Genomic DNA, 72089 nt, shown 5'->3' on the forward strand with positions numbered 1-72089 from the left:
CAGGGGCCTCATTCCATGCCACACCTGATAAGAAATACTTTCATGACTATGTTCAAGGAGATTTTGGACAAGTTCATTTGGGTGATGATAAACCCTATAAAATTGTTGGAATGGGTAAGGTTCTTGTAAAATAGCAGAATGGAAACCAATGGCTAATAAAGGAGGTAAGGCATGTTCTAGATCTAAAGAAAAATCTGATTTCAATAGGGCAGTTAGGCGGTGAAGGTTGTGTGACAACTTTCACAGATAAAGCTTGGAAGGTCACCAAAGGAGACCTTGTAATAGCAAAAGGTGAAAAAATTGGTACATTGTATTTATGCAATGGTATTTCTAACTTTGGTAATGCTTTAACTTCCAAAGGAGCAGATACAGCATTATGGCATCATAGGCTTGGACATATGAGTGAAAAGGGGATGAATATTCTTCACTCAAGGAATTTGTTGCTAGGTTTGAAGAATGTTGATTTGGACTTCTGTGAGAATTGCATTTATGGAAAATAGAAGAGAGTCAGATTTATCAGAGTTGAGAAAGAAAAGAAGAATGAAAAATTAGAGATTGTGCATACAAATGTATGGGGACCTGCTCAGACTTCATCTCTCGGTGGCTCTCATTATTATGTTACTTTTATTGATGATGCAACTAGAAAAACTTGGATTTATTGTATTAAGAATAAATCTGATGTATTTGATACTTTCAAGAACTGGAAAGCTTTGGTTGAGATTGAGAGAGGAAAGAAATTTAGGTGTCTTAGATCAGACAATGGAGGTGAATATTGCAGCAAAGTCTTTGATAAGTACTGTTTAGAGCATGGAATTCGTAGAGAGAAGACAGTTCCAAGAACACCACAAGAAAATGGTGTGTCAGAAAGGTTGAACATAACAATCATGCAGTGTGCAAGGTGCATGAGATGGCATGCAGGATTGCATTTACAGTTTTGGGTAGATGCTGTAGATACTCTTGTTTATCTAATAAACAAAGAGCCTCAAGTTCCTTGGATGGTGGTGTTTTAGAGGAAGAATGGATAGGTAAAAAGGTAAACTACTCTTTTTTAAAGCCTTTTGGTTGTGAGGCCTTTGTCCATATTGATTAAGAAAATAGAACAAATCTTGAGGCAAAGTCAAAGAAATGTACCTTTATTGGATATGATGTTAATGATTTTGGTTATAGCTTATATGATTACGAAAATCAAAAAATCATTAGGAGCAAAGATGTAATATTCAATGAAAAGGTCTTGTATAAGAATCAGTTGCAGGAAAAGAAACACGAAAAACAAAACAAGGAATACCTAGTTCTTGATGAAATCACTAAAAAAGTAAAGGTGCATGAAAATAATAATAATCAATAACCACCATAACGGCAACAGGCACTCCAAACATCTGAAAGTGGTGTTAGAAGATCTACTAGGATAAGTAGACCCCCTAAACGATACTTTCCTTCATTATATTATTTATTGTTGATTGATTCTGGTGAACATGAATGTTATGAAGAAGCAATACAGGTTGAAAGTAGGAAGAAGTGGGAGGTAGCCATGGAAGAAGAGATGGACTCCTTAATGAATAACCAGACTTGGGACTTAGTCAGGTTGTCTGTAGGAAAAACTACATTGAAGAATAAATGGGTTTACAAGCTGAAGGAAGAAGGTGGGGGAAAACAGAGGTACAAATCTAGACTTGTGGTGAAGGGGTTTGCACAGAAGAAAGGTATTGATTTTGATGAAATATTTTCTCTTGTTGTTAAAATGACTTCAATCAGAACTATTTTATGTCTAGTAGTAGTTGAAGATTTTCTTTTTGATCAGTTAGATGTAAAGACAGCCTTTGTCCATAGGGATTTGGAGGAAGAGATATATATGCATCAACCACAAAGATATGAAGTGAAAGGGAAGGAGAAACTAGTGTGCAGGTTGAAGATGAGCTTGTATGGCTTAAAACAGGCTCCAAGGTAGTGGTATCTGAAATTTGACAAGTTTATGTCTAAACAAGGCTATACTAGATGTCACTTTGATCATTGTGTTTATCTAAAAAAGAAAAATTATGGCAACTATATTATATTGTTATTGTATGTAGATGACATGCTTGTTGCAGGGTCTAACATGAAGGAAATAAATGTGCTCAAAAGAAAATTGGCAAATTCATTTGAAATGAAGGATTTGGGAGCTGCAAAACAAGTCCTTGATATAAGAATCACTAGAGACAGGAAAAATCTCAAATTAACATTGTCTCAAAATGAGCACATACAAAAGGTTTTGAAAAGATTTAATATGCACAATGCAAAACTAGTTAGTACACCTTTTGCTAGCCATTTCAAACTTAGTAAGGAAATGTGCCCAAAGATCCAAGAAGACATGGATTATATGTCTAAAGTTCCATATGCATCAGAAGTAGGAAGCTTAATGTATGCAATGGTGTGCACACGGATTGATATTGCACATGCAGTGGGATTTGTAATCAGGTACATGAACAATCCAGGAAAGGAACATTGGATGGCAGTGAAATGGATTTTTAGATATTTGTAAGGTACCATAAATCAAGCATTATGCTTTGGTGGTTCAAACATTTCTCTACAGGGATATGTTGATGCAGATATGGAAGGTGACAGAGATAACAGGAGGAGCACTACACGATATGTATTTACTATTGGTGGAACAACTATCAGTTGGGTTTCAGAAATCCAAAGTGTTGTTGCACTTTGAACAACAGAAGCAAAGTATGTTTCTGTTGTAGAGGCTAGTAAAGAAATTATTTGGTTACAAAGGTTTATGGGTGAATTGGGTAAGGAGCATGATATGGGCACGTTGGAAGATGGAGAGTTGAAGCTGCAAAAGATACACACTAGCTAGAATCCTGCAAATAAGCTAACAAAAGTTGTAACCAAGGAGAAACTAAGAATATGCTCAGTTTCAGTTGGTCTTCAAGGATGGCAATGAAGATGAGAAACAGCCAGGTCCAAAGAGGAGTTATTGTTGAGCAAATGAAGTAGTGGTGGAGTTGCTACAGTCATTCTGCAAGTGGGGGATTTTTGTTTGTGGAGCATGATTGTTTAGAGGTTTTTGTTTTCGGCCAGATGTATACCCCGAGAAGTTTGTACACCCCTCCATGTGGTGGGGTTCAAGGGGGACTTTCCCCCCCGGCGAGGGTTGAGGGGGCCGATCACCCCCGGCTGGGGGGTCTAGGGGCTAGCAGTCCCCCGATAGTGGCTTGGGGGTAGCGCCCCCGAAGCTAAAAACAGATGTAAAATTTCCTTGTAAAATTATAGTAATTTCTAGTCAATCTGGGTTGTTCATTAGGCAGATGATCTGACGGTAGAACTTATGCTTAGTTTAGGGTGTTTTTCCCTAGAGGGAAACCCCTCTCTTCATATGAGTGCATTGTATTGAGTCTGTGTAATGTATGTGTATTCTCCGAGCGAGAAACAGAGAGGTGAGACTATGAGAGAAAATAGAGAGAATATTATAGCAGATCTGTTTTAGGTTTTGTCTCTTCATTTTGTTGGATAACGGAAAGGAAGGACTAGCTGTTCGGGGTGGATGTAGCCCAAACTATGTGAACCTCGTATATCTATGTCTCTTTTGTTTTATTAGTTTTCTGTGTTTATATTTCTACAATATTTTATGTGTCCGATTGCTCTGTAATATATAATTTTCTAACATAAACTTGACTCAGGATAGAGTCAAAGTTGACCAGGTTAAACAGTGATGGTTTTGGGGCACATGGTATTGTGCACCCATGGTATTTTTCCCATGGTATTATATGTAATGGAGCTTATAAAAGGCTGGAAGGACTTCATTGTAATGCAAGACCTGGAGGCAAGCGGTGAAGGCTCACTTGGTCAGATTGGCAAAGGTTTTGGCCAATGCTAATGAGATCTTATTAGGTTGGGTTTTTCCCCAGAATTGGGGTTTTCTCGGATAAACATTTGTGTTTATGTGTTTATGGTTGTTGTTGGTTATTTTTATATTTATTCCTCTCAGTAATTATTTATGTTATGCAATAAATTTCTTAACATTCCCAACCCCACGGAAGACCGCAAGGGGGCCAGTTGTGTTGGATGAACTAGCATTTGGAGGGAGGGAAAGACATTTGGTAAAAGTCACATGGGTGATTTGGCCCAAGATTTTTGGAAAAGAAAACCAATATGTTTACTAATATTGTCAAATTAGGTAACATATTTTAATTATAGCCATTAGTGAAACTCACAGTAAGACAAGAATGGTTTTTTTAGTAAACCATCAATGAATTTAACTAAAAAAATTACCATTGATGATGTATTAGTAAGAAAAACTAGAAGTGACTATGATGTACTAGTAAGAAAAACTAGAATTCAGTATAAGTCTATGAGACTAGAAGGAAAGACTAAGGATTCTTTGTATATTCCATAGATAAAAAACTTAGGTGTTCATTGACATACATTAAAAAAGTGTAACTATTTATCCAATTTATAATTAGCCTTTGGATCCCCTATCACTTTTCAATTTAGATTGTTGAAGTGACACAATTAAAATGACTTACATAAAAAACTAATTTGTGTTGTTGTAATATTTGTTAGGTAGTTTCATTTTTGTTTCTATACTAAATTAGTCATTCATGTTAGTAATTTTTAGTTGTATTACTTATTATCTATTCATATATATTAACCCAATACTAAATTAGCCATTTATGTTAGTTGTTTTTAGTTGGGTAACTTAATATTTCTCAATTTTGGTAGTATTTCACTTGGAAAATTTACAGTGACTAACATTTTTAGTCACCTAGTCACTAATTTCTCATTTTCATCTAGTGAAAGAAAGCGGATGAGAGGCTTAATTTAACAAGGTTTAGAGGTTTAGGATCAATAAGCTTAGAGATCATGTCAAGGAATTCAGGAACTCGGATTGTAGTGAATAAAGACATAATTTCGAAGCTAAATAGGGTAATTTTATCATCAACATAGATCTCTTTGCTTTTATGAATAAAATCAGAAAAATGTTTAATGTAAGCGGGGGAAAATCCCACAACCTATGTAAGGTTGCAATCTAGGTATCAGGAAAGAGCATTGGTCAAAGCCCTTATGTCACTAAAAATGGTTCCTTGGGTTTACAAACGTTTGGGTGTCAATATATCTTGGGACTTTTGGGAGTATGGGGAATAAGTCGTTGTTGAATAGAGAAACCTATAAAAGAGGTTTTAATGACATTAGTCATAATCTATGTGATATAATTAATGGGGTTTCTAGGTAGGATTTTACAGGAACTCAAAAAATTATTATCAAGCAACTTAGATTCATAAACGAAATAGTTTATGATATTTTAGTTATCTTCAAAGTCATGTCTCTATTCAAAATCCTAGTTATTGAGGCTCTTAATAATGTCTAAGCTTATTGATCCTAAACTCTCAACCATGGTAAGTGCCACCTCTCATCTGCTTTATTTTCTTTCAAAGGCGCCAATTATGACAAAAAAAAGGTACAAAAATGTTGGAGTAAGGAATTACTGATAGGGGGTGAATCAATAATAGTGATTTTCTTAAAACTTTTTATGAATAAGTATTTAATTATTTCTTCGATTTTAAGTTACTTGTGAGAGATTTCATACACAATACAACTTAACAACAATATAAGGCATTCACATGTACAAATAATTCATCACATGAGAAACATACACATGTTGACATAGGTATTTTTACGTGGAAACCAAAATGGAGAAAACTACCAATATGCTTGTTGTTATGATGTAAATTAAGCACCTACTTAATGAAATCAATTTGTTTGTGAGCACCCACTCACATGGGGCACCTACCCCCTTTGGGTAACAAGCACCTACTTGCCAAGAGGAACCAATCTCTTATGAATGCAGGCCACTACCTGCTCTAGCCACTGTTCTTCCTTTCATACAATTTTCAAATTGAAAACAAGGGCAATTACATATATAGAGAAATACAACTATGATTCATGTAGTATCATACTTCTGCACTTACATCTCTACACTTTCTTAGGAAATCTTGACCTCACACAATAACACTAGCCCACTCAGCCTATTTTGTCTACGATATAGACACGCATAACCTCTTTTCTGCAACACAGGCACACTTCACTTTTTCTCAGTAATGCACAATTACACACAACTCTCCACACTTATCACTAGAAAAAATATAGGTTCACTCACTGTCTTCAATTGTGCTCCTTATTTTTGTTCCTTTCATGCATGTTGGTCAATGTTGTCTCTGCTAACCATTAACCTTCCATGTATGTTTCCCAAGAGTAATCTTGCATGGCTTCTCCATCTGGTTGTTGTGTCTATTTCTTTAATACTTCCGTTGCATTAAAACATAAGAATAATCATCTTTCACTCACCAACTATAGCTACAGTATAATTAATTCAGTGAATGGGTCTCTGTTTGATTTTCCATGTCAAGAATTAAATCTCAATCAACCTGCACACTTCGACAAGGCATTCTTCCATACACACAACATGGCTCAACATCATGTTGTTGCATCTCTTGCTTGCATTTTTTCATTGCATTAAAACGTGATAATGGGAATGGTTCAATTACCAACTATGGTTAAAATATAATTAATTCAGTGAATGGGTCTCTGTGTGGTTCTCCATGTCAAGAATTAAATCTCAGTTAACTTGCACACTTTGAAAAGGCATTCTTCCATACACACAACATATCTCTCCACCTTTGTCAATAAATCCTATGTCCTCGAGGCTTTGATCTTCATTCAAATCCTTGTAGAATGCAACTAATATTATGATTGATTGTCTGAGTTCATGACAAAATGAACTTTTTTATCCTACGCAATTGGGGTTCTCTCTACCTTGACACATCGATCATTGAAATTCATTATTAATTCCAACGACCAACTCCTCCATGCTCATTTATTCTTCAGCAACTGACTCATCCATCCTCCATACTCATTTGTGTTGGTATTTTAGATCCAAAACATATCATAACTTTATTAAGAAGATGTTACGATATTACAACGCTCTTATTTTCCTTTAGCCCCTTCTGCTTAGCCCTTTCTTGCTTTTCATCCATACAATCAAATATTTTGACCACCAGTATAATACATTGGTGTTAAGCGTTTTAGGATCTAGCTAGGGGCCTATATCCTTACATATTTTCTCTGCCTCTTAGTTCCCTAAGGTCCACAATTAATCACTAGCACATTCGAAGCTCCCACATATCGTAATATTTCTCCAAAATGAATTTACAAAGGATTTCTGAAATATCCAACCACTGATATGGTCCATAGCATGTAGGTGTTAGGACCTACTATGTGACATTGGTTATTTGGGTCTCACACAACCATGTGTCGGTAACATGGAAAGCCCCCTATATCGTAACTTTTCAAAATTGAAATTACAAAAGAGATATGAGATCTTCGACCTCTGATACTTTGACCTTCAAGATGATGTCTTGCTACCATCATCATTTCCTTGTGAGACCTCCATAGTGGTGACATGTGTCACCTAGATTTTCCCCATTACGTTGCCAGATATTACCGAATTTGGCTACCATGCGTCCTCCATATATCCATATCATGTTGATGTCATGTGCTATGTTAGCTCCTAAGGGCCAGTCAATGGCTATGACGTGTCCTATCAGAGAAGAGATAAAGGGTCCCTAGTTCTTTGGTTTTTCACACAGATTCCTGTTTAAATATGTAATATGCATTACTCGAACCATTTAAAAAGGATCTGTTATGAAACCAGCTCAAGAAAAGATAGAAAAGATAGATCAACGCCTTAGAATTCAGCCTCTTCGAGGGGGAAACCTCCTTTACATTACACAAATGAACAATTCTTAGATGATTCAAATGACAAAACCTCCTTTCTATATATAGGAGTCTAAGGAGTGACAATATAATCCAGCCGACCTAACAATAATAATATAAAGCCACAAAAATAACAATAGAGGGATTCTATGGGGCACAGAAATAACAATATGGGGGTAATAGGGGCACCACAATATAAATAAGGGGTATAACTACAATAGTAATGGGGTAATCACTAGTATTATAGGGACCCAACGGGATCTCATTAAGAAAAACTTACAAGGTCCATATTCAGTCTTTTTGATATCAAGTTTCACTTCCTCTTTTATCAGATTAGAACATTCTCAAAAGGGAATTACATTAAGGTTACGAAGCTCCAAGGTTCTAAGGTTCTGAACCTCCGAAATTCTAGCCTACTTTCAATATTAGGCCTTTTCAATGTTTTTCCTATTCAAGGCTTCCAATATTGAAGGTTCCAAGAATCAGCTCTCAAGACATTGACCCTTCGATATTCCGACCTCCTTTAGTTTTGAAATTTGGCATGTTGAGGACTTCAAGACCCTAACTTCAGCAACCAATAAATTTTGATCTCAACATCTATTTCTAAACTTCTACAGATTGTTGGAAATATTATTCAAAGAAATTTTCATTGGAGATGGTTCAATGTAGTCCTTGATCACAATTTCTACCTAAAAAATGGTTGTAAACTCTCTCCCTAAAATATTCCTCAATGCTAGTCTGGTTGAAATCAAAGCCAACACACCAAGCACCACCAATCAATCATTCAATATAAATTTTCCAAGAATCTCCCTCTTTGGCATTGATGAGAAAAACATAAACTCCCCTTGAAACCTGACATGATATTCTCCATTATTTTTCTTCTCAGATGCACTAGTAACCTTCTCCTCCTTTGGCATTAATGGCAATGGATTCTCTTGAACACTCCCATAAATCACTGCAACATACTGTTCAATTTATCTGATATGTTGAGTATCTTCTAACACACATTATAATTGAGTCACTTGGGAGGACGATTCACAACCCCTATCTAATGCCTGAGATATTCAAAGGGTTCTATTTCCAGTGGCTTAGTAAATATATCTGCAAGTTGGTCTTTAGTGGCCACATATTCAAGTCAAGCAACATTAGTTGGAACCTCCTCTCTTAATAAATGGAACTTGATAAGGATGTGCTTCGTATTTTAGTGGGTGACGAGATTCTTATAGATACTGATGTCACTAGTATAATCATAGATTATTGGAATGGAATGATTCATCTCTACCTTAATGTTCTTGAATGTGTGATTCATCCATATAATTTGTGAGAGACAAGTGGCAACTACAATATACATTTTTTCAACCATTGTTAAAGAAATTAAGGCTTGTTTCTTGTTGACTCGAGACATAAAGTAGTTTCCCAAAAATAATGTTGTACCTGAGATTCTCTTCTAGTCATCAATACTTCTTTACAATCAACATCAGTATAGTCCTTAAACATAAACTCTCTGATTTTATCATACTAGAGTCCATTATCAGTTGTTCCTTGAATATATTTGAAAATTATTTTGATAATGATGACATGAGTTTCATGAGGGGAAGCTTGAAATGTAGCCACAAGACTCACTTCTCCCATAATGTCTAGTCTCAAAGATGTGAGATACAACAAGATTCAAACCATTGATTTGTACTCAGTCTGATTTAGCAATGATGTCTCATCTTATTTTCATAATTTGCAACCTGTAACCATAAGTTTGCTAAGTGGATTGCAATCTTCTAGTCGAAACTTCCTCATAGTTTCTCGTAGGTACTTGGATTGGAAGATAAAAATCGCATCTTTTTAATGAGAAATTTTCAACCCTAAGAAGAAATAAAACTCTCCTATCATGGAAGTACTGAACTCTGTCTACATACATTTTACAAATTCATGTCCCAATTATTCTAGCTCGTTGCCAAAGATTATGCCATCCACATACACTACAACAATTAGCAGATGATCATCTTAAAAATTTAGGTATAGATTGTTGCCTACAATAGATTGCCTAAAGCCTTGTTGTTGAAGGTATTGATCCATTCTTGCATTCTAGGCCCCTGGATCCTTATTGAGTCCATATAGGACCTTTGTAAGTCTACACACAATCCCTTCATTTTCGATGAGTGTGAATCCCTTTGGATTCTTAATATAATCCTCTTCTTCTAGATCTCCATTTAAAAATGAAGACTTCACATCAATATGATATAAATTGGTGTTTTTATGATTGTAAAAGGAAAGAAACATTTTGATAGCTTACATTCGAGCTATTGGTATAGAATTGTCCTCTAAATCTACACTGTATATTTGGGCATACGTTTTTGCATACCAAATGATCCTTGTTCCTAATTACTTGACCCTACTCATTTAGATTTTTTCAAAACCCGTTTTGTCCCTATGTAATTTTTCTCTTTGACTCTTTCAACAAGCTCCCAAGTGTCATTCTTCTCAATTTGTTGAAGTTCTTCATTCATAGCTCTCACCCAAAACTTGTGCTCACTTTCCTGGATGAGATTTTTAGGCTCAACCTAAGATAAAAGAGTAAAATTTTCACAACTTTAACTACCAACAAATTTCCTCCTGGTCTGAACACCAAGTCTTTAATCTCCAAGAATTTTATTTCTAGGATGTTCTTTCTATACATTTCTAGAAGGTGTTTTGGGCTTTAGAGTTGTGCTTGTTTCCATGTCTTCATTATCTCAATTTTCTTCATCTCGGTCTTAGGGCCTAATGTTTGAATTCTATTCTCCATCTCAATTTATGTTTACTTTGGAGGAATCAGGTTGTGAATCTATTTCATCTAATACTACACCAATGAAATCTTAACCCCCCTTTGTATGTTTGTTATAACATTTGTATCCTTTACTTTGAACAGAGTACTTGAGTAATATACCCACATCAATGCGTGAATAAAACTTTCTTGGATTTTTATCATTCCTTCTGATAAAACACTCTCTTCCAAACACCTTGTAGTGTTTAGTTGATGCAGGTCTTCCCTTTCATAAACCATAGGCATGTTTATCACTATTAGATCTCAGTTTTGTTCTATTTTATAGGTACACCATTTCTTGTGTTTCTTCTCCCTAGAAGATGTGAGGTAAATTTTCTTCATCCATCATAGCTCTCACCATTTCTTGGATTATTATGTTCTTTCTCTCAATTACCCCATTTTGTTCTGGATTTCCAACCACATAATATTTCCTCCTTATGCCATGCTCTTCAAAGAATTCTCCAAACTCTCTTTAAGTTTATTCCCCTCCTTTGTATTCTCATTTTATACTCAAGGTTTATTTTTTTTGAAATGTTTAAACACTTTTGACTTTACCTTTAAGAGAACAATCCGAGCGGCCCTAGTAAGGTCATCAATAAGAAATATAAAATGAATTTCTCCTTTTGGGCTTTCTGTTCTAGTTGGATCGCATGTATCTATATGAATTAGCTCCAATTGTCTAGAGGAATAAAAATATTTCACCTTTAAATGAGTCATAGTCTCCTTATCAAATTGACATGACGTGATTATTGAATTATAAAGCCCTGATCATCTTGGAAAAACTCTCGCAACTTCTATCTTGTTGACTCTTACCAGACTATAAAAATTCATATGACCAAGTCTCTTGTGCCATAATTAGGATTTACTTGACTTTCCCAAATAGAAACTTACTCTTGATTCATAAAAGACATATATATTATTGTGAGTGTTGATTTCTTTTCCCACTAGCTTTCCATTTTCTTAATTTTGGATCTCATAGTCCTTGGAGAGAAAGGTCACATTAAATCCATTATCACACATATTACTTACACTATTCAAGTTATGTTTGAGAAATTATATGTACAACACATTTTAGGCTTTAGCCTATTCATCAAGACTCAATATGCCCTTACCTTTAACTCTTGTTGGGGCATTGTTTCCGAAAGTGACATTGTTCCCTTTTCCTTTTCCTTTAGTAACAAAAATTTTCTCTTATCCCTAATCATATGCTTGGAGAAACCACTATCCTCATACCATCTATTTTATTGGTTATGTGCTAATAGATATAGTCCACATTCTATGTTCTTTCCATATTTTGTTTTCCAATTATCCTTATCATTTTGAAAATCTAGTTGCCAAGTGTTCTGAGACATGGACAGGTACTCTAGCCTACTTTTGCACTCACTTTCTTTGTGCCAAAAATTATTATATTTTAAGAATTTAACATCACTCATTATAGGAGAGAACGATTTATGATTTTAAATCCCATGCACTTGAAGTTCATATTTCCCATAGAGGATTCCTATGGTCTATAGCATCCCATGCCTCTTTATTTTCTTTAAGACCTTCGCATGTTTATAACATTATCTACATTTCTTGTTCCTTATACAAAATTTTCATTTATACCTTTCTTGGTCTTCATTTTCTCAAGATCCATGCTCAGAGATATGATCTATTCCTCAAGAATTTTACATTACTTTTCCCATTCATCGATCAAATATTTAAGAACTTCTTCTGTTCATTTAGCTTATTCTAATTTGGCTTTCAAGGACAAAATTTCATCTTTGCATGCTTTTGAGATATTTTCTTTATTTACCTTGAACAAATCCTATCTTAAATGCTTGTTCTCTTCTAATTTCTCACATGTTCCTTGTTTCTATTCTAGAAGAAACGCTAAACTATTTTTGTTTTTAATGGCTTCTTCAAGTTTTTCCTTTGATAAAAAAACTCCTCATTGTTAGAGTTGTACATACCTCCTCTAGCACGATGTAGTTATTATTTTGTCTGCTCGTTATTTTTCTTTTCCTTCTTTAACTCATCAAGAGCACTAATGACTTCCCCTTCAAATTCCACTATTCCTACTTCTTCTGCTTCTTCAGTGTTAGTAATACTTTTTTCTTGCAATATGCTCCAAATTCCATTAGTAAATACTTATCTAAATCGCCTTTTGAAGAGATTTCATTATCTGACTCTGGTGTTGAAGTATCCTATTTGGAGTAGAGCACCTTTTTCTTATAGAAATTATTCTTCTAATGTTGTTAAGATTTGTTTCTAAATATTTGATCATCTTCCTTTTCTGCCCTTTGATTGTAAGGGAACTGAGACAAAAAGTGTCCAACTGTTCCACAATAAAAGCATTCAAAGGCCAACATTTCTTTATATTTTCCTCAGACACACTTTAATTTCATGGAAAATTGAATGAGCTCTTGATCATATTCATATATGGAGAAATCCTAATGATCTTTATGTTCCTTGGTCTTCTTGGACAATTTGAATGTTACTTTGTTGGTTTCAAACTTCTCTCTTTCTACTCTCATATCATAGGCTGTGAGAGTACCAAGAAACTGATCCATCTTGAGATTCTTTAAAATATCCATTTCTTTAATAGCATATACTTTGGCATTAAATCTAATGGGTAAAGATCTTAAGGCTTTTGAACAATAATATCTTCCTTGAATTATTCACCAAGTCCTCTAGTCATATTGTTTACTTCATTAAATCTGTGGAAGTATTATACCATGCTTTCTTCTTCACTCATTTTTAGGATTTCAAACCACATTGTAAAGGTTAAAATTTTGGCTTGCTTGACTTTGTCATCTCCTCCATGATTCGAATTGAGTTTTAATCACACTTCCTTGGTATACTTACAATGCATAACGTTTACGAGTTCAAATTCACTGAGGCCAAAGAGAATGGAATTTTTACATCTAACATTATTTCCATAAAAAAATTTGTCATTTGCACCAGTGGGAGGGACATCAGGGACATTATAATCTTCTAGTACAAATCTCCAAACATCTACTCCTAGAGACATAAACTAGTCTTCCATCCTAACATCCCAGGAGGCATAGTTTTGCCCATTAAGGAATGATATCTTGCATGAGTAAGACTCTTGAATATCTTCCCTAAACATACAACCATATGGATCTATTTCCAGTGGTTAGACTTTCCAAAAGGAACTTGGGATTGATACCAATTATTGGAATAAGGAATTACTAAGAGCGAGGTGAAATAGTAATAGTTAGGTTCTTAATTTTTTTTATGAATAAGTATTTAATTATTTCCTCTACTCTCAGTTACTTGTGAGATAATTGACAAAAAATACAAATTAGTGACAAGATAAGGCATTCACATGTAAAAACAATCCATCACATGAGAGACATACACATATTGTCATAGGTACTTTTACATATAAAACGAAAGGGAGAAAACCAACACTATGTTTGTTATTATGATGTAAATTAAGCTCCTACATTCCAAGAGGTGCCAAATTATTATTAGCTATCCCACTACCTACTCTAGCCATTGTTATACCTCTCATACAATATTCAAACTGAAAACAGTGACAATTACATATACAAAGAAATAAAAGTCTATTTCATTGTAGTACCATACTTCTGATCTTGTACCTCTATGCTTCCATAGGAAATGTCAGCCTCACATAGTAGCATTGGCCTACTAAACCCCTTTTATCTGTAGTATAGACACACAAAACCTCTTTTATGCTGCATACGTACACTTTTCCTCTCCTCAACAATCCACACTTGCACACAACTCTCAAAATTTCTCACTGGAAACAATACAACCTCGCCCACTTTGTTTAACAATGCTCTTATGTTTTGTTCCTATGTGACATGTTGGTTGAAGTTGTCTCCATTAACCATAAACCTGCCATTTACATGACCCATGAATACTCCTACATGGCTTCTCCATCTTGTTGCGTGTCTCTTGCTTGAATTCTGTCACTACATTAAAACATGAGAATACACATTGTTCACTCACCAACTATGGTTGCAATAAAATTAATTTGGTGAATGGGTCTCTATGTGATTCTCCATGCTGAGAATTAAATCTCATTCAACTTGCACACTCTGACAATGCATTATTCCATATAGGTAGCATGGATCTCCATCCTGCTATTGTGTCTCTTGCTTGAATTTTTCTGCTACATTAAAACATGAGAATGGGCATCATTCATTCACCAACTGTGGTTGGAGTACAATTAATTTTGTGAATGGGTCTTCGTTTCAATCTCCCTGCTAATAGTTAAATATCAATCAACCTGTGCACTCCCACAAGGAATTCTTTCATACACACAACAACTCTTCATTCCTATGAATAAATCTCTTATCCTCGAAACTCTAATCTTTGTTCAAATCCTTTTACCACAAAATCAAGATTCTGATGGCTTGTCTCAACTTATGACAAACTCCATTATTTTATCCTACACAATCGTGGTCATCGCTGCTTCGAACCAATGATCTTTAACAATCACTATTTATTTTAGTTACCAACTCCTCTACACTCATTTTCTTTTCATTTTTTGACTCATCCATCCTACATAAACCTCTATGTTGGTCTTTAGGAGTGCAAACTTCATATAACTTTATTAATAATATGTTACGATATTATAATACTAGGATTTACCTTTATCCCCTTATGGTTTTTTCCACCGTGGTACGAAGTGTTGTGATTGTCAGTATACCACTTAAGCGCTAAGCCTTTTAGGATCCAGTTGGGGTCCTATCTCCTTATGTGTCTTCTCTCCCGCTTGATTCTTTGAGCTCCACAACCAATCGCCAACACATCAAGAGCTCACACATATCATAAATGTTCTCTAAAATGGATTTACAAAAGAGTTCTAAAATCTCCAACCTTTGATATGCTCCATAGTGCTTAGGTGCTAGGCCCTATTTTTCACCCTTGGTTCTTTCAGTCTCTCACTACCATATCATAGTCACATTGGGAACCCCCTCTATCGTAACTTTTCCAAAACGAAATTACATAGGAGTTACGAGATATACGACCTCTGGTACTCTGACCTCCAAGATGATGTCATGTTGTCATCATCATCTCCACATTGCACCTCCATCATGGTGACACATGTCACCTATATTTTCCCCATTAGGCCTCCCAATAGTTCATAATATTGCTACCACATGTCCCCTATACAACCACGCCGTGATGATACCATCTACCACGTTATCTCCTATGGGCCAATCAATGGATTCCACATATCTTGTCAAAGGAGAGAGAAAGGGTCCCTAGTTCTTTGGTTTTGCACTCAAATTCCTCTGTAAACCATTGCTCTGCATCTTAACCTCTGATATTTAGCCCTTACAATATCATGTTCCAATGCTCTGCCTACTTTGATATTTAGCCTGATGCTATGCTTTCTCTATCAGATCAAAACTTTCTATAAATGGAATTCCATTAAGGCTATGACGTTTCGAGGTTCTGATGTTCCAAACCTCTGATATTTTAGCCTTCTTCTGATATTTGACATTTTTGATGTTCCGCCTTCTCACATTTTCTGATATCTAATGTTTTGCGTCTCATCTCTCGACACTCTGACCCTTGGATATTCATACATCCTTACGTTCTAAAATTCACCTTGCTAAGGACTTAAGGGCCCTAACTTCAACAATCAATAACGTTTTATTCTCAGATCCATTTCTGGACTTCCACATAATATTGGAAATCTTATTCAAATAAATTTATAGCGGATAAGGTTAAACTGAGTCCTTCATAACATTTTCTAACTAAAACATTGCTTCAAACTCTCTTCCTATAATTTGCATCAATGCTAGTCCAGTTTACACCAATGGCAACATACCAAGTGCCACCAATCATTTATAGAATGTTAATTGTCCCACAAGAAATGGTTTCATTCCTCTCTCATGTTTTCGCTAACATGTTCATTGATTTTTTTGAATACAAAGCTATTAACTCTTGGCAAAAAATGATGAAGTGTTGCTTCTGGTTTTTCGGACACTTTTGTCATTTATTAGAAAAGAATAACTAAGCTTAAAGCCACCTTAAAGCACATCCCTCTCATCTCAAAAAAATTTCTATTCATGTTCAATTCACCATGAAGATTACATCTAATGAATCCCTCCCCTTCGATAATGTTCTCATTTTACAAAAACTTGATGGTTCCCTAATCCATCAAGCTTACCACAAAAATACCGACATTGATTGGCATTTCCACGCCAATTCAAATGACAACCCATCCTAAAAGTATGTTTTCCTCAAATTTCTCATCTCTTGAGCCCTCAAAATTTCTACTTGTAGTTCCTTCACTCAATAAAAGCCAAAATCCCACCTTTTCCAAGCTTTTGGAGCCAACGACTACACCTCATCTCAAATTTTAAACTGTTTCATGATGTGTACAATCGAGAATCCCATTTTTCCCCCTCTCCTCGCAAAGGAGAAGTCAATATTCCTTATATTAAAGGTACCACTAACCTCATGCCTATAATCCTATAAAAAATGAACATTAAAACCACCTTTAAACATAAAAAAACTTTAAATCAGATAGTCTACTCAACGAAGGATATGTTTGAATCCATGTCATGTTTAAGCGTTTATTAGATTCCATGTTCATGTCGAAAGTCTTATAGTGACAAGACAGGTCATCCCATCAAACCTGACATCAAGGACCATATAACATATACTAGACATATATGGTTATCAAAGTGAGCCATTGTTGAACACTAATTTGACTCATGGCACATTCTTTGTTTTGATCAATCCAAAATTTTAGCTCTTGTCCCTTTTCACAACTCTGGTATCATTAGGGCAACTATCTAAATCAAAAAATCCCTCAGTAATTTCAACAAAGAAGACAATTTTAAATTCACCAAAGAAAACATTTCTAAATTGATCCAATTCTAGAAGTTTGTTATACATCACCTTTTCTAAATTGATCCAATTCTAGAAGTTTGTTATACATCACCTTTCTCACTAATAGATTCTCAGTCAAAAAACATAGGTCAAGCTAGTAAAACTAACTTAACCATGTATTTCTTGGTCAAACTAGTAAACCTATTAAATTTTATAGGTTCTTAAACCTAATAGCATAGCCTTAGTAAAGCTAGTAAACCAAATAATTTTTTTATATCAACCTTAGTCATCCATGAGCATCATAGACAATCCTAATCAAACATGGTAAATCATTTTAACCATGTTCAACCTATGTTCAAGCATAGTCAACCATGACAATATTATTCAACCATTATTAATAATAGGAAACATGTTAACCATGAGTGAACATGGTTTGATCAATTTGTCCTTAATTTAGAATGGTTGGCCTTGTTAGCCATGTTGAACATAGTTTACCATAGTAAACGATTTTGAACATTTAGAGCATTGATGAAGTTGGTTTATCTATGTTTTACCTTGGTTAAGCAAAGTTGGCTATCTTCATAATTGACATTATTAGATATAGTTGAGTAGGCTCAACCACATTTGACCATGATTAACCTTGTTTCACAATAGTTAATCTCGGAAGAACTAACATTTTCATAGTTAAAGCTAACAGTCTATATAAACCTAGGAAACCCTCTAAACTAGTGATATATCAACTTAGAAAACTTGATATATCAAGCTTACTATACTTAGTAATATTAGTAAATGTTACATGTCATTATATCAACATTAGTCACCCATACGCATCATGGTAAAATATAGTCAAACTAGAGACAACCATTTTGAACATGTAGAGCATTGTTGAATGTCATTTGCCTATTTTAAGCTTTGATTAAACATGAAAAGCTATCTTAAACCCCATTACACTTTCTTATTTACTATAAATTAGCAATAAAAAACATATAAAAAACCAAAAAAATGAAAATGTGAAAAACATGTAAATGAAATTAGAAAATTATTAAAATAAGATTTTTAATTATTTTCTATTAAAACCCAAAAAAATGAAAATGCCAAAAACTAAAAAGCATATAAATGAAATTAAAAAATTATAAATAAAAAAAATTGTAATTAATAAAAAATATTTTTAATTATTTTCCTTCGTAGTAAACCCTTACTATTAATAATTACTCATATGAATTTTACTTTTAGAAAGATCAACATCTAATTTTGTTTGTGTAATAAATTATTGAGAAAATTATATTTATATAGTCATATGACAAAAAAACACCTTTAATTATGTACTTATCTGGTTAGTTATATACTTATTTATATTAAAATTTATTATTTAGTATATATTATTTCACTTTTTCTTAAAAAAAACTAATATGTTATTAAAAAATTATTTGATATTTATATTAATCCATTATTAGTAATTTATATTTACGTTATTAAACATCAATATGCATTATTAGTTTGAGTTCTTCAATTTCTTGGCCATCCCTTATCTTATAATAGAAAAGATCCATCATTGTGTTGTTTCCTTTTATATATTTTAATAACCTATAAATTAAAAGTTGAAACATCGAATTTTCATGTATAAATACGTTTCTATGGATTTCTAAAAGTGTAAAAAAAAAAAATTGAAAATGTCAAAAACTAAGAGGCATACAGATGAAATTAAAACACTATAAAAAAATAATTGAGAAAAAGAGGTTTTTAATTATTATAAAAAATAATTGAGAAAAAGAAGTTTTTAATTATTTTCCTTCGCAGTAAAGTCTTACTATTAATAATTAATAATTACTCATATGAATTTTAATTTTAAAAGGATTAGAACTAATTTTGTTTGTGTAATAAATTACTGAGAAAATTGTATATATGTGATTATATGAGAAAAGACACTTTTAATTATGTACTTATCTGGTTTTTTTTTTCCACCGAAAAAAACGAACCATCTATTAAGTATAATAGGTAGTTACACAACGTATGCAAAGCATTGCTAGTGGACTCGTTCTTTGCCATGAGACAGGGGAGAGAACAGAGTCGCTGCTGAAAGATAAAGATCAGCACCATCAAGCGCACCCGGAAGGCAATGAGCCAGCGCAGGGACCCCAAAAAATTACATTCAGGAAAGAGAAGTCGTGCGCCGAAAAGAGCCATGAGAAGAATGTACTTATCTGGTTAGTTGTATACTTATTTATATTAAATTATTAGTTAATATATATTATTTAACTTTTTTTTTAAAACTAATAAAATTATTCGGTATTTATATTAATCATGATAATTTATATTTGCATTATTGATGTTATTTACATGATTAAACATCAATATGCATTGTTAATTTGAGTTCTTCAATTTCTTGGCCAACCCTTGTCTTATAATAGAAAAGATCCATCCTTATGTTGTCTCATTTTATATAATTTAATAGCCTATAAATTAAAATTTGAAACATCAATTTTTCATCTATAAATAGGATTCTATGGTTTTCTAAAAGTGTATATCATAAACTTCTAATGTCTCACTTTGCATTAAGATCTCACAGTTCCTACCTTGAAAATGGTAACATTCCTTCCCCTCTGAGAAAAGATCCAGTACTGACTGGGAAATATCCATACCTCCCCACTGAAATTGAAAGAAAGCATTATTACAGTGTGCAAAACCCTAACTTTTAGCGAGGTGGATGAGGGCTCAAAATGGCAACGCAAATGATTATAAAATGGTAGGAGCTGCGTGCATAACGACTCATCCAGTTTAAAAGAAAAGGCAAAGTAGGTTTGGTTTCATAGGATTAAAGATGGCTTCTTCGTCTGCGATTATATTGATAGAAAAGGCAAAGTAGGTTTGGTTTCATAGGATTAAAGATGGCTTCTTCGTCTGCGATTATATTGATCTCTCTGATATGTTTTTCGCTGGTCGCAGTGCTCTCTCGAGCAACAGATGTCCAAAATGATGCACGAGGTAGTATTTAACATTATTGAAAGTTTGTTTGTGAAGTTTTGGATAGATGATAAAAGTGTTTTATTCCAATATCCATTTATGGAGTTCCACATAATATTGGAAATCTTATTCAAAGAAATTCATAGCGGATAAGGTTAAATGGAGTCCTTCATAACATTTTCTAACAGAAACATTGCTTCAAACTCTCTTCCTAGAATTTGCATCAATGCTAGTCCACTTTACACCAATGGCAACATACCAAGTGCCACCAATCATTCATAGAACGTTAATTGTCCCACAAGAAATGGTTTCATTCCTTTCTCCTGTTTTCGCTAACATGTTCATTGAGTTTTTTGAATGCAAAGTCATTAACTCTTCGCATAAAATGATGAAGTGTTGCTTCTGTTTTTCGGACGCTTTTGTCATTTATTAGAAAAGAATAACTAAGCTTAAAGCCACCTTAAAGCAGATCTCTCTCATCTCAAAAACATTTCTATTCATGTTCAATTAACCATGAAGATTACATCTAATTAATCCCTCCCCTTCGATAATGTTCTCACTTTACAAAAACTTGATGGTTCCCTAATCCATCAAGCTTACCACAGAAATACCCATATTGATTGGTATTTCCATGCCCATTCAAATGACCAGCCATCCTAAAAGTATGTTGTCCTCAAATTTCTCATCTCTTGAGCCTTTAAAATTTCTACTTGTAGTTCCTTCAGTCAATAAAAGCCAAAATCTCACCTTTTCCAAGCTTTTGGAGCCAACGACTACACCTCATCTCAAATTTTAAATCGTTTCATGATGTGTACAATCCAAAATCCCCTTTTTCCCCTCCTCGCAAAGGAGAAGCCAATCTTCCTTATATTAAAAGTACCACTAACGTCATGTCCATAATCCTATAAAAAATGAACATTAAAACCACCTTTAAACATAAAAAAAACTTTAAATCAAATAGTCTACTCAACGAAGGATATGTTTGAATCCATTTCATGTTTAAGCGTTTAAGAAATTCCATGTTCATGTCGAAAGTCTTATAGTGACAAGATAGGTCATCCCTTCAAACCTGATATCAAGGAGCATATAACATATACTACACATATCTGGTTATCAAAGTGAACCATTGTTGAACACTAATTTGACTCGTGGCACATTCTTTGGTTTGATCAATCCAAAATTTTAGCTCTTGTTCCTTTTCACAACTCTGGTATCATTAGGGCAACTCTCCAAATCAAAAAATCCCTCAATAATTTTAACAAAGAAGACAATTTTAAATTCACCAAAGAAGACATTTCTAAATTGAGCCAATGCTAGAAGTTTGTTATACATCAGCTTTCTCACTAATCATTCTCAGTCAAAAAACATAGGTCAAGCTAGTAAAACTAACTTAACCATGTAAATCTTGGTCAAACTAATAAACCTATTAAATTTTATAGGTTCATAAACCTAATAACATAGCCTTAGTAAAGCTAGTAAACCAAATAATTTTTTTATATCAACCTTAGTCATCCATAAGCATCATAGATAATCCTAATCAAACATGGTAAATCGTTTTAACCATGGTCAACCTATGTTCAATCATAGTCAACCATGACAATATTATTCAACCAATATTAATAATACGAAACATGTTAAACATGGGTGAACATGGTTTGATCAATTTGTCCTTATTTAGAATGGTTGGCCTTGTTAGCCATGTTGAACATAGTTTACCATAGTAAACGATTTTGAACATTTAGAGCATTGCTGAAGTTGGTTTATCTATGTTTTACCTTGGTTAAGAAAAGTTGGCTATCCTCATAATTGACATTATTAGATATAGTTGAGTAGGCTCAACCACATTTGACCATGATTAACCTTGTTTCGCAATAGTTAATCTCGGAAGAACTATCATTTTCATAGTTAAAGCTAATAGTCTCTATAAACCTAGCAAACGCTCTAAACTAGTGATATATCAACTTAGAAAACTTGATATATCAAGCTTACTGTACTTAGTAATATTAGTAAATATTACATATCATTATATCAACCTTAGTCACCCATACGCATCATGGTAAAATATAGTCAAACTAGAGACAACCATTTTGAACATGTAGACCATTGTTCAATGTCATTTTCCTATTTTAAGCTTTGATTAAACATGAAAAGCTATCTTAAACCTGTTAACCACATTACACTTTCTTATTTACTATAAATTAGCAATAAAAAAACCAAAAAAAATGAAAATGTGAAAAACTAAAAAGCATGTAAATGAAATTAGAAAATTATTAAAATAAGATTTTTAATTATTTTTTTTAAAAACCAAAAAATGAAAATGCCAAAAACTAAAAAGCATATAAACGAAATTAAAAAATTATAAAAAAATGTAATTAATAAAAAAGGTTTTTAATTATTTTCCTTCGTAGTAAACCCTTACTATTAATAATTACTCATATGAATTTTACTTTTAGAAAGATCAACATCTAATTTTGTTTGTGTAATAAATTATTGAGAAAATTATATTTATATGGTCATATGACAAAAAAACACCTTTAATTATGTACTTATCTTCTTAGTTATAATTATGTACTTATCTTGTTAGTTATATACTTATTTATATTAAAATTTATTATTTTATATATATTATTTCATTTTTTTATACTTATTTATATTAAAATTTATTATTTTATATATATTATTTCATTTTTTTCTTAAAAAAACTAATATGTTATTAAAAAATTATTTGATATTTATATTAATCCATTATTAGTAATTTATATTTACGTTATTAAATATCAATATGCATTTATTAGTTTGAGTATTAGTCCCTGGGACTAATAGCGATCGATCGAGCGTTGACGACATATTAATCTTCTGTTTGACCAAAAAAAATTGATGTGCATCACAACTTTAACCAGTTAAAGTTTTCATATTAGAAAATAATATAAAATTTATTACGTAATTTCTGATTGGACAACAAAGTTGACGATCTTATTGCAGACTTCGCAGCTTTGAAGAAGCTCATTTTCCGGTAAAAGTAAGATATCCAAAGTTTGCCTCGCTGAACATTTTATGGAAAGCACAACTTAGTTTGTCCTAAGTTTTTGGTACCTGTTCTAGCTTACCTGTTCTCCGTGTACGGCATGCAGTGTCCTGCATCCTGCAAGTGACAGATGTTTGCATACGGTTGAAGTGTGCCAGATGTTTGGTGGTCTAGAAATGCTTTCTCCGGAGTAAGTTTGAGGAGTTTGGTGGTCTAGAAATGCTTTCTCCTGAGTAAGTTCGAGGTCCGGAGTAAGTTCGAGGAGCAGAGGAGCGAAGCAGAGAGTGTCGACCAGCTAGTTTGAGGAGCAGAGGAGCGAAGCAGAGAGTGTCGACCAGCTAGTTTGAGGAGCAGAGACACTCTGCAAAAGAGAATATTACCTTACAACACGCCTAACAGACAGGCCCACAACTACTACTCATCTGTTCAATCCGGACTCAGGTAAGCTTCTGTTATATTCATGTCATTATTCTTCCCAACAGAAATATATATTGGGATCATAAGCTTTTTCCTGTGATGAGTCGATTTTACCAGTTGATCTCAGGAGCATGACAGCCTCAGAAAAACCTAACGCAACGCAGAAAAGCAGGTTGCCCTTGCACTGGAAAATAGAGAACCCTGCGTAGAAATAAAGGCATGACAGTCTCAGTGTCGATTTTCTAGAAAACCCTGACACAGCGCAGAAAACCAGGTTGCCATTGCCCTGGAAAAATAGAGAACCTAGGCATGACACGGTGGTTAGAGTAATTTTCCAACATTTTAAACACTACTATGGTTCTATCTACCTTTGTCAAGAAAATTGAAGGAGGAATAGGGTTTTCCCATTCGATACTTACCTGCCCTGTAAGATGTTGTGCTCCTGGATAATGCTTTCCATAAGGAACGTTGGCTTTGCCCGGATACTGGAAGCTAAGGCATATCTATTGGGCGCCCCGGTGCCGGATGGAACAAAAATGCACCATTCAACATTAGGTCTTTCACCGATCTCCAATTCTACTGCATCTATCCATCCGTCCCCCGCTACATCCAGCTTTTTGGTTCCCTGCAATCCATTCCGGGTTTCAATGTCGAATTCACTCTGAGGAACAAACATGAACTTGGAAATTATTGATCAAGAATTTAAGTATTTTAGTCTTTTATATTGGTCTGAATCCAGAAGAGCTAATGGGTCTTTGCACCTCCTTAACATTGCGCAGAAAACCAGGTTGCCCTTGCCCTGGAAAAATAGAGAACCTAGGCATGACAGTCTCAGTATCGATTTTCATTTCATAGAAATAAAAGCATGACAGTCTCAGTGTCGATTTTCCAGAAAACCTTAACGCAGCACAGAAAAGTTGCAAACCAGTAACCAGTAACCTTTTTCCCTACGCTTTCTGTTGTCCGCTACAGGCCTTTGTATGAGGGCCACAGACACCTTCAGTACCAGCTGCCTGCTTCCTGAATTCATCAACAAAAATTGCAAGTTCAGTTTTCGATCAAGAAACGGAATGTTCGTGCTACGGAAGCTTGAGGGCAATAAAAAATTTAGCCGCCCCTTGAGGGTACGATTCCGCTCCTCGGAGGAGCTACAGCGCTCCGGGACAGGCTTTCGTGAAAGCCCTGACTGACCAGGATTTGCCCTTGATTGATCGAAATCCTTGCCCCTCCGTATTCATACTGCTTGATACAGCTCGGCTCGAGTTGAGTTATACTCATCCTTGCGGACAGGAAACAGATATGGCACTAAGTGACTAGGATAGAAACCCCCTACTAAAGAGATAGGGTGCGGCTCCAGCCACTCCTCCCGCCGCATTTCGAGCTGACTGATGTCTACGAATAACCGCCCCTCTCGGCCTCCTCTCCGTGCCACCTGGTTCGCATTATTGATGCCAGTAAAACTCTAAATAGAATGTTCGAAGCTAGCTAGCTAGCTGTCTGTTTTATGGCCGGATTGTTTTTGGCACCTGGCTCGCATTGTTGATGCCATTAAAACTCTAATCCTTTCTTCTTGTAAACATGGTCTCACGCTTCCGTAGGAAACATGGTCTCAAGCTTCCCATTTAGACGAGGCTTTGCAAACTGAAGGTAGGAGGTAGACACGCTGGACATTCAAACGAGGTAGACACGCTGGACGTAGAGACGCTGGACATTCAAACGAGACAGAGGTAAAGTTGTGGGCCCCACGGTATTTTACGTGTTTCAAATATGTTTTTGTATTATACTTCCAAACGAGACAGAGGTAAAGTTGTGGGCCCCACGGTATTTTACGTGTTTCAAATATGTTTTTGTATTATACATTTCTTTTTGCATGTGTGACAAGTGTCTATTTAAAAGCTTTGTCTTTACCTTGTTACTATAGAGTTTGTCTTTGGTTTTATACATTACGGTTTCAGACCAGTGAATTGGTATAGCGTTTGAGGTCCAGTGCAATTTGACAGCCTTTCCACTTCAATTGGCGATCTGTTGCAAACCACCGCGGTGTTCTGGTATGCGTTATTCTTTCACAATATTCACATATAAAGAAAATATTTGAATCAATTTGATAGACAGAACTGATATCCTTTCTTTACATATGCAACATATTGTTCTTAATGCCTTCCAGTTGATTGCATGGTTTCAAAGCGGTTTCAACAATGAAAGTAGAATATCAGCTCTAGCAATCAGCGTCAAAGTTATTAGGGTGGTGTCATCCGCCTCTGTTCCTAATGCCGTAGCTCCCTTTGTATCTGCCTATTATCACGCTGAGGGTGGGTTTGGATCTCCTTGCATGCCAACCTGCAGTTTGTGTTGAAAAATAATTATATCGTCTTCCATTTCACTTCATAGACGACTCAGATATTATATAATGTTATCACAAGTTATGTAGCTTTGTAGTTATTATATATACATACCCCATAGCGAGTAGTGAGTAGCGTGACACTAGGAGCCAAACTGTGGGCAGTCCAAACCCGGAGGTGATGGAGCCCCGAAAGGCTCGGATGTGCCATCAAGACTAATGTCATTGACTTTTCGAAAAATGTTAGTTATCATTTCTCCGTTTGTTAGTTATTTTAATGTTTTAGTTTGAGTTCTGTTAGATCCCCACTATTTTCTTCATAAATTTGTTTTTAATGGTTTATCATATCACAAAGCCAGATTTTCATTTCCAGTTGTATTTCTCCCCACTCCAACTTTACCCTTTCAATGGTTATTTATATAGTGCATGAGTGATAAAGCGAAAACTTCTATGTCGATGTATGATGGGCCTATAAGCAAAAACATAACTTCCAAGAAAGAAGGGTTGTTCCTCTAGTTTATATTAGCGTAGCTCTCATTTTTAGTGCATTATATTGCTTACATAAGTCTTCAATGTTCCCAGTTTCATTTATTTCATGTTGATTATAATACTTTCTGTTTTACGTTGTGCGTCATTCCCCTGTTGTTTGAGGGTCCTAATCTCTCTTAGTTTCAGTTTTTAAACTTTTTTAAAAGAAATTTTTTTACTCTTTATTGGTTCATTTGATAAGATTCTTCCTTTTATATCTCTTCTACAAATGTGCATTTCCTCATTCAAGTTTTATTACAATGGAATGTAGCTGGTTTATGACACTCTGGAAAAATCTCATTGGTTTAGAAACCATGGTTGGAGGCATATATTCTACTAAATTTTGCAGGATTGCACCTGGTCCAAATCACATGAAACTGTGAGCCTTAGTGGGGTCTAAGAAATGCCCCTGCTTTACCAACTAATAAAGATTGATAGCTAGTCGTTGTTTATTTACTATTTGTGAAGTCTATGTGTGGCTTTTTCTCTCAGATTTTGTTCATCTTATCATAGGCCTACCATTCTCTCACACTTAAGCGAGTAAAAATCTAGGTTCTAATTTAAAGCTTAGCTATCTAGCACAACCACAATATTGTGATAAATTAGTTGAAACTCGTAGTTGGATGTGGTCTGTAGTAAATGCATGTATCTTGTACCAGTTACATTTTGCAAATTATAATATCATTTTTACTGCTGGTAGTTTAAAATATGAAAACAATTATATGTGATTTATGTTTGTAGCACTATGTCTTAGAAGAGAACATGTTGGAGGTTGATTTCCCATGTGTCATGCCTAAAGTCATCCTAAAAGAATTTGGGCATGTTCAAAATTTCACAAATCTGATGGTCAAAGATGAGAAAATAAGAGTGTTTTATTGTGGCCACATAAGCTAAATGAGTTGAAACAAATCTTGGTGGTTCTAGATGAGATTTCTGCTAAATATTTGGGTACAAAGATCAAAGAATATGGATTAACCACCTTGGATACAAAAAAGATAATTATTCAGATCCCTCTCCATTCAATCTTATGTTTTCCATCTCTATATGCCCATCAGGATTGAGTCTAGGGTAAGCATTGTCCATGATGCCAACCTTCAACAATTTACCAAAATTCTAGAGTTGTTTCTTTAGTGCTATATGTCTTTCATAAAAGAAAATACATAAACAGAATTATGTTCTTTTTATGTTGTATTCCAAATGCAATAAATTCAGTAGTGCCGTTTAGAATCAGGGAAGATCTGTTATTTATTTATAAGAACATTTGAGAAACAAATACCCTAAAAGATAATGATTCCCTTGTATTTTTCTATTTCTTAAAACTCAAATGAGATTATTTGTAAAGAGGTGTGTAATAGCTTTGAGTTTCATTCTACAGATTATCTACATTCAGAGACTGCAGAAGGTATTTTTTGTGAACTTCAAGGACCTTTATTACTATGACGGAAGCAAGCTTCGATTTGCAGATGCTCAAATTGGTTAGATCTTTAGAAATGAGGCTTACTATCCTTTTAATCATTTATTAATTTCTCTTCAAATCTGGTTTCTCATGAATGATTCAATTTCTCTCTTCCTGTATACATTTAATATGCATTATTACTATGGAATGACAATTAGTTGTAAACATTACAAATATCACCCCGTCAAGGGCTCTTGAGAGGATGATAATTCACACTTGTTAAGATTGAACACTTTGTCAATCTTGATGATAAATCTCATCCAAAGTTCAAAGTGTTGTTGATTTGTAATTTGGGAAGAGAAAATGGCTCTAAAATCACCCTTAAAGATTTGTCTTTGGGAATCTGTTGCAAAGATCAGAAAGCTCTTTTGATGTCAACATGTATACAAATTACAATGGAATTTAATATTATGGTTAATAAGCTCAGATAAGTGCTTCTTGTCAAATTCTTTATTAAGTCTAGTTAGTAGCCTACTATGACAATGTTATCTTAAATTATTTCTTTGTCATGCACCCATTGAAAATATCAAGCTTCCTTCTTATGGACAGGGCATTGTTAACAATGAGATGCTGGGGTACTTCATAGGATGGACCTATGTGTTTCTAATAGAACTTGGAATTGATAAGGAGTGTATGTGTTTCAATTAGAATTTATAGAAAAAAATGGCTCACCATGTTGCAAACTGTTGGGCTGTAGAAATAAAGTGTTCTTATGGACGGGTTGAATGTGTTGGTCTTGTTACAGATCTGCTTAGGAATTGAAGGAAAACACTGTAAGGTTTAAAGTAAATTTTGAGCTCTTGAATAATATATCTTTGAAAATTACAAGCTTTTAATGCAAGTTATAATCAGTTTGTAAACATGTAATGGAACAGTAAAAATGTGATGTGCCTCTTTGTAGCCCATGAAACGTACCCAGAACCTAGCGAGGTAGAGGTTGGTAATATCAATGAATGCCCATGTTTCGTTATATACTTTCCTATAAAATAAATATTGTTGGTTTTCTGTGCCAAAATTAGTTATAACACGAATGAAGAGAGAGTTTGGGCTGGTATTTAAGAAGAATTACAAGATGATTTTCGAAGATTTAGAGGTGAATACTACCCATAATCATCCTATTCCAACCCATAATCATCTCATCTCCTGGTGCTACAAATTTGACCCCTGCCTCATGTGCCCCTGTGGCTACCTTAAGTTCCAAGAAATGTCCATGGGAATGGGGCCTTGGTCAACAGTGTGGAACTCTTCACTCCGCATCATTAGTCCCGAGCAAGTTGGCAATAAAACGTTTCTACCTCAAAGGAACTCAATTCTGCCAAGGATTGTTTTCTGTCCTCAGCTTCAGTTCAGAAAATGTTCGTCACATACTGGTTTGAGATCACATTTACAGTGTTCTTAACATTGTAGGTCTATAATGTAAGATATATGATATGGGACCTTCTAAAGCACTAGCATTCTCTGTTTCAACTAATTATTGCAGTTGTATGGTTGCCTGAATTCTCTGTAAATAGTTGCAGTCAGCCAATATACATGAAACATGTTAATAGTTCAATATACTTACGAGTGCAAGCTGAGGATCCTCTGTTTTTTCCAGTTGGGCTGTGCAAACTATATGAACTTTAAAATGAATTTATGCTGTTTGAAGATGGAATTATGGCATACTGCTATACAAAATATACTGATAACTAGCTATGATGAGAGAGCTTTGCTAATCAATGGACAGCCTACGTTATTAATTTCTGGCTCCGTACATTGCCCTCAAGGCACCGCAGAGGTTTGTACTTTGTACTGCATTTGGTATTATTTTACCTATGTTTATGTTTATTGTTAACTGTACAATTTGCTTAATTTTTTTGCATGTTATTAAACAGATGTGGTCCAATCTTATTGCCAAGTCTAAAGACGGGGCAAAAATAACCACGCTGTAGTTATGTCTGAATTATGCCCTTTCTACGGCCATCTATATTCTGAACAGAGTACCTCCTTTTTAATAGATCGTTGAGCTTGTACAGCAGAAAAAACAAAAGCACCAAATGCTGAATGAGAAATGATTGATCTATTCTGCAAAAGATTAACAACAGCAACTTTTCCAAGTTCTACAATTCAGTCTAGCTCCTGCTTGATGGAATACAAAATCTACTGATAACTAGCTATGATGAGAGAGCTTTGCTAATCAATTGACAGCGTACTTTATTAATTTCTGGCTCCGTACATTGCCCTCGAAGCACCACAGAGGTTTGTATTGCATTTGCTATTATTTTACCTATGTTTCTGTTTATTGTTAACAGTACAATTTGCTTAAATTTTTTTCATGTTATTAAACAGATGTGGTCCAATCTTATTGCCAAGTCTAAAGATGGGGCAATAGATGTTATCCAGACATGTGTCTCTTGCAATGGGCATGAGCCAGAGCAACATTAGGTAATAACTATTTAAAATATTTTAACAATCTTGAAATGTATGTTTGACTTCGAACTGAACTCTGAATTGTTGATGATATCTGAAATGTATGTTTGACTTTTGAAGTTTTGGATTACTTATAGATGTTCAAACTAATATATCTTTCCAACTGTACTCTAGAAATTTATTTTATTGAGGCAGTTTCTTGTGCTTGTGATATAGCTTGATTCCTGTTTGTGTTTTTCCAAATTGGGTCATTTTCAAAGATTGAGGCAGTTTCTTGTGCTTTTGCTGTAGCACGGTCTGTGCTTGTGTTTTTTCCAGTTGCGCTGTGCATTATTGTAATTTATTATATGCTTCCCCCAATTATTCCTATGTTCTATCTAGATCAATATTGAGAGGAATGAAATGAACAAAGGCTGTAAATTGCCCCATAAGGCATGATAACCTGTTGTCTGATCTTCGCTGTTATTGATTTGAACCTTACAAATGTCATCTTTTCTTGCACTTAGAACTGGGCTACCATATTTTTTTTAGAATCTAAACATGTCTTTCATACACTGATTACTTGTCCTGTCTAGCCAATTGTTTGTGGTTGATAACTACTAAAATTCAGATAGTGCCCAACCAAGTTTGCCCTTTAAACTTTAATTTCCTATTAGTTACTGCCATACTTATTAGAATGGCTTGGACCCGCCAGAAAGTGAGTGTAATATAATCTGTTGCCCACAGTCCTTTTGTAAAATGCGACATCATTTTGATTAGGTTCATGCTCCCAGGTCTGCAGAATTTCCAAACACAGGATCTATACCATACTTGGTTATCTAGTATATGTTTAGGTAGGCTTAGGCATTGCCCAGAGAGTTCACAAAGATTTGTGGAAACAGTATAAAATAAATCAAAGTATATGGAGTAATCCTTGTAGTATATTAAACACATATAATCACAGCTTAGCCATTTTATGTTAATTCTGTTTTGAAGTTTTGGATTAATTATAGATGTTCAAACTAATATTTCTTTCCAACTGTACTCTAGAAATTTATTTTATTGAGGCAGTTTCTCGTGCTTGTGATATAGCTTGATTCCTATTTGTGTTTTTCCAAATTGGGTCATTTTCAAAGATTGAGGCAGTTTCTTGTGCTTTTGCTGTAGCATGGTCTGTGCTTGTGTTTTTTCCAGTTGGGCTGTGCATCATTGTAATTTATTATATGCTTCCCCCAATTATTCCTATGTTCTATCTAGATCGTTCTATCTAGATCAATATTGAGAAGAAAACCTATAGCAATCATTCAGAGGGTATTATTTTATCTTCCATTGCATAGTTCAACTCACAGCTCCCCAAATGCTGAATGAGAAATGATTAATCCATTCTGCAGAAGACTAACAACAGCAACTCACAGCTCCCCAAATGCTGAATGAGAAATGATTAATCCATTCTGCAGAAGACTAACAACAACAACCTTTCCAAGTTCTGCAATTCAGTCTAGCTCCTGCTTCATGCAATCCATTTGCTGTTAGCTAACTTGCAGTTGTCCCTGCAAACCCCCCGGCAGGGACTACCGCCACGGCAGTGGCTCCTTGTCTTATAATAGAAAAGATCCATCCTTGTGTGGTTTCCTTTTATATATTTTAATAGCCTATAAATTAAAAGTTGAAACATCGAATTTTCATGTATAAATACGTTTCTATGGATTTCTAAAAGTGTAAAAAAAAAAAAATTGAAAATGTCAAAAACTAAGAGGCATACAGATGAAATTAAAACACTATAAAAAAAATAATTGAGAAAAAGAGGTTTTTAATTATTTTCCTTCGCAGTAAAGTCTTACTATTAATAATTACTCATGAATTTTAATTTTAAAAGGATTAGAATTAATTTTGTTTGTGTAATAAATTACTGAGAAAATTGTATATATGTGAGCATATGAGAAAAGACACTTTTAATTATGTACTTATCTGGTTAGTTATATACTTATTTATATTAAATTATTATTTAGTATATATTATTTAACTTTTTTTAAAAACTAATATATTATTAAAAAATTATTGGGTATTTATATTAATCATGATAATTTATATTTACATTATTCGGCCTTGCCATCTAGCATCCAGTCCCTGCCATCTGGCATCCGGCAGGGACTATAGTAATCGTTATTTCCCGACTTAGCATTAGTTTGGTGTTTTCGTAGTCTGTTATACGGCGGTTATTATAAGGTCTGTGCGGTGTTCTCCCCAGATAACCTATGTCTGCTTCCCCGCTGAAGCTTTCCCATCTTATTTGGCCTCTTCCTGAGGCGGAAGAGGCCCGAACATAGGTTAATTTGATATTTACGCCCAGTTTCATTATGCCTGACCGTCAACGGTCTAGTGTTAATGCTAGCATTAATTTGTTATTCCGTAAACATGTATATGTATATGCTAAGGTTGCAGGGTATTAACAGGTGTTGTGCAGGTGTGCGTGCTCTGTCGCATGATCCTCATCAACAGGTGCCGGACTATGGGTAATACCCGCTCAGCAGAGAAACCCAGGCTCCTCAGATATGAGCGTCGAAACGATTCAGGCCATTACTTCCTCAGGAGCGAGGTGGGCATTGATGAATGTCGGGCGTAGTTCATCGTCCGTGCCCAGATTGATCTGCTTAACTTCGTCTTCCGTGGGAGGAGCTCTAGCTTGGCGTTATAAGAAATTCGGAAGGTATTTTCATTTTTCTTGTGGAAGGTGAAAGATGCTCCAAGGGCTTCGCAGCAGTGGATATGATTTGATGGGGGTTCGCACGTTCTGTTAAGAGCCAGATAAAGCCAGATAAAGTTCGAGCAAGATAAAGCTTCGAGCTAGATAAAGGGCTCTTCGAGCCAGATAAAGGGCTCTTCGAGCCAGACAGAGGCTCGCCTTCCTTTTTCGGTATGGCCCCTTCGAGCCACATAAAGCTTTATTCTTGGAGTCAAAGGATCCATTCTATACCCTCCGGGGGCCGGCTCCATAAGGATCCATCGAGCCTTATAACTGTGAAGGAAGGGGGGAAGGGGGGAAGGATGGGGGACCCTAACATTTTTTCTTGAACTCGAGACAAAGGATCATACCCCGGCTCCTATCATACCTCGCTAAGGATCAGCGAAATGATCATCATTCATTGTGGGAGCACTCGTTGATTCAGCTTACCCAGTGGGCGAGTCGCCTGTTTACTACCCAGTGGAAGCAACAGAGCAAGCAGCATGAACATCTATACGAGCTATCAATTCTTCAGTAGCATCTGAGCTATCATCTGAGCCCGTTCGAGAGCCTACAGCATACCTTTTAGGGCGAGATGGAGACCCAGCGGGTAACACTAGTTTAAGCAGTAGATCCCGCAACGGGAGCAACACTACCAGCAACTAAGGCAGAGGTAGCGAAGGCAAAGGTGAGAGCAACACCATAGGTATCTGAGCAAGCAATTTCCCCATTCTAGTCAAAGGCAGGTTAACCTAAAACATATGTAAAGGCATCCAGGCCAATAGAGTCAAAGACAGCAGCTTCACCCGCAGAGACTACGGCAATAGGGTATGGTTCAAATGCTTAGTAAAAGCCAGGGATAGTCTCAAATAGGGCTTAGCCTCAATGGCAGCCCAACAACCAAATGCGGACTGACGGTCGCCGCTCATCCTTAAAGGCCGGGTTGAGAAGGAAGACTTAGAGGGGACGGATAGAAGGCCTTTCCTCTGGAGGAGTTGGGTATACTACATTACTTCCTCAGGAGCAAGGTGGGCATCGATGAATATCGGGCTTAGTTCATCGTCCGTGCCCAAATTGATCTGCTTAACTTCGTCTTCCGTGGGAGGAGCTCTAGCTTGGCGTTATAAGAAATTCGGAAGGTATTTTCATTGGGCCATCAGCTAAGCTGATTTGACGGGGGTTAAGGTAATTCAGGCCATATCCTCACCATCTGTTGGGCCATCACCTAGGCTGATTTGATGGGGGTTAAGGTGATTCAGGCGATATCCTCAACATGTGTTGCGCCCTCACCTAAGCTGATTTGATGGGGGTTAAGGTAATTTACGCCATTTGTACCTGTCTTGTGTATACATTTCATTCCAGGTGACATTATGCGCTACGTGTAACGTAATTTTCTTGTTATATAATAAGCTTATACATGATTTCGTGGTTACTTCGCGTCGGCTTGTTATTTCGCTTCGGGTCCACTACACTGGTTTATTTCAGGTACTCTTTATGTTTTCATTCCTGAGCTTCTACAGTGCCTCTCTTGTATAAGAGTTTGAATTCTTTCGTATTCTTTTTTCGTTGGGTCAGGAAGGGTTCTTAATTGTTGGATTTCTTTGCTGATTAGACAGCATGTATCTCTCAGCCTACAGTGTAGATTCACATCCCTAATCTCTGCATCCGTCTAGCCTGCTTGTAGAATGTCCGTGTCTTAATAACTTCATAAGTTAGATAAGAATTTTGCTTAAGTTTGCATGTATCTGGTTATGTAAGTGCATGCATTTGTTCTTTCAGATAATCCGTTGATAATACCAACAGCACACTGTATTGCTATTGGAACGCTAAATTGCGATTTATTTAGTGGTTAGGCAGCATGTTTATCAATGCTTTAGCCATCATGTTTCCTTTTGTTTCTAATGTAGATTCTGGTTCTTAATTGTTGGATTTCTTTGCTGATTAGACAACATGTATCTCTCAGCCTACAGTGTAGATTCACATCCCTAATCTCTGCATCCGTTTAGCCTGCTTGTAGAATGTCCGTGTCTTAATAACTTCATAAGTTAGATAAGAATTTTGCTTAAGTTTGCATGTATCTGGTTATGTAACTGCATGCATTTCTTCTTTCAGATAATCCGTTGATAATACCAACAGCACACTGTATTGCTATTGGAACGCTAAATTGCGATTTATTTAGTGGTTAGGCAGCATGTTTATCAATTGCTGATTAGACAACATGTATCTCTCAGCCTACAGTGTAGATTCACATCCCTAATCTCTGCATCCGTCTAGCCTGCTTGTATAATGTCTGTGTCTTAATAACTTCATAAGTTAGATAACAATTTTGCTTAAGTTTGCATGTATCTGGTTATGTAACTGCATGCATTTCTTCTTTCAGATAATCCGTTGATAATACCAACAATCTTTTTTGAATTTAATTTTAAGCATTAGCTTGCTTAACAATCCTTTACATAGCTTGCTGCTTTCCATGCTTTTCCTTCTAGAACAAACTTGCCCATCTGTACTCATCCTTCAAGGCCTGTGGCTCTCCATGAGCAGCAGCAACTCCTCCATCTTTACCAGGGTTATCCATTATGCTTTTCTTCTTTGAATTTAATTTTAACCATTAGCTTGCTTAACAATCCATTATGGAATGTTTTTGCTGCTTTTATGTGAGGCTAGGGCACTCCTTTACATAGTTTGTTGCCTCCCATGCTTTTACTATAAAATTAGCAGAGCAGTCAAAAACCAACGGATGACCAGCAGCAATGGATCATTGCTTGAGATTTATTGTTTAGAATACCGGCTGGTGAATCAGTTCCACTGCAATGTGAAATAGTTTTGTCATTAAGGCTTTGCCTACCTTTTGCTCTTAGCTGTTGTGGTGAGATCTATGTTCCGTCTATCTATTTTTATTAAGCCTTGTTGTGATGCTCCATTTTGGTGTGTTTTCAGTTTTCAATTTGATGGAGGAAGGCTGTATTTGTTTCCTGTCCGTCTTAGCTGCCATTCTAGGATCAATGCCTTAGCTGAAGGCACAATTTTTTCTTAATGAGCCAATGCTTATGGGTATCGTCTTTTTTCCCTTTGTTGAGGCCATACATAGTTGGACGGATAGGCCTTTACTGTTTACTCCTTACTTCTTATTGGATCCTGTTGAGGAGAGGTGAGTTGGAGTGTCCCGGGTCATGGTGGTTGCTATGAGTGAAATTATAAGCAGATAGACCATGGTGGTCAGAAGTATGTGAGCCGCTGGTGCGCACATTCCAAGCCACATTAAGAACATAGGTGTCAAATAAACGCTGTGTCACATCTGAGACCTGAGTTTTGTTGATGCCAAATCGAGAGATAAAAGACAAAATTCCCTTTGCTAGACCTGTTATGCTAAGATCAATGTCTTGTTGGCAATATGGACCACTAAGATTTGGGCAAAAATGCCATTGCACTTGCGGGTCAAACTTGCTGACGCGTGTAAAAATTTGCGACTACTCACATGTCATAGTTTGACATAGCAGTACTTGCGAGTTAACTGGTTGCTCCCAAGCTCAACTTACTCGAAGCTAGTTCTAAATTTTTAATTGCCAATGAGTAGTGGCAAGTCAAACTTGTTGGGTATTCAAACTCACTGACTGGTAGGAGTTTCACGTGTGAATGAATCAGTTCAGGTTGCTTTCTGTGTTGAGTTGAATTTGACACAGTGGCTTGACAAACTTTTGTAAGAAGGGTCATTAGATCAATGCCTCTTCTCATGACACACTTCTTTTCCCAATTGTAAGGCCCATCTCCATCTTCAGGTGCTCTTGCAATGTGTAGTTGCAGCTTTCCCAATCCTGTTAAGGGCATGCCATACTCATACTTTCAACTTGCATGATCAAAACCTGATTGTTTGGCTCTAATGTTTAATCTCAGCATTTCCAGTCACATCCAGGGTCCGGTTTCCTTCCCGTCAACTTGTCATTGGAGTTCAATGCCCTCTCCTTCAGAAATCTTCTTTTAACACTTTATCATAGAATTTTTGTAAGCTCTGTTGTACAGGGATTGTTGTAATCCTTTGAAATTGAAATCAAAACTTTATTAATCTCCTCACATGAACAAAAACAGTCAATTGGACCAAGAGACAAATTAGGATGCAAGTACAACAATATGGGAGTTCTCCATGTTGCTGTTGTGATGATGAATATCAGAGGGAACAACATACTTGCATTTTTCGCTTGAGAATGATCCTTCAACAAGTTAGATTGTGGAAGAGTTTCCATGGCGTTACATGCATGGGGGTTGACACAAAGCACATGCCTGTAGGCAGATTGGATCCATGGTGGGAAGCTTGAGAAGGCACACCTCCCAGCATATTGAACCACTACCCCACTGGTTATATAATTAAATTTTCATTTAATTCTCAATATAAACTGATTTTAAGTCACCCTATAAAATCGTTTAGGCTGTTGAACGGTAAACATTAACATTATCCTTTATCCATTTTGTGAATCTCTATTACATGTGTTGTACTGCCAATGAGTAGTGGCAAGTCAAACTTGTTGGGTATTCAAACTCACTGACTGGTAGGAGTTTCACGTGTGAATGAATCAGTTCAGCTTGCTTTCTGTGTTGAGTTGAATTTGACAGAGTGGCTTGACAAACTTTTGTAAGAAGGGTCATTAGATCGATGCCTCTTCTCATGACACACTTCTTTTCCCAATTGTAAGGCCCATCTCCATCTTCAGGTGCTCTTGCAATGTGTAGTTGCAGCTTTCCCAATCCTGTTAAGGGCATGCCATACTCATACTTTTAACTTGCATGATCAAAACCTGATCTGAAGGTGCTCTCTGTATTGCTACAAGATCTGCTCCATTTGTTTGGCTTTAATGTTTAATCTCAGCATTTCCAGTCACATCCAGGGTCCGGTTTCCTTCCCTTCAACTTGTCATTGGAGTTCAATGCCCTCTCCTTCAGAAATCTTCTTTTAACACTTTATCATAGAATTTTTGTAAGCTCTGTTGTACAGGGATTGTTGTAATCCTTTGAAATTGAAATCAAAACTTTATTAATCTCCTCACATGAACAAAAACAGTCAATTGGACCAAGAGACAAATTAGGATGCCCCAATTGTAAGGCCCATCTCCATCTTCAGGTGCTCTTGCAATGTGTAGTTGCAGCTTTCCCAATCCTGTTAAGGGCATGCCATGCTCATACTTTCAACTTGCATGATCAAAACCTGATCTGAAGGTGCTCTCTGTATTGCTACAAGATCTGCTCTATTTGTTTGGCTTTAATGTTTAATCTCAGCATTTCCAGTCACATCCAGGGTCCGGTTTCATCTTAGTAGTACCATTGCTTATCCCTTATTGTATCGTAGCTTGTCTTATGCTATCTCTTATTCGCTATGTCTAGCTCACAGACTTTCTATGGTGAGAGTCAACATTCAAGTTAATTGTATGATAACAATGTCTCAGACAGTTGTGGCATATGTTTTGCCTTACTGTCTTCTATAACAGCAGCATATTTAATCTACCACATGGTCCAGGCTTTACTTGTTTTGTCTTCCTGGCTGGCTGAGAGCCCTGTATTCTATGATCACTAGATAACAGATCACTACTCTGTATTTTATGCAAATATATGAGTCTTCCAACTATGTGTCCTAGACTTGAAACTAAACAGTGAATTCTCAACCATGGTGTCTTGTCACTAGATAAAAAAGAGAATGCTCAACAATGCCTTGCGGATCTTAGAGAATCCTACTAGGTCGCAGAGGAACAATGTCTGTGATGAATGGATAAACTTTGTGCAGTCTATAAGAGATATACACTGAAACCAATAGCAAGGTCCCTTGAGAAATGAAGATCAAAACAGACTTTCTATGGTGAGAGTCAACATTCAAGTACGACTCAATTGTATGATAACAATGTCTCACCTTACTGTCTTCTATAACAGCAGCATATTTAATCTACCGCATGGTCCAGGCTTTACTTGTTATTTGGCCTCTTCCCGAGGCGGAAGAGGCCCGAACATAGGTTAATTTGATATTTACGCCCAGTTTCATTATGCCTGACCGTCAACGGTCTAGTGTTAATGCTAGCATTAATTCGTTATTCCGTAAACAGGTATATGTATATGCTAAGGTTGCAGGGTATTAACAGGTGTTGTGCAGGTGTGCGTGCTCTGTCGCATGATCCTCATCAACAGAGCCGGACTATGGGTAATACCCGCTCAACAGAGAAACCCAGGCTCCTCAGATATGAGCGTCGAAACGATTCAGGCCATTACTTCCTCAGGAGCGAGGTGGGCATTGATGAATGTCGGGCGTAGTTCATCGTCCGTGCCCAGATTGATCTGCTTAACTTCGTCTTCCGTCGGAGGAGCTCTAGCTTGGCGTTATAAGAAATTCGGAAGGTATTTTCATTTTTCTTGTGGAAGGTGAAGGATGCTCCAAGGGCTTCGCAACAATGGATATGATTTGATGGGGGTTCGCACGTTCTGTTAAGAGCCAGATAAAGCCAGATAAAGTTCGAGCAAGATAAAGTTTCGAGCTAGACAGAGGCTCGCCTTCCTTTTTCGGTATGGCCCCTTCGAGCCAGATAAAGCTTTATTCTTGGAGACAAAGGATCCATTCTATACCCTCCGGGGGCCGGCTCCGTAAGGATCCATCAAGCCTTATAACTGTGAAGGAATGGGGGGAAGGGGGGAAGGATGGGGGGACCCTAACATTTTTTCTTGAACTCGAAGAGACAAAGGATCATACCCCGGCTCCTATCATACCCCGCTAAGGATCAGCGAAATGATCATCATTCATTGTGGGAGCACTCGTTGATTCAGCTTACCCAGTGGGCGAGTCGCCTGTTTACTACCCAGTGGAAGCAACAGAGCAAGCAGCATGAACATCTATACGAGCTATCAATTCTTCAGTAGCATCTGAGCTATCATCTGAGCCCGTTCGAGAGCCTACAGCATACCTTTTAGGGCGAGATGGAGACCCAGCGGGTAACACTAGTTTAAGCAGTAGATCCCGCAACGGGAGCAACACTACCAGCAACTAAGGCAGAGGTAGCGAAGGCAAAGGTGAGAGCAACACCATAGGTATCCGAGCAAGCAATTTCCCCATTCTAGTCAAAGGCAGGAGCAGCGGAGAAGGCAGGTTAACCTAAAACATATGTAAAGGCATCCGGGCCAATAGAGTCAAAGACAGCAGCTTCACCCGCAGAGACTACGGCAATAGGGTATGGTTCAAATGCTTAGTAAAAGCCAGGGATAGTCTCAAATAGGGCTTAGCCTCAATGGTAGCTCAAAAACCAAATGCGGACTGACGGTCGCCGCTCATCCTTAAAGGCCGGGTTGAGAAGGAAGACTTAGAGGGGACGGATAGAAGGCCTTTCCTCTGGAGGAGTTGGGTATACTACATTACTTCCTCAGGAGCAAGGTGGGCATTGATGAATATCGGGCTTAGTTCATCGTCCGTGCCCAAATTGATCTGCTTAACTTCGTCTTCCTATGGAAGCAACAGAGCAAGCAGCATGAACATCTCTACGAGCTATCAATTCTTCAGTAGCATCTGAGCTATCATTTGAACCCGTTCGAGAGCCTACAGCATAGCTTTTAGGGTGAGATGGAGACCCAGCGGGTAACACTAGTTGAAGCAGTAGATCCCGCAACGGGAGCAACACTACCAGCAACTAAGGCAGAGGTAGCGAAGGCAAAGGTGAGAGCAACACCATAGGTATCCGAGCAAGCAATTTCCCCATTCTAGTCAAAGGCAGGTTAACCTAAAACATATGTAAAGGCATCCGGGCCAATAGAGTCAAAGACAGTAGCTTCACCCGCAGAGACTACGACAATAGGGTATGGTTCAAATGCTTAGTAAAAGCCAGGGATAGTCTCAAATAGGGCTTAGCCTTAATGGCAGCCCAAAAACCAAATGCGGACTGACGGTCGCTGCTCATCCTTAAAGGCCGGGTTGAGAAGGAAGACTTAGAGGGGACGGATAGAAGGCCTTTCCTCTGTAGGAGTTGGGTATACTACATTACTTCCTCAGGAGCAAGGTGGGGATTGATGAATATCGGGCTTAGTTCATCGTCCGTGCCCAAATTGATCTGCTTAAATTCGTCTTCCTATGGAAGCAACAGAGCAAGCAGCATGAACATCTATACGAGCTATCAATTCTTCAGTAGCATCTGAGCTATCATCTGAGCCCGTTCGAGAGCCTACAGCATAACTTTTAGGGCGAGATGGAGACCCAGCGGGTAACACTAGTTGAAGCAGTAGATCCCGCAACGGGAGCAACACTACCAGCAACTAAGGCAGAGGTAGCGAAGGCAAAGGTGAGAGCAACACTATAGGTATCCGAGCAAGCAATTTCCCCATTCTAGTCAAAGGCAGGTTAACCTAAAACACATGTAAAGGCATCCGGGCCAATAGAGTCAAAGACAGCAGCTTCACCCGCAGAGACTACGGCAATAGCGTATGGTTCAAATGCTTAGTAAAAGCCAGGGATAGTCTCAAATAGGGCTTAGCCTCAATGGCAGCCCAACAACCAAATGCGGACTGACGGTCGCCGCTCATCCTTAAAGGCCGGGTTGAGAAGGAAGACTTAGAGGGGACGGATAGAAGGCCTTTCCTTTGGAGGAGTTGGGTATACTACATTACTTCCTCAGGAGCAAGGTGGGCATCGATGAATATCGGGCTTAGTTCATCGTCCGTGCCCAAATTGATCTGCTTAACTTCGTCTTCCGTGGGAGGAGCTCTAGCTTGGCGTTATAAGAAATTCGGAAGGTATTTTCATTGGGCCATCAGCTAAGCTGATTTGACGGGGGTTAAGGTAATTCAGGCCATATCCTCACCATCTGTTGGGCCATCACCTAGGCTGATTTGATGGGTGTTAAGGTGATTCAGGCGATATCCTCAACATGTGTTGCGCCCTCACCTAAGCTGATTTGATGGGGGTTAAGGTAATTTACGCCATTTGTACCTGTCTTGTGTACACATTTCATTCCAGGTGACATTATGCGCTACGTGTAACGTAATTTTCTTGTTATATAATAAGCTTATACATGATTTCGTGGTTACTTCGCGTCGGCTTGTTATTTCGCTTCGGGTCCACTACACTGGTTTATTTAAGGTACTCTTTATGTTTTCATTCCTGAGCTTTTGTATAAGAGTTTGAATTCTTTCATATTCTTTTTTCGTTGGGTCAGGAAGGGTTCTTAATTGTTGGATTTCTTTGCTGATTATACAGCATGTATCTCTCAGCCTACAGTGTAGATTCACATCCCTAATTTCTGCATCCGTCTAGCCTGCTTGTAGAATGTCCGTGTCTTAATAACTTCATAAGTTAGATAAGAATTTTGCTTAAGTTTGCATGTATCTGGTTATGTAACTGCATGCATTTCTTCTTTCAGATAATCCGTTGATAATACCAACAGCACACTGTATTGCTATTGGAACGCTAAATTGCGATTTATTTAGTGGTTAGGCAGCATGTTTATCAATGCGTTAGCCATCATGTTTCCCTTTGTTTCTAATGTAGATTCTGGTTCTTAATTGTTGGATTTCTTTGCTGATTAGACAGCATGTATCTCTCAGCCTACAGTGTAGATTCACATCCCTAATCTCTGCATCCGTCTAGCCTGCTTGTAGAATGTCCGTGTCTTAATAACTTCATAAGTTAGATAAGAATTTTGCTTAAGTTTGCATGTATCTGGTTATGTAACTGCATGCATTTCTTCTTTCAGATAATCCGTTGATAATACCAACAGCACATTGTATTGCTATTGGAACGCTAAATTGCGATTTATTTAGTGGTTAGGCAGCATGTTTATCAATTGCTGATTAGACAGCATGTATCTCTCAGCCTACAGTGTAGATTCACATCCCTAATCTCTGCATCCGTCTAGCCTGCTTGTATAATGTCCGTGTCTTAATAACTTCATAAGTTAGATAAGAATTTTGCTTAAGTTTGCATGTATCTGGTTATGTAACTGCATGCATTTCTTCTTTCAGATAATCTGTTGATAATACCAACAGCACACTGTATTGCTATTGGAACGCTAAATTGCGATTTATTTAGTGGTTAGGCAGCATGTTTATCAATGCGTTATAATGTAGGTTCTTATTCCTGATTGTTGCAAATATCTAGACTCATATATTTGCATAAAATACAGAGTAGTGATCTGTTATCCAGTGATCATAGAATACGCTAGCATGCCACAGGAAGATTTAGTTCTTGAATTTCTGGTCATTCTATACTATCTAGTTGAGGTTTTATGCTTTTCTTCTTTGAATTTAATTTTAAGCATTAGCTTGCTTAACAATCCATTATAGAATGTTTTTGCTGCTTTTATGTGAGGCTAGGGCACTCCTTTACATAGTTTGCTGCTTTCCATGCTTTTCCTTCTAGAACAAACTTGCCCATCTGTACTCATCCTTCAAGGCCTGTGGCTCTCCATGAGCAGCAGCAACTCCTCTATCTTTACCAGGGTTAGCCATTATGCTTTTCTTCTTTGAATTTAATTTTAACCATTAGCTTGCTTAACAATCCATTATGGAATGTTTTTGCTGCTTTTATGTGAGGCTAGGGCACTCCTTTACATAGTTTGCTGCCTCCCATGCTTTTACTATAAAATTAGCAGAGCAGTCAAAAATCAACGGATGACCAGCAGCAATGGATCATTGCTTGAGAATTATTGTTTAGAATACCGGCTGGTGAATCAGTTCCACTGCAATGTGAAATAGTTTTCAGTTTTCAATTTGATGGAGGAAGGCTGTATTTGTTTCCTGTCCGTCTTAGCTGCCATTCTAGGATCAATGCCTTAGCTGAAGGCACAATTTTTTCTTAATGAGCCAATGCTTATGGGTATCGTCTTTTTTCCCATTGTTGAGGCCATACATAGTTGGACGGATAGGCCTTTACTGTTTACTCCTTACTTCTTATTGGATCCTGTTGAGGAGAGGTGAGTTGGAGTGTCCCGGGTCATGGTGGTTGCTATGAGTGAAATTATAAACAGATAGACCATGGTGGTCAGAAGTATGTGAGCCGCTGGTGCGCACATTCCAAGCCACATTAAGAACATAGGTGTCAAATAAACGCTGTGTCACATCTAAGACCTGAGTTTTGTTGAAGCCAAATCGAGAGATAAAAGACAAAATTCCCTTTGCTAGACCTGTTATGCTAAGATCAATGTCTTGTTGGCAATATGGACCACTAAGATTTGGGCAAAAATGCCATTGCACTTGCGGGTCAAACTTGCTGACGCGTGTAAAAATTTGCGACTACTCACATGTCATAGTTTGACATAGCAGTACTTGCGAGTTAACTGGTTGCTCCCAAGCTCAACTTACTCGAAGCTAGTTCTAAATTTTTAATTGCCAATGAGTAGTGGCAAGTCAAACTTGTTGGGTATTCAAACTCACTGACTGGTAGGAGTTTCACGTGTGAATGAATCAGTTCAGGTTGCTGCTTTCTGTGTTGAGTTGAATTTGACACAGTGGCTTGACAAACTTTTGTAAGAAGGGTCATTAGATCAATGCCTCTTCTCATGACACACTTCTTTTCCCAATTGTAAGGCCCATCTCCATCTTCAGGTGCTCTTGCAATGTGTAGTTGCAGCTTTCCCAATCCTGTTAAGGGCATGCCATACTCATACTTTCAACTTGCATAATCAAAACCTGATTGTTTGGCTTTAATGTTTAATCTCAGCATTTCCAGTCACATCCAGGGTCCGGTTTCCTTCCCTTCAACTTGTGATTGGAGTTCAATGCCCTCTCCTTCAGAAATCTTCTTTTAACACTTTATCATAGAATTTTTGTAAGCTCTGTTGTACAGGGATTGTTGTAATCCTTTGAAATTGAAATCAAAACTTTATTAATCTCCTCACATGAACAAAAACAGTCAATTGGACCAAGAGACAAATTAGGATGCAAGTACAACAATATGGGAGTTCTCCATGTTGCTGTTCTGATGATGAATATCAGAGGGAACAACATACTTGCATTTTTCACTTGAGAATGATCCTTCAACAAGTTAGATTGTGGAAGAGTTTCCATGGCGTTACATGCATGGGGGTTGACACAAAGCACATGCCTGTAGGCAGATTGGATCCATGGTGGGAAGCTTGAGAAGGCACACCTCCCACCATATTGAACCACTACCCCAGTGGTTATATAATTAAATTTTCATTTAATTCTCAATATAAACTGATTTTAAGTCACCCTATAAAATCGTTTAGGCTGTTGAACTGTAAACATTAACATTATCCTTTATCCATATTGTGAATCTCTATTACATGTGTTGTACTGCCAATGAGTAGTGGCAAGTCAAACTTGTTGGGTATTCAAACTCACTGACTGGTAGGAGTTTGACGTGTGAATGAATCAGTTCAGCTTGCTTTCTGTGTTGAGTTGAATTTGACAGAGTGGCTTGACAAACTTTTGTAAGAAGGGTCATTAGATCGATGCCTCTTCTCATGACACACTTCTTTTCCCAATTGTAAGGCCCATCTCCATCTTCAGGTGCTCTTGCAATGTGTAGTTGCTGCTTTCCCAATCCTGTTAAGGGCATGCCATACTCGTACTTTTAACTTGCATGATCAAAACCTGATCTGAAGGTGCTCTCTGTATTGCTACAAGATCTGCTCTATTTGTTTGGCTTTAATGTTTAATCTCAGCATTTCCAGTCACATCCAGGGTCCGGTTTCCTTCCCTTCAACTTGTCATTGGAGTTCAATGCCCTCTCCTTCAGAAATCTTCTTTTAACACTTTATCATAGAATTTTTGTAATCTCTGTTGTACAGGGATTGTTGTAATCCTTTGAAATTGAAATCAAAACTTTATTAATCTCCTCACATGAACAAAAACAGTCAATTGGACCAAGAGACAAATTAGGATGCCCCAATTGTAAGGCCCATCTCCATCTTCAGGTGCTCTTGCAATGTGTAGTTGCAGCTTTCGCAATCCTGTTAAGGGCATGCCATGCTCATACTTTCAACTTGCATGATCAAAACCTGATCTGAAGGTGCTCTCTGTATTGCTACAAGATCTGCTCTATTTGTTTGGCTTTAATGTTTAATCTCAGCATTTCCAGTCACATCCAGGGTCCGGTTTCATCTTAGTAGTACCATTGCTTATCCCTTATTGTATCGTAGCTTGTCTTAAGCTCTCTCTTATTCGCTATGTCTAGCTCACAGATTTTCTATGGTGAGAGTCAACATTCAAGTTAATTGTATGATAACAATGTCTCAGACAGTTGTGGCATATGTTTTGCCTTACTGTCTTCTATAACAGCAGCATATTTAATCTACCGCATGGTCCAGGCTTTACTTGTTTTGTTTTCCTGGCTGGCTGAGAGCCCTGTATTCTATGATCACTGGATAACAGATCACTACTCTGTATTTTATGCAAATATATGAGTCTTCCAACTATGTGTCCTAGACTTGAAACTAAATAGTGAATTCTCAACCATGGTGTCTTGTCACTAGATAAAAAAGAGAATGCTCAACAATGCCTTGCGGATCTTAGAGAATCCTACTAGGTCGCAGAGGAACAATGTCTGTGATGAATGGATAAACATTGTGCAGTCTATAAGAGATATACACCGAAACCAATAGCAAGGTCCCTTGAGAAATGAAGATCAAAACAGACTTTCTATGGTGAGAGTCAACATTCAAGTACGACTCAATTGTATGATAACAATGTCTCACCTTACTGTCTTCTATAACATTACTGTCTTCTATAACAGCAGCATATTTAATCTACCGCATGGTCCAGGCTTTACTTGTTTTGTCTTCCTGGCTGGCTGAGAGCACTGTACCTTTACTTAGGCTCTAGCTCACAGACTTTCTATGGTGAGAGTCAACATTCAAGTTAATTGTATGATAACAATGTCTCAGACAGTTGTGGCATATGTTTTGCCTTACTGTCTTCTATAACAGCAGCATATTTAATCTACCGCATGGTCCAGGCTTTACTTGTTTTCATAGTGTATTCGCACGGCCACTGCGCATCGTAATAATAGGCAACAAAAGGACAATTCGAAGGAGCAGTTACTTTAAATCTGGGCAACACGACAATTGTGGGCAGCGGATGCAACAGTAATCAAAGCGACAATTTGCTCTTTTGCACTGAAAACATCCAGGATCAATCCATATCTTCTCCGATTTCAATTCGTCATGTAACTTTCCAGGCTCACGCATTGAATGAACTCCAGCTTCACCTACAGTTTTGGAGAAATATTAAATTCAGCTTTCAGATATTGATGAAATACCAAATTTACAATAGAATTAAATACTATCTTGTGCACCATTTTGGACATCTGCTCCTCCGGATAGCACTGCGACAACCGAAAAATATATTAAAGAGATGAATATAATCGCAGTCGAAGAAGCCATCTTTAACCATACAAGACACCTATTTTGCTTTTTTGTGCTACGTCGTTCTGCAGGTAGCTTCTACCATTTTATAATGATATGTGTTGCCAATTCAGTCCCTGGCTAGCTTGGTAAAATCTATCCTTTTTCACAGCGCAATTATGGCTGTTTCCCGTTTTTGTTGGGAGGTATGGTTATGTCCAGTACTCAGTATTGGATTAAATGGAATGTTACCAATTTCATCATATTATTATAGGGTGTTTTGGCAAATTATTTGAATGCAGAAGAAGTTTCCTATTTCACATTGGAGAGATGGATGTTTCCAATTTTAATTTATAGACTAATAGCATATATAAAATAAGATAACACCAGGATGAATGTCTTCTATATAATTGAGAAGTGTATATATATATTATTTTCTTAATGATTTCTTATTAAAAAAACAAATTTAATATTTTTATAAATAGATTTGTTTTTTATTAATAGTTTTTTAATAGTTTGTATGTGTGGGTATGGTATTATATATTTATTTTTGTTTTGACTATGTATTAGTTCGTTTTTTATTGGGTATTAGTTTGTTTTTAACAAAAAATTGAGCTTTAGTAGTTTAATATTGGAAATTCATTTTATGCTCTTTTATTATTATTAATTGAATTTTTTTTATTTGAATTTTTTTTATTTAAAAGGTAATTAATTGAATTTTTTTTATTTGAATTTTTTTTATTTAAAAGGTAATTGGTTGGAATTTTATTTATTTCTGTTAGTTATTAATTTTCTATGTCCTTTCTTATTTCGTTTTTATTTTTAGTTTTTTCTTATTCACTTTTTTGTCTATTATTTTTATTTTTTTGACTTATATGCTTATATATGTGTATGTATGTTATATTTTAATGAGTTTAATATATATTAATCTGTATATATGTTTATGTAAACAAAATTAATTTATCATATTTCTATATTTCTTAATTTTTTTTGTCTATTATTTTTATTTTTTTGACTTATATGCTTGTACATTATATTTTAATGAGTTTAATATATATTAATCTGTATATATGTTTATGTAAACAAAATTAATTTATCATATTTCTATATTTCTTAATTTTTGGTGATGGTATTCAACAATATAACATTTTATTAGTTCTTTTAGTTCTTTTATTTTTGTGATGAAATCTGTGTCTTTATTATTTCTTAGTTTAATTAAGTTATATATAAGTTAAGTACTAGCTACTATGTAGTCGTTTACATTATTAAACATCAATATGCATCATTAATTTGAGTTATTCAATTTCTTGGCCATCCCTTATCTTATAATAGAAAAGATCCATCCTTATGTTGTCTCATTTTATATAATTTAATAGCCTATAAATTAAAATTTGAAACATCGATTTTTCATCTATAAATACGATTAGATGGTTTTCTAAAAGTGTATATCAGAAACTTCTAATGTCTCACTTTGCATTAAGATCTCACAATTCCTACCATGAAAATGGTAACATTCCTTCTCTAATATCTCACTTTGCATTAAGATCTCACAGTTCCTACCATGAAAATGGTAACATTCCTGACTGGGAAACATCCATACCTCCCCACTGAAATTGAAACAAAGCATTATTACAGTGTGCAAAACCCTAACTTTTAGCGAGGTGGATGAGGGCTCAAAAATGGCAACGCAAACGATTATAAAATGGTAGGAGCTGCGTGCATGATGACTCATCCAGTTTAAAAGAAAAGGCAAAGTAGGTGTGGTTTCATAGGATTAAAGATGGCTTCTTCCTCTGCGATTATATTGATCTCTCTGATATGTTTTTCGCTGGTCGCAGTGCTCTCTCGAGCAACAGATGTCCAAAATGATGCACGAGGTAGTATTTAACATTATTGAAAGTTTGTTTGTGAAGTTTTGGATAGATGATAAAAGTGTTTTGTTAAGATATTTTCTTGATGTGAAATTACTGATACAATTGGCCACAAAAATCAAAATAATATATTAAATAGGTCAAGTTGAAGTTCATTCAATGCGTGAAGGCGTAAAGTTACATGACGAATTGAAGTCGGAGAAGACGGTGGACGTTTCCAAGCTGGGCAGGAAGTATCCGGTTGATCCAAGATGTATTTCGTGCAAAAATTCAAATTGTAAGAAACCAGCTGGGTGCTGCAACCTCCTCTGCGGATTGCCGTGTTGCAATGTGTCTGCCTAAAAACATCAAAATAAGTCCCCATTTTACTAGTTCGTCAATAGCCTACGTATTATTATCGTTACATCTAATATAATAATAATTTTCAAAACGTTTTCGTTACTTGTTAGCTTTTATGTGTCTGTGGAGGCAATATACGTTGTTCTCGCCAGTTCAGAGTCATGACTGAATTTTCCTTTAATATTAATAAAACGGAATTTAAAATAATGACACGAATATATTGATGGTTTAAGTGAAAATTTTAGTAGTATTGTTAATCTGCAATTTATTGAAACGGAGTAAAAAAAATAATTTTAATTAAAAAAATATATTTTTTTTTAATTCTATTTTTAAATAAAAGAAATTTTAATATTTAAACCTTAGACATTAAAACATTTAAAATACGATGAAAAGGACTTTAAAATAATTCCAATAGTAACCATTTTAGTCTATAAGCATCCAGAACTTTACAGTCCTCTCAGTAATATTGCAATTCTATTAATCTATTTTAATAATAATTATTATTTTATTTTCATGTTCTTTTGGTTAAAAATATTATTGGTAATAAAAGAACAACTTTATAGGTTTCCGAGTGATATTGCAATTCTATCAAGCTATTTAGATAGCACTTGTTATTTATTTTTATTTTTTTCTTTTTAGCAAAAATAATTAAACAATTAAATAAATTCAAAGAATTTATCTCAATAGTAATGGGGTGCATCTTAAAATTATATATTAATTCAAAAACCATAAATACTTCATCAACCTAACGAAAAAAATCAAATAATTAAATAAATTCATCTGCCTCATTTGTACATATTCCTTTTATATATCAAAGGTCTTTACTGTTTGTGCCTGCTGCATGCAGTAATATTGCAATTTTACTGAAGCAATTCATTAATGGTAATATAAGAAATTAAATGAACTCAAAAAGTTTTCACTGTATACATTGTTAATATACTTTATTATGATAAAATTACTATTTCAAAACTGACAGATAATCTTACCTAATTGCAGTAATATCAAAGGTCTGGAATATGTGCTTGTTGGATGTAGCAATATTGCAGTTTTATTAAAGTACTTAGTTAATGTTTATTATTAAAACTAAATGAACTCAAAAAGTTTTGAGGATATATATTGTTAAGATACTTCATTATGACAAAATTACTATTTCAAAATCCATAAATAAAGTTACCTAATTGCACTTCCCCATAAATATCTATATGGAAGGTCATCCAGCTTTGACTCTACTATATCTAAGGAGACAGCACAAATAGTAAAGTTTTAGCTAATTTAAACACATACACTAACGTAAAGCTCAAGATCGTCCAACTTTGACCCTACTGCATCTTAGAAGGGAACACAAATAATGAAGTTTTAGCTAATTTAAACGCATATACTAACGTAAAGCTTAAATAATTTTTCCAAAAGCTAACTATGAAAATCATGATTCTATATGTTCCATGATTATATTTTATTGCTATTTCATTCGCATGGAATATATGCATTTAAACTTTTGGATATAATTCGTGTTGTGGATAAATAATGTTAAATAATTATATTTTGAAATTTTCACCCGTAAAGTATTAAAAATAAATTAATTTTTTATAAGTATTTTTTAATATAATATTTTTTATAATTATTTTTTAATATAAAATTTAATAATTTTATTTAATATTTATTTTTAAATTTTTTATAAATATTTTTTAATACAAATTCAATTTCTAAATTTAATTTGTGGATAGAGAATTTATATTTTTTTAAAATAAAATATTAATTTAATTATATAAATAAAAATGATAGTATTTATTAATGGGTTTAATAGTTAAGAGCATGTGTTTCTTTCTAAAAGGTCAGAAATTCATAAATTCATCTATTTTATTTATAGGTATTTCTTTTATATATCAAAAGTGTTTAGAATTTGTGTCGACAACATTTAATAGTATTGCAACTCTACTGAGGTAATTCATTAATGTTTATTAATAAGAAATTAAATGAACTCAAAATGTTTTGACTATATATATTGTTAAGATACTTTATTATCACAAAATTATCATTTCAAAACTTGCAGATAATATAACCTAATTGCACTAGTATCAAAAGTGCTGAATTTGTGCTGGTTGAATGTAGCAATATTGCATTTTTACTAAAGTACTTCGTTAATGTTTATTATAACCAACTAAATAGATTCAAAAAATTTTAAAGATATATATTGTTAAAATACTTTATTATAATAAAATTACTATTTCAAAATCCATAGATATTCTACCTAATTGCACTTCCCCAATAGATATGTATGTGAAATGTCATCCAACTTTTACCCTACTCCATCTAAGAAGAGAGCACAAATAGTAAAGTTTTAGCTAATTTAAACACATATACTATAGTAAAGTTTAAATAATTTTTCCAAAGCTAACTATGAAAATCATGATTCTCTCTGTTCCATGATTATATTTTATTGCTATTTCATTGGCATGGAATATATGCATTTAAACTTTGGGATATAATTTGAGTTGTGAGTAAATAATATTAAATAATTCTAATTTATTTAGAAATATTAATTTATATTTTAAAATTCTGGCATAATATTTTAAATTATTAAAATAAAAATAAAAAATTATAAGTATTTTTAATATAAAATTTAATATTTATTTTTAACTTTTATAAGTATTTTTGAATATGAAATTTAATTTGTAGATAGAAAATTCATATTTTTCATTAAATTTAATGCTAATTTAGTTATATAAATAAAAATGATAGCATTTATTAATAAGTCTAATGGTTAAGAGTACGTGTTTCTTTCTAAAAGGTCATAAGTTCTAAGGGAAGGGGTAGAATATGTATGGCCATGTAGACTTTGAAGTCAAATAGTTGTGTGGAGTTGGATCCCTTGTCCCACAAACAAAGATGTCTCATAGACCAATTTGGTGTTTGGCTTGTCTGTGACTTTAAAATCGGATGACAATGACCACCACCACAACAACAACAACAACAACAACGACAAAAACAAGTTAAATATCAAACTTATCTATCATTGCCTTATTTTCCACATATTAATGTAGATTTTTTTCCACAAATTAGTAGTTCTTAAAGATCTATCATTTTCTAAGAAGGCTAGATGAGTGAGTATTATTGAAATAGTGATACTTGGCTATACATCAAGTGCAAGAAGCTATATTGATGTCTTATATCTGATATATAAGAAACAATTAAGAAGATGACATCATTTACTTAGTTGGTTAATAGGATATATGATATAATAATTAATATTAATATTAATATTATATTAATAATAATAACAAGTTCAAATAACTTTAGAAATTAATAATAGCACATATAAGAAAATATTATAAACAAATTTTCAACACAATTTAATAAAACAACACATGAAATTAAATAAAACATATTAATAAAAATTAATAACCTAAATATATAACATTATTTAACATAGAAAAATATGATAAAATAAACAATGAAATATTAGTAATAAAAATTAACAACCAGAATAGATATACAAAACCATAACATTAACGAGTATGAAACGTTTCTAAAATAATGTTGCTAATTAGAAATATAAAATAATTTCACTAATTAAAAATTTAAAATAATGTTTGCAATATTTATATTAATATTATTGTTCAGAATATCATTAATATAATAGAAGATAAAACAATATAAATAGAATAATATAATTACACAAAAATGATCTTCAAATATTAGAAAAAGGAAATATAAATAGAATTATTGCACGGTAATTATAAGCATAGGAAAAAGTAAATACATTGAAGAGAACATAAATTTTTACATCAAGAAAAATTGTTCCCAATCACTAATAAGCATTCAAAGTAGTTAAGAAAGGACAATTCTGACAATCTTGCTTGTAATGCAACAAAGAAATGAGATGAAATTTTAAACATACAGGACCATTGAAAACAATCCAAAATTTATTAACATTGAAAGTAATAATAATAACAATAAGACCACATTTGACAACAAAATTCAACTCTCAACACTCGACCGCAACACAATTATTTCGTAGCAGCCTCTTCCAAAACACACCTAGAGCAATGGCAAAAGCAACACTAATTCAAATCAACAGGATAATGATCATGATACTTCACGCTTTCATGCCAGTCCCTTTTCATCTTCCTCCATGATTCTCTTTGGTGCAAATCATAAAAAGTTTGAACATTTTATTTCATTCCACTTAAAACACGGATATGCTCATCGAGAAAATGAGGATGGAAGACATGTCTTCTATCAAACCTTGCACGAATAAAAGTAACAAAACTAATAGTTTTTGTAATAGAATTAAATTACCATCATTGTTCTACATATATGTGAATCATTGACACAAACATACAATTAAAATCAGTACATTGAAAGAGAAGAAATTAACGAAACAAAACTATTAATTTACGATTTTTCTTAGTTCATATTCAAACATAACTATAAAAGGATTCAAAAAAAGCATGGAAAAGAAAACAAACAACTACAATTGAAGAAACAAAACAACAATTGCTCTGAAATAGTCAATTTACTTAAAACAATTGTATTGAAGATAAATACCCCAAAAATGATATTTACTTTAATCGCTCCTCTTTCTTTCTAAGTATAGCATATGAACTATCTTTAATTTTTTCATAATGTTGAAAATAAAAAAGTGGCGAAATATGCAAATCATCTATTGATTTCACTCTCGATATAATTGTAAATGTCTGACCCTACATTTCTCTGTCTCCAATATTTACAGTGGCTCATTGTAAATTCATTGCCTATGATTTATGTATTTTCAATGCCCGTGCCATTTTCAAGGGAATTTTCCTCGTATTCCCCCTAAGAGCAGGCAGAATGGGTACAAGAATTTTAAAATCCTTATCAAATGGAACACCACAATACTTTTCAAACATAATTGTAACAATTTGTGGAATTTGTGGCGGCTTTGAACAAGACGCAAAGAAAATATTTTCAATATATCCAAGTGCGCCATTAACGAGACCAAGTTCAACCCACAAATTACATGTTAACATCATTCGCCCTCCACGACATAGTAGTACTTCATGCTCCAATATATCATCATCACTATCAGTTACTTTTGTTATTCCACTACTTCCTTGAACACATATCAAAATAGGGGAATTTAATGCTTTAAGCATTTTTCAATTAGGCAAATTGAAGAGATTATTCACTGCAAATAAGTTAACAGAATAATCAAACAAAATACTTTGTATTTGATCTAAGAGACTATCAACAAGAGTCATAAGAAAATCGCAATCAGCAAGAGAATGCTCTACGTATTTAATATTGATTAAAATATTGTGAAAATATGCTTTTGTCGGATCATCTCCTTGCTGCCTACAAATTTTGTCTAGAGCCACTACAATGTTGAAGCTTTACCATAAAAATTTTCGAGCTACTTCACCTACATCCAAGGCTTTATCCTTAACAGGAGGTAGTTGGGGAAGGTCACCCACAAGAATGGTGGACCTACCAGCAAAAGTACAGCGCTTAGTTTTAGGAAAGACTTCTTGGAAAAAGAGAATCTATTCGTAGTAATAACCTTTGACCTATAAATATCATCTCATCAACCAATATATATTGAACATGTCTCATTTCCTCTTGGAACACTACAAAATCCTTCCCACACAGTGGATTCATATCTTTTATATGAATTTTTAAAGCATAATGTATTGTTTTCCCACGTATGTTAAAAGAAACAATATAAGTTGGAGCAAGAAATAACAATGGAATTCTTCCATTTGTTGTTGCACTAGAAATAGCATGAGAAATACACCCAATGAGAGAATACTTCCCTGTTTCAACAATTTCAAAGCACCATCATCTTCACCATTAACAAAGTGTCGAAAAATAATTTCAAAAGAATCTAGTTGTTTTTATGATAGAGACAATGGTGGCAAATATGTGTACGTAATGAACCTAGAATTAAAAACACTAGCAGACTATAAATGTTTTACAAAATTGATCCCTTCTTCGAAAAAATAATTTGACACCATCGGTTCCTACCAATAATAATCAACATCAAAGTCCCTTCTACCAAGATTATCAAGGTTTGAAATGTTTACACAACTTTGAGGAACTAACCATGAAAGGACCTACCACTCTTCAAAATATTGATAAACATTTCCATCATGTATAAGTGGATACATATCCTCTTCATGACATTCATTTGGCAAAGGGCCTCGATCAACATGCCACACATGATATCTCCAATTTCTCCAACTCTTAACATTCGTTTTAGTAGACAACCCAATATCTAAACCAATGTAATGAAATGGCTTGTATAAAAGCAACTCACTCATACAAAACGTTTCAAACTATTTTGACCCTCATGAGGAACAACTAAAAACCATGGCCAAACATGCATGATAGCTCACTTATCACGTGGGCTCCATTTTTCCTTCCTATGCTTCTCCTAAGAAATCCATGATCTTGTTGTTTCTATAAGGATAAATGTTCAAAAAAAAATAGCTTAGCTTTGATAAACCTGAATGAAATTTTTTCCTCACAAAACTTCATCAGAATGCAACGGAACCCTTTAATACACTTTCTTGCCAACATTCAAGGTGAATAATTTTCAACTACAGACCATAAGAAGTTGCTTTAGCAACAAATGACATGTCCCTTGAGCTCTAACATCATGCTCAAAAAGCATCTCAACAAGGAAGCTTCTATACCCAAATAATACAGTAGCCTCAGACCCACTCCCACCAGCAACTGTAGTAAACATTTGATGATAACTTTCAGATATTCTCTCTGCCTTTCAAGCATATTTTACAATATATTTTAAAACCCGATGGTGAGAAAGAACTGGTTGAGAATTAAAATTTACTCCTTGCCACATTGTTAAAACATCAACATTGTGAACATTTAAACGATCATGATTTCGTGTTGGTTCATACTTATTTCTCCTTTTTCATCTATTGAAATTCTTGGCTCTACATGAACTTCCCATGGAGCATGATAGAGACATCAAGGAACAAACACTTTTTTACCTAAAAGAGAATCAACGCTGCATTTTATATTCCTTTTCACATGGCTAACTAAATGCTCATAATCTTCTTCGGCATTAGAAGAAAAAATTTGTTCAGTGTTCAAAAGACATGGATCATCATTTCTAGTTTGAGGGATCATGAAATTTTGACAATGTATGTCATGTGGTGTTATGGGCAAATTTAGTGTATTTTTGAATGACTAAACCCTAGAACTAGTAGCAAGTCTAGAACAAGAGTTAAAGTAATTCTATTGGCTTTCCTATAGCAAAGAGATAAAAGAAAGAGGAGAAAAGGTACCAACGTGGATCTCTCACTTAATCCCTCTTCCCTTTGACCATTTTTGCCACTCCCTTTCGTACTTAACTTTCTTGAAAGGTACCTGCAAACAAGCCGAGACAGAAAAACATCATTATAGAATCGAAAATTCAATGTACATTTCATAGAACATGAATGGAAAAAGAAAAAGAACTCTCTATTGATAGAAAGTAAGATTACAACCCATGTAGATGCATGTCTGATTCAGCGTCATCCTACCAGCTTTAAACCCTTCTCTCCTCATGGAAACAACAATTTGACATGATAACATTACTCTCTCTACTAATCTCATCCAAGCAGCATTTGCTTATCTCAAGAAGTTTCAACCTTGGACCAGCCTTGAGAGCTTGGTCCTTTTATAGCTAAAAAGAGGAGGCTTGGCCATTAATGGCCCTCATGAATGCTTTAACATATTTGGGAAGTGGTTCCATGGAGGAAGGGATAATGGATTAAGGTTCATTAATCTTCGTCCTCATCCAAAAGTGATCCCAATCCTTCTAGAAATCCCTAGAAACATCCATTGGATGAGGAAGGATTCATTTGAAAAATTCGATGGATCTCGCCCATCATACGTGATATAAAAGCTAGGTGCTATGCTTAGCACCCTGACAAAGTAGTACCTGCCCTTTAGTGTAGCCAAATAGAAGGCCACCTGCGATGGTCTCTTTAGGGACATTTTTTGGATGAATGGTGTCATGAAACTCTTGGGAAGCAAGCATGATGTAGGTTAACTTCATTAGGGAATGAAAATAATTGAATTAGGGGTTGATAGAACCTAATAATATAGATCTGGAAGTTGGGGTTGATGTGCCCAAATTTTCTTGTAACACACGGGTTCCATGCTATAACATATTTGTTAAAGTACTACTTTGCTACATCAACAACAATGACAATCAACCAATCCAATGTTTACATATTTACTGCTTTATGCAACCATAAAAACCATGGATATGGGAAGAAACTCTATGCTACCACTTATACCTAAAAAGATTTAAAACACGTAGTTAAAATATAATAAGAAATCAAAACAACATTTTTCCTACAAATCATTATAAAATTGTCAGAAAGGACGAAAAAAAACTATATCAAAAGTCTCTAGCACCAAGATATCTCTGCAAGACTATGTCATGGAAGATATTGAATCTTTGGTGCATGTACATAGCAACCATATGTGGCTACCAAATAACATTTTGAATATTTTTGACATGCTCACTTTGTCGATCAAAATCTCTGCTTGAAGACATAACACTATGCCAATGAGGTCACTTCGTGGAATGCACACTCAATGTAAAAAACAAAGTAGGGAAACCCAACTAGTTGATCATATCAGTTAATTCAAAAGGACACATTTTCTAATAATCTCTTGTACCCATAAAACAAGATCCAAAATGCATTAATTTCACAGCCAAATTATTATTTAGGAAATAAAAAAGTTGTTGATGCAACTCCCTAATAGTTGCAGGCACATTTTCATGAATATTTTTCTTCAAAAGCAATGAATCTATTCCCTAGCTACGATGCAGAATAATCATTTTCAACAACAGATATTGAAAGTGAGGATGGATTCCAAATATTTGATCATAAAAGATAAATAGATGCAAACCATATTCATGCATCTAAACATTCAAAATTCATTGATGCGACCAATCAGCATCACCTGTAGGGAATAAAGTGGGGAACACAATATCTAGTAGTCATTCAGTATTATATTCATTAATGTGAGATGTACCAATACTTGGCCAATCTATTGATTCAAAAAATGTGTTATCTTCATTATCAATAAATCTTCTGGTTCGATCAACTTCCCAAGAATCATTAGGAAAGGAAAAAATAGAGGATGATAGATGATAGTGCAAACAAATAGCCTTGTCTCTTTCAATGTTTGCATCCACCCTAGGTATATCATCAACATGACTATCAACATATTGTAACATGCTAGAAACATCAGTAGGTATTTACGGGAGGGAAGCAATTAAATCCATGTCAATTTTGACATCCCTATAGTACTTGTCCATTTCAATTTTATAATGTAATGCATCCATCACATGTTGTCTCTTCACATAGCCTTCATAGTATTCAGGTTGTGCACCTCGCCTTCTTACAATAAAAAAAACTAGTTCTTCAACACATCATGGAAGCTTCTTTGCAATCGAAGAAATATCTTGTGGAAAACATATCGTGTGGCGACTATATTTATATTGACAACTACAAGCATGCGCTACTTGCAATATTGGATATACTTGTGCTATTAGTATCTCTTCAACCTATGTCAAAACTCTTAGAACCTCAAGCTGGTCACCTGGATCCATGTTGTTAAAGTGTGAAAAGCGATGTGCACCTTTGTCAAAGTTACATCTTTTACAAATCAGACCCTCGTGCAATATAACAACTTGTACACCAAGATAACATTTGTTACATACATGGCATATATTCACAAGAGCTAAACTATCAATCCTCAACCAAAACTTTTTATGCACATCAACCATTTCTTCGCTAAAATGATATCGAACACATTGATTTTCTCTACAAAACACCATTCTAGCTTGGTGATCACAAGAAACAACCCGTGGAGCTGGAGTATTGGTTATATCATTTCTTTTGTATAACAAAATGGGAAATAATTCTTCTATTTTCATTACAGTTGACCAAATTCTGCTTGGATGAAAGAAAATAATGTTTATAAGAATGAAATATCTACAAAACAAATAAAATTTATATTAATATAGAAAAAAAATTACATTTTCTTCATTGTTACATCATCCATGTGCAAGTGGTCGAACTGATATTGCTTGCATTACTTATAAATTTCTTTGTCAAGCACTATTCATCTCAATAGAATTCTATGAAAAATCTTCAACAAAGACATTTCTAAAACAATATAAATTTAACATTGATAACCACTAAACCTTTGAAAATAAATATGCATTAAGCATCTTTGCTCCGCAAAAAGGAAAACTATTCTCACATTCTTCATCTTCAACGATATTCTCTGCAAAAGTTCATATGCAAAATAAAAGAACATGAAAAAGAAAAAAAATAACTCCCTACATTGTTCCAACAAAAACATTACATACAAATTCAGGATATGTAGCTATATTAATCATATAGTTTCTACCAAGAAACTCTTGACACTCCTTGCCATGACAGTCTCCCAAACTTTCAACCATTTCAAAAAATTCCTCATTCCTACAGTTCTCAAGAACTCCAAAAACTAGATTTCTTTCATTGTTTTCAAAGGAAATATCATTGTTGTTCTTATGAAGAATCTCTTTCAAAACACAATATTCCGAAAAAAAAGGGAAAAGTTAGTAAAACTTCAAAAAATACAAATTCTTTAATAAGAAAAAAATGCAGTGAAACGACAATCAAAATAAAACTTTCACTACAGAAATCCATCGCACTTTTCATACTTACAATTTACAAGTCCTTCTTCTGTTGATACCACTGTCATTGGTATTCACTTAATCATTTTCATGTAGTAGCAGAGGGAGGTTTTTTCGCACCACTCTTTCTTCTTATTTCACTCAACATCTATATATTAAATTTAAAGTCAGTTGAAAAGTCATTTCGCAATTCCATTTCACGCTAATACATAGTCTTCAATCTTGAAATATTTAGAAACTAAGAAAAACACAAAGACAAAATATTTGAGAAATCATGTTTCCCACGACAAAATTGTAACACATACAAAAATTTTCGCATTACACATAATCGATAGAACAACAAGTTGAATAAATTAAAAACAAAGAAGTATGAACCACACTCCATACGTATGCTGTCAATATAACTTAAAAATTTGAATTCCAATGATTTTAAAAAAATATTTGAAAACATACAAAAGGTCATTTGCATTATCAAAAAAAAAACATGTTCAAGCCTGAAATGTTAATTCAATACATCCACACATGCTACATTTATGTGAAGAATACAATCTCCATTATGAATAACCAGAAATACATTTTCATTTTCAATGACATCATCACAGTCATCCACCATTTGTAGATAGAACCATGAGGCTATCTCGTTAATATAACTTCAAAATGTGAATTGCGTTGATGTTTAAAAGACTATTTAAAATGATTAAATGTACATATGTTGTTCAGTAATATAGAAAAAAAACATGTTCATGCCTCAAACAATAATTGAATATATCCACAGGTAGTGGAGGTATGTCAACAATAAAATATGCATTAGGAATCAATGAAAAAATATTTCCATTTTCAATGATATCATCAAATTCTTCAATTTTTTGTAGATAGAAGCATTATGCTTCAAGCACAGATAATTCATCAAGAATCATTGTTTTGCATAGTCCACTTGGTAAGTTATACAACTTTAACTACACAGACAAACCAAACGTCAAGATTTTTTCTCCAACTATGCACAAAGGTACATAACCTGCACATTTAGTATTTATATCCAAAGAGACAGATTCAAGAAACAACCATCTGTGTCCCTAATAATCTTCAAAATATTACAAAATTTTCTCTTTCGAAGATCAACCAAATTAAAAAATTTCTATCTTTTCAAGTGACCAAATAGATGTTCCATCATTATTAACGACCCAAATAAGTTGATTCTTGTATATCCCTAATGGCATACGTTGTATAATGACAATAGGAACAAATGAATAACCCGAATTATTTCTGTTCAATTCCAACCAGTAGATAGTGTAACCATAAGTAGGGTAATCTTCATAATCTCAATCTAGATATAGCCAATAAAACTTTTCTTCAAAGAATATAGCCTCCTTTTATGGTTTAAACCACCATATGGAAGCTCCATCCTCTTCCAAGCATTGTCAAAACTAATACAAATAAGAAAATGTGAATCCATGTTTTCACAAACATGTTTCAAAAGCACCCATTCATAATTTCCTAGACTGCATTTTTGAAATAAAGAGAATAATCGTCACTCCCCAACACTAAGAATTCCAACATTTCTAAATGTCTTCATAAAATGGTTGACAATAAAATATATTTTTTTTATGAAAATAACTTCTAAACATGTTGAAGAAAATCATTGATCCCACTGTGCATTCAATTATGTATGCAGAATGAAGAAAGGGGAACATTGTAGTTGACAAGTGACCACCATTGTTAAGGTATGATGTGAGGAAGAAATCATTGGGAAAACGAGTGGAGAAATAAAACAATCCTAACTGTTTCTCATGACATCGATCACAAGCCACAAAAAAAAGTGGGTTTTCGAAAACAAGACACCATTATCTACAAACCAACTTAAATTTCTTCAACACTAGAAAAGGAAGCCAATGAAAGAAAAGCTGAATAATGTGAAAGGGGGAAAATTTCAAAATAGTAGTATACAAACCAAAAGAAACAACATTTTCTGGCAATAAAGGAAAATTTGCCTTGTGTATAGTAAAGAAAAGAAGAAAAATGTTAAATGACAGTAGCAACGACATTCATTGATTATTTTAATCTGAAAATGGATTAAGAAAACAATCCATTTTCATTTTTACTTGCTTTCTATATACTTCAATATTAGAGTAAACAAAATAGTGCAAATTAAAAATCCAAAATTATTGAAACTTATAACCATTTGTTAAGAACCATTTTTTGAAACATTTCCTCAAAGATGGGCCAAGTTAAATATATGATAATTACCCTCATTTTTAAATAATTTTTTTTTTTACAAGAACGGTTATGGAATTGCATTAACTGATTGGCTAAGAGTGACAAATTTGGTTACAAAAGGAGCAACAAGTTTCTGCATAACTTTCCAACAAGAGGAATATACCGCCTACTCTTATTAAGTTCCTCCTTGTACATTTAATAAAGTGCACTTCTGCTGCTAATTCCCTAAGCTGAAAGATACAAACAAACTGTTGCAAAAGAATGCAATAAAACACGACGCATTAGGGGATTGGATCCCAAAGGATTTCCTTATCTATGAGAATGGAACAGGCAACTAAATGGATTGCCTTGTTTTCCTCAATGTTATCTTCTTTGTTATTTGTTCTCAAAACTTGGAAGCATTTCAGATTTAGGGACTTTGCCATGCCTTTGATCCTTGTAATTATCCTTGCTAGTTGCAGGTCTACTGGATTAAAATTGGTCGCCACTGCTTTGATAATAACCTAAGAGTCTCCAAAGACATTTGCCTCCTCAAGGCCCAGCTCTTTGAGGAGTTTGATTCCTTGAAAATGGGCCATCGCTTCAGCTTGTATGCTTGAGGAATGGCCTAATCCCCAAGCAAATCTATTGGAAGATGAGTCATCTATATTTATGATGAACCCTCCAGCTCCAGCAATTCTTGGGTTCCCTTTGGCTACCCCATCAAATAAGAGAGAGGGAGGTGGTTGATTGGACAACCAGGATTGAAAATATTCTTCATTTTTCCTGTTTTGCCATTCTTTGGGGGTTGGAGGAGAGTTGTTCAATTTTTGAAACTTGAAATTGAAGGCAGTTCCAAAATCTATGTCCTGCTGGCTTAGATTTGAGTCATCTCCTTTATCTTCTAGCCACTCAATTAGCTGACTTTTCACTGAGTTGGAAACTAATCTATAGTACTATTCCTTACTCCGGAATATCCTTTTGTTCCTTTCCAGCTAGACTTGCCAACTGATGAATTTGGGCAGATCACTCCACGCTGTCCCGATTGTTTTGTTTTTTGGAAATGGGCCTGGATATCTGGCTATCCAGCCTATGAACAGATCTAAAACTAAGGAGGGGAAGATGAACTTGTATTTCCAGGAAGCAAGAAGCTCCTGCCATATGGAAGTTGTGAACTTGCACTTGATCATGAGATGAAAGGCAGATTTTAAGTTTTCCTTGCAAAGCGTGCATCTAGAGGGCCCATAGATGCCTCTTTTCTGAAGCCTGTCTTCAGTGAGAATTTTTTGATGGCAGACAAGCTAGCAGAAGTGGTCAACTTTTAGGATTGAAGGGATTTTCCATTTGCCTACCCAGGGGGTAGGGTTGGGAGGCACGTGGGGTCTCTCTAGACATTTAGTGTATCCCTGTGCTACTGTGTAGCTTGCCTGATTTGTGCCCCAACCTCTCACATCCTGCTTATGTGCATGGATAGGAGCCAGCCCGTGCATCTTCTTGGTGAACGTTGTGAGCTTTGGATGTAAGGTGAGAGGGACTGGGAGTTGTTTCCAACTCGTCCAAGTGTCCTCCTTCCAGTTCGAGAGATCACACAGTGTATTGATGCTCACTTCTGACATCCATTGTTTTAACTCTGTCATGTCTCTCGATTCTATCAGCGGAGGTCTGTTCAGGATCCTGTCATTCCATAGATGGATGCGTTTTACATTTCCCGGTATCTAGAAGGAACGATTTCTTATCAGCGAACCAATTTTGTTGATGAACATGCCAAAAGGAGTTCTGAGTTTATTTTTGGGCTGATCCAGGTGTCTAAGTCTCATTCCTCTGAAGTATTTCCTCCACAATGAAACTTGTACCCAACCTGGATTAGGAGTTATGATTTTCCAGATCAATTTGGCTCCCATGGCGAGGTTTTGAGCACTGAGATCTTTGAAGTTCAGACCTCCCTCTAGAATTGGTCTGGTGACTATTTCCTAATTGTCTAGGGAGATTTTCTTCTCTTTCTGTTTGCCTCCTTTCTAGAAAAAATGTCTGATTAATTCCTCCATCCTTTTGATGATTCCCATAAGCACGAGGAGGACAGAGAATTTGAATAGCGGAAGGCTGCTGAGCACTGCTTTAATGAGCACTGATTTTCCAGCAATGTTGAGCCAAGAGGATCCCCACGCTTGCATTTTTGCTTTGAATTTTTCTAACTCAGGATACCAGTCTTTGCTTAAGGCCGTCTTGTGAAAGATGGGCAGACCAAGATATTTAAAAGAGGACCAAGAGGTTGAGGCTGCAAATCCGAGGCATCTGGCAATGGAGCTTGCAGTTGAGGGAGGGATATTTCAACAGTAGATATGGCATTTGCCATTGTTTAACAAGCTACCTGAGACATTGCAGTATTCTTCCAGAACTTCTTTGAATTTAATAACTGAATGAGGAGAAGCAGCCCCTAGCAGTAATGTATCATCAGCAAAGAGGGCGTGATTGATGCTTTTTACCCCTATTGCAATGCACAGGCCAACGATATCTTGATCTTGCTGATTTATATCTAGATAAAAGCTGAGGACAGAGGCCTGTATGACAAATAGGAGGGGTGAAAGGGGGCACCCCTACCCCAGCCCTCTAGAGGCTTTGAGAAAATTAGCAGCCCTACCGTTCACCAAGGGGGCAATCCAAGGCTCTGAAATACATGCTCTGATCCACTTGATGAAATTTTGACCGAATCCCAATTTTTGCAACACATCAAACAAAATCCTATCTCTAGCATGATCAAAAGAATTTGCTAGATCTAATTTAATAACCATACCTTTTTCCTTTCGGTGTAGGCTGGAATGAATCACCTCTTGAACCAGAACGAAGTTGTCCACTAGCTACCTCCCATGAATAAATCCACCTTGATTATCCAAGATGATTTTGAGGAGAATCCTTTTCAACCTGTTAGCTATCAATTTGGTTATCACTTTGTACCCAATATTGCATAAGGAGATTGGGAAAAATCTGCTGAAAGAGTTTGCTCCTTGCTGTTTGGGAATGAGGGCGAGAAAGGCTGAATTTGTGTAGCCTCCAATCTTCTGACAGTCTTTGGATTTCTAAATCATTTTGAAGAACTCTTTCTCAACAATCTACCAACAGGTCTGGAGAAATCTAGGCGTAAAACCGTCTGGTCCCAGAGCTTTGTCAGGATCCATTGCGAAAAGGGCCTCCTTGACTTCGTTTTGCCTGATTTTTCTTTCAAGTGCCTGGTTCATCTTGGAGGTGATAAGGCTAGGGACAACAACTAACAGAATATCATTTTTCCCAACTCCTAGCTCTTCCCTATACAGCTTCTCAAAGTGCTCTGAGGCTGCCTTTTTTATGCCTGTGAAGTCATTCAGTATGCAGTTGTCTTCTTTTATTTCAGTGATGGAATTGCGGCCTTTCCTAGCTTGGGCTTGTTTGTGGAAAAGGGAGGAGTTTCTATCGCCAAATTTGAGCCAAAGACTGCTGGACTTGAGCCTCCAATATTCTTCTTCTGCTAGACAGGCCTTATGGAAGCTTTGCTAAAGCTTGGCCTCCTTTCCCAACACATCTTTCGTGATTTCAGCTGCTTCAAGATGGAGATGCTGACTTTCTAGGGCGATTTGTATTTTTTTCCTTTTTGCAGCAGGGTTGGGTAGGGTCTTAGCCAAATTTTTTAGCATGGCTTTAACCCTTCTGAGTTTTTCCTCCCAAACAAAAAAGGCGGATCCCTTGACTGGATCTTTTTGGCAATCTCTGACCTTATCCATGAAGTCTGTCTCTTTGATCCAGAGAGAGCTGAATCTGAAAGGGATAGGCCCCAAGTCCCTGGGGGTCAGCAGCTCTAGGCTAATGGGCTTATGATCTGATATGCTACTGTGAAGAATGCCCATTCTAGCTTCTAGTCCAAGGAGTAGGAAGGAGCTTTGCACCAAAAATATGTCCAGTCTTGCCACTATGTAACCCAGGCCAACTCTATTATTTGACCACGTGAACTTTCCAGTAGTCAGCTTAATGTCTATCAGGTCCCAATCATGCATGAGATATTCCGCTAATCCTCTTGCCAGATCCCTGACAATACTGCCTTACCTTTTTTCTGACGAGAGGTGGGTGAGGTTGAGGTCTCCGGCTATGATTATATTCTCTAGATTCTCTAGATCTGCCAAGTTTTTGATGGAGTCCCAGCATAATTTTTTCTCACCAGCATTGTTAGAAGCATATACATTGAATAGGCAAATAATTTCCTTAGATTCTAAGTGCTTCATTTTTAACAAAATCCAATGAGTTTTGAGGGACTCAAAGATTAATGAGAACTTATTCAGATTCCAGAGGGACCCAAGTCCTCCAGATGCTCCATGGGCAGAGGTTTCTTGCGCTCCGTCTTTATTCCAAAATTTTTTTCTTGCCTAGAGGAAAACTAAATCCTCCAATTTAGTCTCTTGGATGAGAAGAATGTCCCAGGCTTCCAGTCTTATTAAACTATTCATTGCTTCTTCCTTAGCTTTAGTGCCCATTCCCCTACAATTCCAGGAGACTATCTTCATCATTTACTTTTGTTGTGGTGAGCTCCTTTGGAGCTCTGGGTTTGGATCCTCTTCATCTTTGGGGTTTTTTCTAGGAGTTTCTCTAGCATTGGCTCGCTGCCCTCGAGCTTGTCATTGTAAGTTTCTTGGTCTCTTTTTAGCTTTGCTGACATGCACCCTCTTGTAGATCTTCTAGGGGTAGAGTGTGATTCACCTATTTCCCCTTCTTCCTCCAATTCCTCGGACACTTGGGTTTCTTCTTCTTCTTCTGACATCCTCCCTTTAGATCTCTCTGGTACACTTTTGGATTTAGATGGAGAGATCTCCTTCGGGATTTCTGTCTCCTGCGTGTTCATGATTTCAAATCCAAGAATCTCAAATTTGTTCCCTTGGCTTTCCATGGATGATTTTTGGGCAGGGCCTGCTTGGGGAGCTTTTACATTTGTGTTTGCATTCTCCCTGTGTGAAGTTTTGGGTTGCTTTGCCTGATCCTTCTTCCTTCCCTTTTTCTTCTACCCCTTTAGACGGGTAGTCTCTGGTGAAGTGCTCGTAGACGTGACACTTCCGACATTTGAACGACAGTTGTTCATAGTCTAGTTTCTGTACATGCGTCCAGGGACCTACAGTTATTTCGATGGCTTCTGGTAGTCTGACCTCCAGATCTACCTCCACACAAATTCTGGTGCAATCGTACTGATCTTTGTTGTTGGCCTTGTCTATAAATTTCCCAAGAGTGTTTCCTATATGATTCAAAGAGTCCTAGTTCCAGCAGTGAACGGAAAGATTCGGGAGTCTTACCCACACCAGGACCGCTGAAGGCACATCCACCGTCGAATTGAAGTCTGGCGTCCATTTATTTAAATATAGACCTTGAGGGCCCATGAAGTAGGGGCCATTCCTGAAAATGAGATCCTTGTCCTCTTTTTCAGAAAATTCAAATAAGAAATATTCTCTTCCGAGGAAGTAAGAGGTTACCTTGTTTTTTATCAAAGGAGCCCAGTTCATGGTGACCTAGTTCTCCGTTGATTTCGAGCAAGGCCAAAGACCTATAAATTGACCAACCAGAGCACGATCTGCTAGAGATAAGGCTACCTGGATCAAACCTTCGAGTGGAAGGGTGATCTCGGGGATATCTTCTATCTTTTTCACGAACTTAGCTACTTCCACTTATTTCTTCTTAGGCAGAGAGGCCAGCAAGGTTCTGAAGGCCTATGCAGTGGAGCGCGGAGGAGGGGAGGAAGACCCCTGGGGGGATTCAACTCCTCCATGAAGGGCCAGCAGATCCAACCAAATTGATCGCAGCTTGGAGCGAAGCCCTCGATGGACACGCCCATAGGTATCAATATTCGCAGAAAGCGGGCACACTCACAGTCTTCAAATCACGCGAAGTGTGGATCTCGCAGGTTGCAGAGTGGAAGCTGAAATTTCAATAAAAAAATCAACTAAAAATTATTACAATTTAATTAAATTATTATGATATATATAAAAAATAAAAAGAATAACACAAATGTTCATTATTTCAATATAATACAAAAAAACAAAAGTTCATTATTTCAATATTAATAATCAATATAATACAAAAGTTCATTATTTCAATATTAATAATCTAATAATACAAAAGTTCATACAAAAGTTTAATATTTCAATATTAAGAAGGACACATCCCCATAGTGAAAACATATGTAACGATACCTATACCTTTTGAGGTAGCCTATTTTTTTAATGATAACTACTTATTAATAGAAATGTTCATTATTTCAATATAATATAAAAAAAAAGGTTAATTATTTCAATATTAATAATCAATATAATACAAAAGTTCATTATTTCAATATTAATAATCTAATAATACAAAATTTTGTAAAAGGAAGTTGAATATTTCAATATTAAGAAGAACGCATCCCCATAGTGAAAACATAATTTAGATGACCGCATGATAAACCTTTTCAATATAATATTAAAATGGAGATCTACGATAAATTTATATTTCTGAAAGTGAGACTTCACACTTTATGAAGTTATCACAACTTTCATATAAACATAAAAACCTCGTAACTATAGTGAAGTTATCATAAGATTGAGATAAACATAAAAAATTTGTAACTTTACCTTTTACCAAAGGCTATTTTTTTTAAGGATAATCACTTATTAATACAAAAGTTAAGTTAATTATTTCAATATAATACCAAAATAATCAAATAAACAAATAAATAAACAAACAAAAATAAATAAATAGATAAAAATATTTCAATATTTAAAAAATCATATAAAACTTTTAGTAAATGTAAATGTTTACCATTAAATTTATTATTTTAATATAATATTATGTAAAAGTAATAGTCTTTTTAATAATTGAGATGGTATAAGAAATAAAATGGCCAGGAATAAGAATTATAATTATTCACTTCAACATTATTTTTAATTTTATAATTAATGAAAAAGATTACTCAAAAGCCTTAATATTATAGTATTAGTTATATTTTTTCAATATTTGATTTTATTAATAAAATGGCAATGTATAAGATTACTAAAAAAAATCTTAATTTTTAATATTAATATTAATTATTAAATTAAACATCAATTTATATTTTATAACTCATGAAAAATCTTACTCAAAACACATAATTTTTAATATTATATATATACATTTTTAATATTTGATTTTAAATAATTCAGAGTAATGTAAATTGTATCAGTCGAGTGTTTTTAAATATTAATATAAATAAAAAATTAAATAATTCATAACGAAATAATGTGAATTGTATCCATCGTACGAGTATTTAAAATATTAATATAAATAGAAAAATAAATAATTCATAACGAAAATAATGATGTGAATTGTATCCATGGTACGAGTGTTTTTCCCGTCATGCTACTTCACCCATTGAGGTTTCATTTAATCTTCCTTCTGCTCAAGCTTTGTGGGGGTCTTTCCAGTCATGTGACATCACCCATGGAGTTTACTTCATTCTTCCCTTGATTTTCTAGGGTTAACATTTACCTTTCCATGCCAGGGTTTCTAGAGCATTGAGCGAAAGGTGGATGGTTTCCACAGGCGAGGGCGCTTCCTGGCCGGCTTCGACACTCAAGGTCTGGTACTTGTGTAAACTCCAGGGTTCTTAATTTTTGCCTTGTTGTTAACGAAAGTAAGGCTGGAGGTGCCATGGCTTTGTTTTTAATGTTCTATAATTAAAAAAAAAGAAAAAAACTTCTCTAAAGAAACGAGTTTCGGGTCTTATTTTCTTTTTCGATGAGGCAATGTTTTAATCACATAGTGAATCGGTAACTGTCAGGCATAATCTATGAGAGACCCAGGATCAAACCTCATAGCTGCCACTATAACACCAAGAGGCAATGTTTTTTTGGGTATGCAAATTTTGTTTTTCCATTAGGCAATGTTTTAACTGTCAGGCATAATCTATGGGAGACCCAGGATCAAACCTCATAACTGCCACTATAACACCAAGAGCATTACCAACCACCTGCAAATCGGGTATACTAAGTTCCTATGATTTTAGCAAGAGCAGACTCACGGGAAGTACTCAATGAGATTTGAACTTCGGTCTCCCCGGATTCTGTTCTGGTTTATGCGTATAAGGGCTCTTGCTATTTTCAATTTTTAGAGAGAATGTTTGGGATTTTTTATTAAGAATATATGCATAGTTTTGTTTAAACTGTTTAGGAGTTGTTGCTTCAATTCTTGGCATTTTGGGTTCCTTCAGTTAAGACGGTCGTGCAGAATCAAAGTTATTTGACTGAAACTCTTAAATTACTTGAGTTATTTTATAGACTTTAAGTTATTGTATGAGTATTAACCATATAAATTTTACCACCAATTTAATGGTTTACTGTATAATATAGTACTTGTTGTTTTCGGTTTTTGCAGAGAATATGCATAATTGTGTTTAAATTGTTTAGGAGTCGTTGCTTGAATTTTCTCATTTCGGGTTCCTGTAGTTAGGACGGTCATGTATAGTCGAAGGTATTTGACCAGAACTGAGTTGAAGGTATTTGAAGAGAACTGTTAGCTTGACTGCATTATTTTATAGGTTTTCAATTAATGTCTGAATTTAAATGGTATAAATTTTACCACCAGTTTAATGGTTTACCGTACCGAGCAAGTATGTTTGTTGTCTTTAGTGATTTGCAGAGCTTTTTTCTGGTTAACTCATTTCTCAGCCCCTTCTAGTGACATCATAAAAATAATAAATAGGGAAAAGAGCTTCAACAAGTTAAAATATTAAATTAAAATTAAAATTAGTCTTCTCTCCTTTAATCCTTTGCATTTCAATTTCATTCCGTTGAGACGACCTTGCAAAGTCGAAGGTATTCTACCGACATTGTTAGCTTACGTGTCTTATTTTAAAGATCAAAATTTCATTATTCCAATATAATACAGAAAACCAAAAGTTAATTGTTTCAATATTTAAATGAATTATTTATATTAAAGTTCAATACTATAATTTTTTGATAAATGTAAATCTTTATTTAAATTTATTATTTTCATATAATTTTTAAAATAATTATGTATAAGTAATTGTTTTTTAATAATTGATATTTTATAAGAAATTAAATGACGATATATAAGAATTATAATTATTAAATTAAGCGTTATTTTTTATTTTGTAATTAATGAAAAATATTACTCAAAATTCATAATTATAATATTAATCATAATTCTCTTTTTTTAATATTTGATTGTGTTAATAAAATGGGAATGTATAAGAACTTAGAAAAAATAATTAAAGAGGAAAATAACTAAAAATTTTGATTACAATATTAACTATTTTATTAATTAAAATTAAAACACCTTCCCTACCATTTCATTAGACACAACTAAACTCAGAGATCATATGTCAACCTTGAAAATAATATTATAGTATATTATTAAATAAATAATTCATAAGGAAAATAATGTGAATTCTATCCATGGTACGAGTGTTTTTAAATATTATTAGATAAATATTCAT

The 72089-nt window shown here is 35.1% G+C and overlaps 2 protein-coding genes across 7 annotated transcripts; one reads left to right on the plus strand and one right to left on the minus strand.

Annotated features, from left to right (window-relative positions):
- Positions 1–23579: 23579 nt before the first annotated feature.
- LOC149216262 (beta-galactosidase 9-like) lies at positions 23580–30484 on the plus strand. 6 transcript variants are annotated; one of them, XM_089392757.1, is made up of 6 exons: positions 23910–25507; positions 25582–26089; positions 28022–28121; positions 29697–29876; positions 29974–30337; positions 30428–30484. In XM_089392757.1, exons 3-5 carry the CDS (start codon positions 28083–28085, stop codon positions 30028–30030), a joined length of 276 nt encoding a protein of 91 aa, XP_089248883.1. In that variant the 5' UTR covers positions 23910–25507; positions 25582–26089; positions 28022–28082; the 3' UTR covers positions 30031–30337; positions 30428–30484. The 6 variants fall into 6 exon arrangements, 5 of the variants coding, with proteins under 5 accessions (XP_089248883.1, XP_089248884.1, XP_089248885.1 ...); XM_089392758.1 differs by having other exon boundaries at positions 25582–25828; XM_089392759.1 differs by having other exon boundaries at positions 25781–25828.
- Positions 23779–24718, minus strand: LOC149216263 (uncharacterized). Its single transcript, XM_089392755.1, has 3 exons — positions 24542–24718; positions 24200–24405; positions 23779–23981 (listed from the first exon to the last, which is right to left on the minus strand). Exons 1-3 carry the CDS (start codon positions 24626–24628, stop codon positions 23921–23923), a joined length of 354 nt encoding a protein of 117 aa, XP_089248881.1. The 5' UTR covers positions 24629–24718; the 3' UTR covers positions 23779–23920.
- Positions 30485–72089: the final 41605 nt, after the last annotated feature.

This window comes from Pinus tabuliformis, chromosome 1_1 (assembly GCF_031772625.1).
Source record: "Pinus tabuliformis cultivar Carrire ecotype Pingquan chromosome 1_1, CPIR1, whole genome shotgun sequence".
In the NCBI taxonomy this organism is placed as follows: Eukaryota; Viridiplantae; Streptophyta; class Pinopsida; order Pinales; family Pinaceae; genus Pinus; species Pinus tabuliformis.

Excerpts from the sequence above, each read along its gene's own strand:
- LOC149216262 (XM_089392756.1), top strand. The coding sequence starts at position 27,971 with ATGAGATTATTTGTAAAGAGGTGTGTAATAGCTTTGAGTTTCATTCTA. Across the intron at positions 28,049-29,696 it reads ACATTCAGAGACTGCAGAAG|TTGGGCTGTGCAAACTATAT; the intron begins GTATTTTTTGTG and ends TGTTTTTTCCAG. Across the intron at positions 29,877-29,973 it reads GCCCTCAAGGCACCGCAGAG|ATGTGGTCCAATCTTATTGC; the intron begins GTTTGTACTTTG and ends GTTATTAAACAG.
- LOC149216263 (XM_089392755.1), bottom strand. The coding sequence starts at position 24,628 with ATGAAAATCGATACTGAGACTGTCATGCCTAGGTTCTCTATTTTTCCA. Across the intron at positions 24,406-24,541 it reads TTCTGCGCAATGTTAAGGAG|GGAACCAAAAAGCTGGATGT; the intron begins GTGCAAAGACCC and ends AATGGATTGCAG. Across the intron at positions 23,982-24,199 it reads CACAACATCTTACAGGGCAG|GGTTCTCTATTTTCCAGTGC; the intron begins GTAAGTATCGAA and ends ATTTCTACGCAG.